The 71,548-nt window shown below is 40.4% G+C and overlaps 4 protein-coding genes and 1 long non-coding RNA gene across 5 annotated transcripts in view; 2 read left to right on the top strand and 3 right to left on the bottom strand.

Moving 5' to 3' along the window:
- Positions 1–17,194: 17,194 nt before the first annotated feature.
- dalrd3 (DALR anticodon binding domain containing 3) lies at positions 17,195–26,899 on the bottom strand. Its single transcript, XM_026153276.2, has 13 exons — positions 26,663–26,899; positions 23,840–24,147; positions 23,227–23,537; positions 22,135–22,193; positions 21,920–22,021; positions 21,773–21,837; positions 21,402–21,460; positions 21,232–21,314; positions 21,020–21,146; positions 19,868–19,926; positions 19,601–19,717; positions 19,451–19,519; positions 17,195–17,638 (listed from the first exon to the last, which is right to left on the bottom strand). Exons 1-13 carry the CDS (start codon positions 26,897–26,899, stop codon positions 17,519–17,521), a joined length of 1,716 nt encoding a protein of 571 aa, XP_026009061.1. The 3' UTR covers positions 17,195–17,518.
- Positions 26,781–33,418, top strand: LOC145422909 (uncharacterized). The gene is made up of 3 exons (XM_080294888.1): positions 26,781–26,922; positions 30,572–31,012; positions 32,091–33,418. The coding sequence occupies exons 2-3, from the start codon at positions 30,824–30,826 to the stop codon at positions 32,262–32,264; spliced, it is 363 nt and encodes a 120-aa protein (XP_080151014.1). The 5' UTR covers positions 26,781–26,922; positions 30,572–30,823; the 3' UTR covers positions 32,265–33,418.
- A 7,084-nt stretch (positions 33,419–40,502) lies between these two features.
- impdh2 (IMP (inosine 5'-monophosphate) dehydrogenase 2) lies at positions 40,503–63,898 on the bottom strand. Its single transcript, XM_026153278.2, has 14 exons — positions 63,415–63,898; positions 61,750–61,798; positions 57,977–58,078; positions 57,814–57,888; positions 57,350–57,556; positions 57,167–57,254; positions 54,760–54,959; positions 54,304–54,394; positions 53,896–53,991; positions 44,459–44,602; positions 42,355–42,499; positions 41,819–41,962; positions 41,099–41,182; positions 40,503–40,880 (listed from the first exon to the last, which is right to left on the bottom strand). The coding sequence occupies exons 1-14, from the start codon at positions 63,510–63,512 to the stop codon at positions 40,859–40,861; spliced, it is 1,545 nt and encodes a 514-aa protein (XP_026009063.1). The 5' UTR covers positions 63,513–63,898; the 3' UTR covers positions 40,503–40,858.
- On the top strand, positions 59,204–60,267 carry LOC113012869 (uncharacterized). The gene is made up of 2 exons (XR_003270762.2): positions 59,204–59,349; positions 59,874–60,267. It is a non-coding gene; the product is annotated as an uncharacterized LOC113012869 (long non-coding RNA).
- Positions 63,899–67,353: 3,455 nt separating the features above from the next.
- The window catches only part of arih2 (ariadne homolog 2 (Drosophila)), a 20,557-nt gene continuing 16,362 nt past the window's right edge, over positions 67,354–71,548 (bottom strand). The window contains exons 10-15 of the mRNA XM_026154166.2: positions 71,220–71,241; positions 70,647–70,798; positions 70,212–70,355; positions 69,633–69,701; positions 69,330–69,446; positions 67,354–68,914 (exon numbers count right to left, since the gene is read on the bottom strand). Of these exons, the coding sequence (XP_026009951.1) occupies positions 68,843–68,914; positions 69,330–69,446; positions 69,633–69,701; positions 70,212–70,355; positions 70,647–70,798; positions 71,220–71,241 (576 nt within the window). The 3' untranslated portion in view covers positions 67,354–68,842. The remainder of the gene's footprint in view (positions 68,915–69,329; positions 69,447–69,632; positions 69,702–70,211; positions 70,356–70,646; positions 70,799–71,219; positions 71,242–71,548) is intronic.

Below are 71,548 nucleotides of genomic sequence, written 5' to 3'. Positions count from 1 at the left end.
TCTCCAAAGAGTTTCAATTAAAGAGCTCCTTGTGTGTGTTTCTGTCCACTGGTTCTAACACTACCCGGGTAGATTTTTAAAGTGTTAGTCTTATCTGTGTCAAGGAATGTAGTTATAGTCCTGAGGTTCGCTGAAGATGGATCCCACTGCTGGCCACACTCTGGTCCGTCTACAGTCACTCTCTTGGGATTGGCTCGCCACTGAACCCACAGGGTTGTAGTTGATACTAGAAAGTAATATTAAATAAATTATAACAACATCTTATCAAGCTTAAACGTGCTGCTGTTGTTTAGCGCCACGATAAACAAACGAGACGGGACTTAGGACAGCAAAGCCGATCAGCTGATCATTGATCAGTTTCATGATTGAAGTAGCAACAGGAGATGGAGGGAGAGAGAATGAGAGAAGAAGAGGCAGCTGCAGCGTAAATTTTTGCTGAAGTTCGGGACAATTCGCGTTTCTTTACACCTAAATACGGAACTTTAAAGTTCGACCTCATCGGCTGTAATTGGTCCTGCCCAGAGTCGATCATGACCAATTGGCCAATCCACCACCTTTCATTGTTTATACCGTTACAAAAAACACACACAAACAAAAAGACGTCGGCCCATAAAAACGAAAAATCACCATTGGCCCACTGGGCAAATGCCCGGTATGCCCGATGGCCAGTCCAGCTATGGCTGGCACGTATCCTTGTGTTTTAGGAAGGTGATTTGAGGAGGTCCAATGATCATCTGAACACAGTTGCTGTGCAAGGCAACACCTGTGAGTGCATCTATGTTCACGAATCAGTGAAGGACAGATATCCTTGACATGGGTGATTTCTGTGTGTGTACATGTTTAGACATCTTTGAGAGGACAGAAAATTAGCATGCTACTATTTTTGCGGGGACCAACTGTCACTTATGGGGACAAAATGCCCGTCTCCAGGAGTTTGAAAGCATTTTGAGACCCAAAATGTGGTTTTGTGTCAGGGTTGTAATTAGGTTATGGTTAGGGTAAGCAGCTAGTGAAAGGCATTATGCCAATTACATGTCCTGGCTGAGATATGAAAATGTGTGTGTGTGTGTGTGTGTGTGTGTGTGTGTGTGTGTGTGTGTGTGTGTGTGTGTGTGTGTGTGTGTGTCACAGAGATTTACCAATGATACAAATGTTAACATTGTTTAAATCATACGGGCTTAACTGATTACTTGTACTATCCTGCTGCTGATTTTTCTATATGGCCTACATACACGTAGCCAGCGGTCAGCTGTCCTATAAATAACTGCAGAAACTAGGTGACTGTAGAGAATCTGCGCGTGTTTTTTCCAGTAAAGAGCCCCGTGTGCCTCACTGCTTGCTATAAGTGGCTGAACATATGACAAAGTGTTTACAGTTTGATTCACACTTAAGAGACAGCTCTGTGTAAATGGCTGCGTATGATCTGTGGCAGGTGTAATCAGATCCCTGTGCCCCAGTCCAAAAGAGGAAATTACTCTATGCCCTCAATAAATCTTCAGACATTAGTTGGGCTGTAATAGAAGCCAGAGGAAGGTGTGTGGAGACCGTTTTACATGCGTCAATGATAACAGTGTCCATTAGACCTGAAACCTTTTGTTGATTGGTTGATTAGTGAAGCCAGAAATGATTTACACAGTAAAATACAGCAAACGGCGAGCAGCTCCATCTGCAGATTTGCTGTTTTTGTGTTGCGTGTACTGACAAACCATTTTAATCTGTTTTCCTGTGAAGAGGATTTACAGGACTATCTGATGTTAAACTAAAAAAAATATCACCAGATAATAACAGTGTTTGTATGCTCAAGTGTGTGTGAGAGAAAAGAGGGCAGAAGTCCATTAAATAAAACAAGGCGCGTTCAAGCTGAGTCCATGCTGAACCTGCCAGTCAAATTGTCAGGACATCAAATCTAGCACCGACTTGCCTCCACCCTGCTGTTAGAGTTGCTCTCCTGCTGTTCCTGAGTGATGTGGCCAAGACTTGAGGAAGTCCTGTCCTAACAAAACACAGTACACATTTACAAGAGGTCTCACTGACTCTGTGACTCCGGATCTTCATTTTTCATTCACCTGTCGAAATGATATCTACACCTGATTTGATTTTATTAGGTCAACACAAAGGAAATGGGTTTTTGCTGTTCTGTTGTTATTTATTACTCACACTATTTTCCCCTCTGGTTGCATCTAATAAGAAACGAGAAATGCCGTTTACATGGCAAGTTTGGGGAGAAATTGGGTTCACAGGCATGCATGCACAAGGTTTCTGGACTGATTGTTTGTGCTCTGATCTCAGGAGTTAGTTTAAATAAATAAAAAATCGATTCTTTGTGGTTAATTGAACTGTAATTATTCAATAGAGCTGATAAAAATGTAAATGAACCAGGGATCTCTTCAACTTCCCTGGTAAAATCTGGTTTAAACTTTAATGAGATTTTCTTGTACAATTCACTTTCACTGGTAAATGGCCTGTACTTGAATAGCGCTTTACTAGTCCCTAAGGACCCCAAAGTGCTTTACACATCCAGTCATCCACCCATTCACACACTGGTGATGGCAAGCTGCATTGTAGCCACAGCCACCCTGGGGCGCACTGACAGAGGCGAGGCTGCCGAACACTGGCGCCACCGGGCCCTCTGACCACCACGAGTAGGCAACGGGTGAAGTGTCTTGCCCAAGGACACAACGACCGAGACTGTCCAAGCCAGGGCTCGAACCGGCAACCTTCCGATTACAAGGCGACCACCCAACTCTTCCGCCACGATCGCCCCCACTGCATCGACAATAAATCTAAACCAGCTGTTGCTATGCTCACACTGGAGAAAACAGTGGTTGAGACCACACTGTGACCAAAATTATTGCAATTGCAATGGTTTCTTCAAAGATGGGGTCTGGTGACTGTGATGACTCACAGTTGCCACTTTTAAAAGGACTTTGTTAAGACAGTGATAGCAATATGTAATGGCAATAAGAGGGAAAGGGTCTGTTGTCTCTGTACAGTTCACTCGGGTCAAGTTGGCAATTACATGTAATCTGTTTGTGACAATATAGTGATTAACTGTGATAAACTGCTAATCTGTTGTCATCTCTATACACAGAAACTGATATTAACTACTGACAGTCCGAGTTCATGGCTTTGCAGCAGAAATGCAAAAATTCCACAACAAACTAACACCAAAGTAACGCAGGCACCCTCTGCTTGCTTTGTATAGCAATATAACCAAAGTTCAATACATCATCAGTGCAGACTGACTCTGACTGATTGCAACATGTCTGCATTTATAAATTAATGACATTATTTGTTAAACCTTTAATCAGTCAGTCCACAACGGCAACAAAAATTTCAGTGCAGCCACTGATTATTTCTCAAGTTACAAAGAGGTTTCTGTTCGATTTTTTTTACTGACTAATGTGATACAATATTACTATTTTAACCAAAACTGCTATTTAAATTAAATATTTTACCAAAAATTATTTTTAGCAAACTGAACTGCACCATAGTACAGCCATAACCTTTAATTACTTAACCTTTGAATCTTTCGCACTCTCAATTAATCCAAATACCCTTAAACACTTCACCAATAACGATAATCATCTTACTCAGTATGTGTGTAAATAAAGTCTACTTTCTTACCTGGCTGGATCTTATTAATTATGCTGGACACAGTGACTCTGTCCTATTGAGAGCAGTCTGAAAGTGGATACTGGAGTGAAGTCTGTGTGCATGTGTGTGAGTGTGTAGAAGCCTAGTGAGAACTGTTGTATCGCACTGTTTCAGGCCAGGTTTCTGAAGCCTTCCATGCATTCACACACGCACACACAAAAACAAACTGCAGAGCACTTTAAGCTCGATGGGACTTCATTACATACTCGTGCACACCCCTCGACTCCCCACTGTTAGTTCCCAAATTGCTAAAGCTGGTTATACTCTTTGATAGAGTTAGTGTGCGTGTTGTATGTGAGGGAATAGGAGCTGGAAAACCGTGTTCATTAGCATACATGCGTGCCAGTGAGCACGCGTTAGCTGGCAGGAAGCTTAGATGTTCAGTTCTAGAGACACATCATAATCAAAGGAACTGAAGAGACAAATTGAAGATGAGTTGGGACACTGAGAAAAAAAATAGGCTAAATGCAATTTCATAGCTTAATGGCATGTAATTCTAGGCTAAATGGTATTTCAAAGTCAAGGACGTCCAATAAAAGTAGTGAATTTTTAAATAAGTTGCCCCAAATTTCCCTGAAATGACCTCTTCTGTTTTTTGTTTTTTTAACTGAGTCACTGATTTCAGTGATGCTTCTCCCTTGTTGTTTAGAATCAGACTTCATGTTTTCATGTGCCCAGCTTCTCTAAATGAGCTCCTTGGTGTGGAAAACAGATGTCTGTAGTTTTGCATTGGCACTTGGAAGCTTCTGCATCTGAGTGTGTGGAGTAAACTCAGTAGAAATATTAAAAGCATTACTTACAATCCAGACAGCTGTGTAGCTTACTGTGTTTTTCCTTTAGTGAGTTAGTTAGTCTGCTTCTTTCTGACTAACCGCAGATAAGGCTTGAAAAAAAGGAGGGGGGTGGGGGAGAGATGGGGAGGGCTGTTCAGGGTTGTTCATTCTGACAGACTGAGATACAAAGGAAAAACACAGTTTCTTATCTTGGAACAAGTCACAAACTCACTTTTTTTTCTTACCACACACAAAAATAATCAAAACAAATTCAAACCTGTAGTGTTACTGAGCAAAACCTTATTTACTCGTCTTAGCATAGCAGTCAAAAAATGCTATGCTGTTGGATTATCATTATAATCATTATAATCCAACAGCAGTGATAAGTAAAGCTCACTGAGCATGGATAAGCAAAGGTCAAACGTGCAATCATCTGAAATTTGTCCTGAAGCAAGACACTGAATCACCTGTAGGCCTAATCCCCATGTAGATATTTTATCAGAACATCTGCTAAACTACCACAGAAAGAAGAAAAAAAACAATACATGTTCTTGGTGTGTCGTCGTGTTTGTGTTTCCTCTTCGTTGGTAAAGAAATGTTTACTGAGGAAGATTCTCAGATGCTGGATTAGAGACTAAGATGGACAATGAATGCTACGTGACCAGTACTCTGACCTAATGTGTGTGTATGGGTGCATCCATGTTCGTGTAGCTAAACTTTGATGGGTTCGCTTATCTGTCACAGTGAACAGGTCTGGGTACAGAGGGGAGATATTGAGCCATTAAGTGGAGATGAGAGACGAGGAAGAGGGGTAGAGAGAAAGGAAGGGAGGAAGGGCAGGCGGGGAGATTGGGTCATAGACAGGTCGAGTCTGGTCTGACAGCTGGTTGTATCAAGAGTTTATCAGATTAAATCTGACCATCTCCGCTGTGGGAGGGAGGGATCCAGTTAACTGATGCCCTAAACACACAGACACCATGGTCGACACATTTTACGCTTTATACTGTGAGCTGTCCAATTGTTTAAAAAAACAAAGAGAGAGATATTTATCACATGATAAAGAGCTGAAATTACAGAAGAAAATAAGTTCCTGTCCTAGTAAATTAACAAAGGAAAGTGTGTTGCAGTCGCTCCACTGATGGGGTAAATTGTGATAAATTAAAAGTTAAGAACTGCTCAGAATTTTGTGCAGAAGAAGCTAGACGCAGCAGCGACATTAAAACTCTTTGTTGTCTCCGTCCTGCGTGATGAGATTAGTGTAGCACGTAATATCATAGTGTCAGGATATTAAAGTAAGTAAAAACGCAGACAGGTCCACTCAGGTGTACTTTTAAAGTCAAGATAACCTACATTTTGAGCATGTGGTTCTCTCACTGGTTGATTGAACATCGATACACGAACTCAGCATCATTTATTCTGCACACACAACTCCATCTCCATACTAGCACTGACGTGTGCCCTGCATGTCGTGAAGGCTAAAAAGGAGACAAATCTGTCCTGCGCCAAGTATTTCCTATTGAGGATGGCAGCTATGGATGATGATGTCACACAGGTCAGACTCTAACCCAGTTAACAGCTTTAGATGGCACAGCTGCTCTATAAACACCCCATTACACCACCACTCTCCTGGTGGTGTAATGGGGTGGGGGATATTTTCTTGTTGCACTTTGGGCCCACTTGTACATTCATTGAAACACCACAGCCTACCTGAATATTGTTTGCTGATCACGTCCATCTGTTTATGCCCATGGTGTTGCTTCCAGCAGGATAGCACACCGTGGCACAAAGCTCACACTAGTTTCTTGAACGTGAAAATGTTCACTGTACTCAAATGGCCTCCACATTCACTGGATCTCAGCCCAATGGAGCACCTTTGGGATGTGGTGGAACAGGATATTCACATCATGGAAGTGTAGCCAACAAATCTGCAGCAGCTTTGTGATGTTATCAAGTCAAAATGGACCAAAAACTCAGAACAATGTTTTCCAACAACTTGCTGAAGGCATTAAAAGAGGGTCCAACCCAGTGCTAGCAAGGTGTGGCCAAAATGTGAACGTTGGGTTCTTTTAGTATCTTTACTCAACTTATTTCAGTTCAGCTCAAATTAACGTTATTTAGATTGCACAAATGCACCAGAATCTCTCCAAAATAATTTTATGTGGTAATGCATAAAGACCCTCAGCAGTCTTCTACGACTTATCACTTGGAGAAACTTGGGTGAAAAAACGAAATTTTAATAGGAACCAATCCAGCAGAATCAGCGAGCTGAGGTGAGGGCAGAAAAAGGAATTTAATTATCATCTATTCATATTTTTAAATGAATCTCTGAGAACATGTTGAATATCAGATATTTGCTTCAGTACAACAAACTTGTTATGTTTAATGAGAAATTAACAGGAATTGTAGAAAAGTCAGGCGACTACTCAAAATGCAACCTGTCCTCCTGCCTTCGTTGGATTCTGGTCTATATTTATGACTATCAAGCGGAAATTGCTTTTATGATGGAGTTCTGCTCCATATGATTGCTAAACATCAGAGCCAAATGGCCTCTCTGGAAAGCCCTCACTGTTTAAATCTGAGGGTCAGACCTTTTTCTTTTACCAAAGTAAAAGTAATATTTCTTTTTCCAAGCACTTTACTCTTATCTGTGTAAATATGACAGCACAGCTCTGTGGGGTATTCTGCAAATCTTATGAAGTGGATTTTTCCGTTGACCCTCTTTAAACCTATAATGAATGCATGACAGGCTATTCCTTTGCCTATTGATGCCTTTAATGGAACAAACTACTGCAGAATAATTTCTCCCAAGGGCCAGTCATCGCTACCAGAGCTGGCACCCAGCCCCTGTCATGAGCCATAGCCCTAGGCAAGCAGCCACAGTTCATAGCAATTTGGTATAGCCAGAATGCTAATTTGTATGATTTAATTTAATTCAATTCTCAATTTATTCAATTACTGAAGAACAAAGTCCCTGCCTCTACAACCCTGTCTCCCCTCCTCCATTCTTGACATGACCCCCCACCCCTCCCCACAACAACCACCAATCTCATGCCTGTCGCTCACACCGCTGCTGCTGCACTTGACATGCACATTTGCGACTGTTTTGGAAATTGACTGGAGGGGCCGAGGTTCAGAAAGCGCTCCACATGTTGAATCCTGTCGAGTGCTGAGTCTCTGCTGTGGAAAGATTTAGCCACACCAGCACCCACAGGGATCTCTACAGCTTCCCATCAGTCCCTCTGTCATCCTTCTACCAAATCAGTTTAAGTGCAGAGCTGTTTCCGCTGATTCTGTGTGTGCTAGGCCTCAAATTTGTCGTTTTGAAAGGGTTATTAGGGCATGCAGGAGGTCTGTGTGTTACGCAGCACTCCTCGAACTCAGTGCTCCAGCGCTTTGCTGCCAGCCTGCAGCAAAATCAAAAGCTGCACACATGACAGTACGTCAAATGTATAACAGTTAAATATTTAAAATAGGAACACATTCATACAGATTCATAACTGAGAGAGTTAATTAGGGTGATTATCTTTCTGACACAAATGATTATTTAGAGTGGGCACTTTTTACAATATGGCAGTCAATAATTAACATGTGCTGATCTCTCATCCACTGCCCTTCTGTTGTACTGAACTCATCACCTCACCGAATGTGCACTGCTTCATGGTTTAAATCCCGAAACAAAGGCAGAGTAAATACCTGAAAATCCGTGAGAACTCCCCATCAATTTAAAGGTAACACTGCTCCTATAAAACAATCCAAAAGTACAAAAGATCAAGAACCAGTCATAATGTAAACCACTGTAAAAGTTAGGGAGTTCTTTTCACATTAATAATATTTGATGGATGGAAATATAAAAGTACAAGAAAAGAGTTTCAATCTCCTAAATCTTCATTTTGTTCATTTTCATGGTTTTATTCATTTTTGTCTTTGGCTCAAGGTGGAAAACAATTTATCATGTGAGGTGTGTGGTCCGGCCAAACCCAGTAGCAGTTGACCACCTGCCTGACTAACTGCACCAAGCTACCCACAACCCCCCCTCCCATCTCTCTCTCTAAGCTTTCCTGCTGAGTCAATAAGGAACTCTTTGGCTTACAGAGGATGGAGGCACTCAAAATAGAGCGCCTTAGCTTCTACGCCAAAAAAGATATGAGCTGCGTTCAGTCTCGAGGAGTGCATTAAATCTGTCGACGTGAATGTTTCACAAACCTTGACGAGGCGGGCCGCGCTCCCAACTGCGTGTCTCCTCGTGGGAGCAGAGGGGAGATAAATCTGCTGCCTGTTGGCTGCAGGTTGAGATCAGAGTGCGTGCACTTTAATACACGCAGTTCTTTCTTTTATCTTGTGTCTCACTTGCTGCCGTGTGCACAGTACTGGATACACATGCACGGGAAACGGAGGATGTAGTTAAAGCACTTACAGCAGCACGGTTTGATCTTGGGATGGGTTCTGAGAGGTCTGCAGCCAAATTTGCCTTGTGAAATCTCATTATTAAAGCCAGGCCCATCATGAGACGTCATTAACGAGTACTGGTCCTCTAGCCTTCTAAATGGAGCGTAGAGAAGAAATGCGATATGCTAAACGCCACAGCAGCATTAAAAGCGAGGGGCAGAGGGGAATTAGGATTGGACCACGGTCTCCCTCTGTTAATCTACCTGCTGGTTTTCTTCAATACTTTCATCCATCTTCTCTCTCTTTCGTTTTTCCTTCTTCCCAAACTTTTTCCAAACACTTCCCATCATACCACCCGTCCTCTCTTCTTTCCCTCCTTTTTTGGAAATCTGCTTCCTCTGTGTATTTGATTATCCACCCACTTACACTTGCTCTCTCACTCTTCCCTTTTTTATCTTCTACTTCCCTGCCAGCTTTTACATTCTGTCTTGCAACAGAGTTTCTCTCCTCATTTCCATGTTTCCCCCCATGTCTTATTCTTATTTAATCCCTCACTCCCGTCACCCTCAGTCCATTTCCAGCTCGTGCATTTCCTCTATCCCACCTTCTGTTTATCCCTCTTTTTTTCCCTCCCTCTTTCCCACCTCCAATCTTTTCCCTTCCTCTACCTCTTTATTCTCAGGGGCGTCCCTGACCCCATTCATTCATCTCTCTTCAAGACAGTGGATCCGCTTTCAGCGATTACGCTACATGCCCCACTCTCTCAACCCATCGCTGTGTTTTCCAACCACTTTTCACACACACACACACACACACACATACACGCACACACAATTCCCATTCCCTTTCTCTCTACTTTCTCTTTTGTCTCGCTCCAACCTATTGCCCGAGGGGAGTGATTGACAAGCAAGCGGGGGTCTTGTAAAGGGGAGTTTCTGATTGGTGGCAAGGGAGATGAAAAGGATAAAGGCTCCTGGACCTGCCCCGTCTACACTGCAAAAAACAAAAAAAGTATTAATTGTGACTCATCTTGTGCTCAGTATGAAGGTGTTCCAACAAGCTTCTCTGGCTCACTGGAGTTTTAGCTGTCTGTGTTTGTTCAGGGAAGAACCATCCAAAATTTAGATGGAACCAAAAACCCAAAACGATAAAAAAAGGAGGGAGGCCGGTAAAAGTAAATGTAATATTTAAATGGCTTGGCACTCTCACTCTTACCCAGCGAAGTGTGTGCCAAGCTTGAAAAGATTTATGCTCTGTATGCCTCCCACCGCTTGTTAAATTACACACATTTTAACGCAAGCAGCTCAATTCATGTTGTAGCAGGACTTTTGATTTATACCATCTTCAATGCAACTCGACTGAACTGTGATGCACTCCCAACAAAAGGATCTTAAAAAGAAGGGTTGTTTGTGCTCTTTTAAGACAGATGTAGCTAATTAAAACTAATGATGTAACAGAATAAGGAAATCACCCTAAAACTGGAGGGTTTGTGGGTATACAATAACAGATGTTGAAATCGGAAAGCCAGCAATTTCTCCTGCCTTGAGAGCTGAGCGCAATAAAATGAACAATGCACATTCAGCTGCTTCTCTGGCTTTTCTTCCCATTTTGCTAGAGACACCTCACAAAATGTGTAATTTATGATTTCTCAAAACGAATCAACAGTAGTCCTTTTGACACAAAAAATGTATATGAAGTACATGTTACGCATATTATGCAGTGAAACTATATTCTCAGTTAACACTGATGGAAGTGACTAACATCATCTTCTAGGTTTTCTGTGTGTGTGTGTGTGTCTACCTTGGTTCAGTTAAAACTGTCTGAACACCGCCACCACCTGGTCAAAATGGTGTACGACAGTTTAATTACTTAATCTTCATAACTTAATGCCAGTTTGACCTATGTTGACTGTTAGGGGATATGGGGTGTGTGTGAGGTCGCGACCAAAAACAGAGTGTGCATGCAACATAAACGTAGTTTATGGTATATCCATGTATGTATAAAACAAATTTAATATCTTTAATGCATAATAAGAAATAACATAAGAAATAAAAGAAGAAAAATGCAGTTGAGTGCAGCCATCTTTAATAGAATCAGTGCATAAATATGCAACAAGAGCAAGCAAAGAGGTCTGGAAACAGCTGTGTTGTTGCACTTGCTAAGCACAGAACAGACCTCGGGAGCAGATGATTCTGCTGACGTCTTCATCCAATGACTCATACAAGTGCAAATACACACAGCAGCCCTAAACATACTCCCTTTGAGACTTAAACCCACCTGTCCAGAGAAGTGTGTGTGTGTGTGTGTGTGTGTGTGTGTGTGTGTGTGTGTGTGTGTGTGTGTGTGTGTGTGTGTGTGTGTGTGTGTGTGTGTGTGTGTGTGTGTGTTGGTATTTGCATGGATGCAACATAACAGGGAAAATAACAATTGAGCAAAACTATTAAATGTAGTTTAGTATACATTTTTGCATAACAGCAAAGCGTGCAGAATATAAGCATAAAAAAGTTTTGTATCATTTCTATCATAGATCTATTGGATGGATAAAAAAATCCATTTTCATTTGAGCTGCAAGTCTTGCGGGCTTGAATCCTGATCAGGTTCACACTTTTGGAAATCAAACTCAATTCCAAGTCCTAAATCCACTTTTACTAAATCACACGAGGCTCGCTGAAGAAGTGCCGAATACACTGATAGCGTTTTGTGTTTAAACCAAATTCAACCTAAACTTGAACGTTTTTACGCCTACATTGGAAAAGTTTCATGATTGTAAAATATTTTACACAGCTACATAGGAAAAAATGTGTTGTAAGCATGTGGGATGCATGTTAAATGCAGAGCACATCAAATGCTGAATGTGAAATCTTTCATATTCTCATTTTATTTTTGTGGCATCGATCAGTTAAAAAACAAATGATCTGACAGGACTGTCTCAGCCGCTGTGCTGAATCGCCTCCTCAGTTAAAAACAAGAGGTTTCAATTGCATGAATGGCAGCATATTCCTCAAAATCCTGAACATATTATTTGCCATTAACGGTGCCTTCACAGATGTCATATGAGTCAATCTGAGGTCTTTGTAATCAGCCCTGAAGAAAATCTATCTTCCTACATTCACTGGAAACCTGAGTGTGATCCTTACACATTAACAAAATACTTTCAAATTACCAAGAGGACCTTTAAAAAGTCACCCATGCTTTCACCCCATCATATTTGCATTACTGTAATTCCCTCTACTCCTACAGGTCTCAGCCAAAGTCCATCTCCCTCCTTTGCGTAAAGATCCCAACTGCTCAGTATTAGCGTTCGGCCTTGTCTCGTACTTGTAGCAGTTTTCCTGGACTGTCTAAATTCACACTTTTCTGGGAATTTTCCCAGACAAGTGTAATACAGCGGCTACGTGCTTGCTGCTGACTGTGACTGAACTATGTCATCTATGACAGATAGCGCTGACAACGGCTCATTACAGGAGTTTACAGACAGTTTATGGAAAGTAGGAAGCACATCATTAAATTGCTCCGTTGGCTCGCATTTATTGGCAGGCGCTCATCATTTATGGCTGCAAATATCACGCGTTTATAGCAACTTTTTTGTGGATGAGATCGTGTACTCTGTGAGGCTTTAAATGGCTCAGCACCTCAGAATGATAAACGCTGTGGCTTTTTGTGAAAGTCACTCAGTTGTTTTGTGCTGTGCCTCGACAGGAAGACGCATCGCCACTGCGAGGGCTTTGACCATCACTCGCTGTCCCTATACTGTCTTGGGAGTAATAGTGGAAAAAGCTGACAGTAACAGGAGGTAGAAGATATCTTGTCACTGGAAAAATCCATAAACCAAGTAAATGATTTTTACCCTTAAGAAACAGCGTTCTGCCTGTAAAGCTACTTATAAAAAGATGTGAATATAACCTCGACGCCCGAAAATCAGCTATCCAGAATAATTTGCAGACCCTTAATAATAATGATTCAACAAATTACGTGTTAAAGCCGGAAAATTTGTTTGTTTTTTTAAATCATTAACTCATTCGATTTTAAGTTCCAGCAATATGTTGCAAATAACACTGGGAACGAAACATATTTATAGCTTCTTTTAACAACATGTTAGCTTTCAACTCAATATCCAAAAGGTTGTAAACTGATGAAATTAATTTTAAGTTTATCTGATCATTATAATTATTTCGTTAATCTGTTGTTAAGATGAGATGATCAGGAATCATTTATGTGGTGGAATTTTTGTATTAATGCTCACTTATCTCCATGGAATTTCCCATAATTGACCGCATGGCCTCTTATCTAAGCTACACGCTAATTGCTGACCTAAGCCAATAGTGAAATTCTCCACTAATGGCATTATCATTAATGCGCTAAACCGATTTGTCAGTGCTCCCTCCATTAATTAAAACAAGACCAATTATCCAAGCCATCACCATCACTTCTTTTTACAGATATTTATTTTAATCATGCAGCTATTATATCTACTAACTCACATCCCCCACTCTTTGTTTCACTGTGAAAGCATGTTTTTTTAAAAAAAAACAAAAAACAAAAATACAACAGATGCAGTCATTAATAATCTATTGCTCCCACACGTGTAAGCACCACAGCTTTTAAAGTCATGACTACATTTAACAGTGAGAAGGAAAACTAATAGCAAGAATGTGCAGTGTGCAGTGTGCATGCACATGTGTGTGAGTAGACAAACAAATTATTTTGGGTGAGGCATTTCCAGCCAAGCAACAGTTTAATTGAGTTGCAGGCCAGCGTGCAATTGCACAGAAAATCGGATGTGACCTTCAAATTTCCTGATTCGAGTCCACATAGAGGCCATGTGATGACCGCTCCTGCAGCCACTAGATAGTCCCTAACCCCGTGTAGTTATTTCAGTTTTCATAGCCTGAGCTGGCGAAAGTGCACGCACTCTTTACGTAAGTAGAAGCACAGATACTTGTCTTACAGATGGCGGCATGTTTTAGGTCATTGTCATGCTGGAAGACCCATCCGATCCGTAACCCATCTCCAGTGTTCTGGCTGTGGGAAGGAGGCTCTTGTCCAATGTTTGCCACATGGGCACAGAACCAATCTGTGGGAGCCAAAATTCAAGCTGGGTGGGATCTAATACATCTTTCACTCAATGACATTTTTTTCCCATGGATTTTTGGTTCATATTCTGTCTCTCTGCATTAAAAATGAAACTACCATAACAATTAGAGTCTGTTTATTTCTTTCAAACTCACACATCCATTGCACATTTCTCCAACTGTATCGTGTTTCATAAAGTCACAATCACACATCTGCATCTGTATAGAATTAAAAATGACTGAATGCTCCAGTTTTTCAAACCAGTTTACTGAGCAAAACAAGGATGAGAGTTGTGTGTCATTTACAGTACACAGGTATACAGCTATACATCGACAGCAGAGATATATAAGAAGGCGCGGGGTTAAAGTCGCAAGGTATCAACAAAGCACGGGCCTTATAAAATATCAAGATGGTGTCTTATTTTTCCTGGAGCACTGCAGACTCAATAACTATTTCATAAAAGCAAGTAAAACCATAAGTTTGGCTTGAGTCAGAGTTAACGAACGCTTTTCTTCTATAAATGAGGAAATAAATGATCAGCAAAAGGGAGAGGGGGTCTACACAAGGGAAAAAGACAAATTACACATGACACTAGCGGGGTTGTATCCTCAGTGAAGGATCACTGTTAGCAGCATACAGTGAAGTGTACATATCTGTGCAGTGAGCGAGTTATTGTTGAATCCAAGGGCAGCGGGGAGCAGAGCACGAGAGGATTTATGTATAAAACATCAGTATCAGTATCACCATCTGTCAGACACTGAAGCTCGAGACAAACATACAGTGAGAGAGTCTGTCATGCTTATTTTTAAGTCTGCAGAAGGGGAAAAACACACACAAACTGCGGGTGCACAGATGTGTGTAGGCGAGAGTTTGGCAGCATTATTTACATTCAGATGGACAAATACACTTACGGGGCAGAGGTGCAGAGATTTTCATTAGAGGGGAATTAGTAGGAGCTCGGCTGTAAATAATGCATGCAGCAAATGCAAAGCAAGGTCTCCAGATGGAATTTCACTTGGTATGATCAAAAGGTTCAACAGATGAAGTTAGTGTTTGACTGCATTCCTGACAATTCTGCAGTCATCTTTATAGCTGTCTGGTTTGCAGTCAACAAGACTTCGTGTCAATTTTTTTATGGGGAAAAATATTGTCAAAGTCCTTGGAATATTTGTGCGACTACACTGTATAATATAGCCCTGAATAAAATAACAAACAAGGCCTATAAGGAGGGAGTCGGCATAAAAGACGGAGAACAGAATGAAGGATGGGTGACCGAGGTCAGGTGTTAGGGCCTGAGGCAGCAAACATGGCAGCAAGAGAAAAATAAAGCTAATGTAAGTCAGCATCGTTCTGTTTAGACATGGTTGCAGTGCAGTAGTGTAGAGTGTAAGAGGAAAACATGACAGTCTCTCTGCAGATCCTCTGCTTTAATACTGTGGTAATTACAGCAGCAGCTAACAGGACAGCTACTAAAATAAAAACAACACATTGTAAACGTCTCATTCCCTTTTCTAAAGAAAATAAACTAACGGAAAAAGTTTGCTTTTTTAAATCATACATTTACAGGGTCAAACAACATTTCATGCAGTGAAAAGTAAATCTGTCAGATATTTGTGATCAATAACACTGGACTGTACTATCATAGAATTAAAAAAAAAATGCTATGGCACATTTGTTGGTCACAAACAATAAAAACTGAACGATCAATGTTAGATCCTTATCATTTCACTCCCAAAATTTACAAATAGCATTTTTGGCATAAAAGTCATACATATTGTTATCATGCCATTTCATGCATGTCCTAAGATTGTGACACGATGCATTACATTTGTCCATAACTGTCCGAAACAGCTGTTTCATAGTAACATCTGTGATTTGTCAAGCAGGATAATAATCATGTGAACACAGTGATTAAGACTCAGATGAAGAATATATATTCTGTACATTTCTCTCTATTTTTTATGACAATAAATATTTCTAAGTGTTGATAAATACAAGGTGGTAGATTTCCATGAATGGGGGCATTTAACATTTGGAGAAGACTCATAAAAGTTGATTTTCTTCCTTTAGGCAGTGACTAAACAGTTACATGTGTTCTAAAGAGGATTTAACTGTTGTTGGTGACAGTGAGTAGATGGGTAATAAGTAATAAGGCAAGTCTTAATACAGATCAGTTGAGACAAACACCTTAATTATAACTTGGCACCAAATATAAATTAAAGCTACTGGCTAGTTCAGATTTGGGGATTGTTATGTGAAAAGGACAAATACATTTAATTTATGGTTAGCAAATTCAAAAGGGCATACCAGCTCTGCCAATCTAATTTAGATCCTGACGCCTGCTGTGCTTAAGGGAAAGACATTTTCTCCATCATGTAGTAACAAAGCCAAAATTAAAAGAAACATTCTGACATTATGGGAAATGTGCTTACTTGCTTTCTCGTTGAGAGTTAAAATAAACAACAAACAAACAAAAAAAAAAACCCCAACAGACTAATATCACCAGTAGCTTACTCGTGTCTCCAGGCAACTGGAGGTTTCCAGGAAACCATCCAACCCCTTCCAAATACTGAGTTTAATGCCAAGTTTTTGTACTGAAACAAACAGGTTATAATGTTCCAATTAGAACACTTTAAAAATTCATAGGTGGACTTTGTTATCTTGATTTAGAGCCAGGCTCGCTCTTTTCTCACTTGTTGCATTAAGATAATTAGCTAACTAACTAGCTGAGGAAAGCTAACTAGCTGTAGTATCTTCCAATTTCTATACATCCAAAGGGTGCCAAGCAATATGTCTTGCGTAGCATATTATGTATATCATAGTGTAGTATACTATATACCTTAAGTACTTGTTTAGTGTAGTGTAGTGTGTATTGTAAAGTGAATTTAACTGGCTAAGTCTTAAATCAAAAACGGCAATTTTATGTTAAAGAACATGAACTGCTAGCAGCTATATTTTGCAATCTTCTGACCGCACATATATTGCCAAAATTTCTAATAGTAAACACGACACTGTAACAGGCATATACTCCAAGAAACAGCAAACCATGTCCATCAGAAAAAAAGCTGCCGCTGCTGGCTAGCTAGCAATTGGCATGCCATCACTGTAAATGACTGCTGGTTAGTGGCATCGCCCCTTTTTCTATGTACAGAAGACTGACACAACTGAAATGCTGACAGGTAATTATGCAGCACTTCTGTAGCTGTATTTGTAAGTGTGTGAAGAGATAGTACAAAAGCACACAGCTTGAGACAAGGAAGAATTTCTCATCAGTCAGTAAGAAAGCAAATAAGCAGCAACCCAAATGTCAAAATATTTCTTTTACAGCATACAAGCAGCTTAAATTGTCCAAGAAAATCTTTCAGCCCAGAAAAAAAAACAGAACAGGATCCACTTTATATAATGTAGTTACACTATTCATTGAAATAACCAGACAGTTAGAATATGTCACAATACACTGACAGGGAAATGCAGAAGCGGGACAGTGGGCAAGTGAAATGTCATAATTTATTTTAATATTGCCAAAAAAGGTATCAGCTAGACACACACAATACACATGGATGTGGTGTGTGCGTAGGGAAGGCAGGGAGGTAGAGCCAACAGTGAAGGGTGGGTGAATTATGTCGGGGCTATAGTTGCCTGATGGGGGGAAGGTTAAGGGTGTCCAGAGCGCTGTGGTAGAGCTCTCTCAATGCTCTCAGCAGATACAAACGACAAAACATTTGGTTGAAGAGATGAGGCAGTGGCTCCTGCAAGCAAGACAGACAAGAAGAAAGACTGAGAATATAGCAAGGGTATGTGAGGGAGTGAAAATACAGAGGAACAAAAATAACAATAAAACAACTGCTGGCTTCAAAATAAACTTCAGTTCTTTTCTGTCTGTTACAGATGTGGTCAGAGGTGGCTCATCATGGGCATGAATATCATGGTAATTTCAGGCTTTCTTTGACGTGTTCTTTTTCCAGAGTGTAATGAATGCACAGCATAGATCTTTAATGACTTAAAAGAAAACAGGAACAGGGTACATAAGTTTGAATTTATCTTGGATTTTCTCTAATCCTCCACACAATTACAGAAAATTAATTATTCCACCCTGGAAAAAGACCAGTTAAAAAAAAAAATCATTAAAAGCCTCAAAGTACTAGGATGTTCATGCATTAACGCAGTGGTTCCCAAAGTTTTTTTGCTAGGCCCCTCTTTGTTTTACAACAAACATTTTCGCCCCCCCACCCCACGCACACTCACGCACGCACGCATGCACAAACACATCCTCCAACCACACCCACCCATATTTTGCTCCATTGCGGTTTATTTCACACCTCAGACATTTAGTAAACAATTAAGCAAATACAAGTAATCTGCAATAAATTACAGGTAGTAAGAAAATAAACTACTAACTCTTTTACGCTACGTCCACACCTACACGGTTATTTTTGAAAACGCAGCTGTTTCGTCCACACGTAAACGGCGTTTCGAATCACCGAAAATGGAGATTTTTTTAAAACTCCTTTTTTGCGCTTCTGTGTGGACGAGGAATACAGAGTTCGTCACGCAACGTCAAAGGTATGTGCCTTTTTTCATGTCAGGCTGTGCACCACGTTATTGTTTACATGAGATGAAATGCAAAATAGCAGATAGAGACAAAATACTGTTAATCTGACCATCTGCAGATTTTACACGCTTACATATACACACACAGTTACTGTCCCTCCGTTTAGAAAGGCAGAGGCGTCACGGTGGGATTATTTTATGTGTAGTTGTTTTTTCCTGTGTAATAATATTCAACATTGCTATCAATACATTTTTCAAAAAAAATGCCTCTCTGTGCAAAATGGGTTTAAAAACATGAACAACTGTGGGATACTGTTTGTCCGTGATTTGAACCGGGGAAACAAATTTTGGCAGGATCAGCCTGATATTATTTGTATCCCGCTGTAACCTTACTGTATAAAGAGCTAACATCTCCAAAATGTCACCCCTAGTTAGTCATTACAACAAGTGTTTGTGAACTAAAAATCAAGAAAATTGTTTGTCCGTGATTTGAACAGCCCAGCTGCTCCCAACAAAGGGAAAACCAATTCTGCAGGGAAGACCTACCTCGGCACTTGTGCAGGTGAAGCCAAAGGGAAGATATGCTTCACTATATTTTCTAGTTTTTGGCTTAGAATGAAGTTGGTTTGGAAACATATTCAGCTTCATCTCCTGCTTTGCAGACCTTCCCACACTTTGGGAAGGTCTGCATTAACGAATGAGTCTATGCAATCTTCTGACCACAACTATATTTAAATGTAGTGTATAAGAAGAAAGGGAACACACAAACACACAAGAAAAATCACATAAACGCATAAGCAAATAGATTTTGCAGCATTCACACATAATCAGAAAACCCTACTGTAAGCATATTTGCTGTGGTAATATATAATTCAGAAAATGATTAAGTGTATGTATACAGACAAATATAAAATCTACTTCTTGTGGGACAATATGTATAATATAATCCAGTTAATTTGCACACAGTCCCCTCTGTAAGTACACACATACATATATGAGTACATCCTTACCCCCAGTACGTGGACCCGGTTGTAGTAGGAGCTAAAGTCTTTACTGAGCGACACGAGAAATTTACAGATCTGAGGAACACAAACATGTGTATGAGTTATATAAACATCTGCAACAGCGGACGTATCCACCTTTTCTGTTATTGCTCTTACCTGTTCAGTTTTTATGTTCACTCTGGCTCCACCCCCTTCGCTATCCAGAGCCTGTCCCGATTGTTCAAGCAGCTCCGAGAATGGAATGAGGTAATTGAACAGGAGAAGCCATTCACCCTGTCAGTTAAAACACAGTCACATGGTAGCGCTGTAGGATTAACACTGCATTACTAAAATTTAGAAGTTACAGTTTCTAATATAATTAAAATTAAGAAATATAATCAAATTGTAGAGAACAGCATATCATAGAAGACACTAAAGTGGCACCTCTTCTTTCAGAGCAGAGAAGTCCAGCTGGGAGTCCTCTGGGATTTCTGGGTAAAGACCTGCAGATAAAGAGTCAGGAAAACTAAATGTAGAAACATTGTGATAGATTTTACATTACATGTTCAACATTATAGACATATTGATTGAACCCAAGAGACCAAGCAATAAGCCAAGTATCCCTTCATTTAGCTGTGGATGAAAGCTTTCATTCTTTTGGACCCTGCATATCAAGGACTGTGCACTTATTTAGGTTTATTCTCATCTTTTAGAAAGAACTCTCCCAGTCATCACAGGCATTTACTCTTCATCTAAAACTCATATTACCTTTGGTGTACCACAAGGATCAGTTTTAGGCCACATATAAAATTCTGTTTAAAATGATGGCACTTCAAATCATCCAATGTCAGCATCCTTATTCCCTGCTAGTTTGTTTTTAACCTTTATTCAACCAGGAAGCCAAACTCTTGAGATGGGCCCAGAACCACTGTGTTGCCAAGGTGTCACCCCTTAGAACAGCTGACCCACCTTCTTCTTCAGCAACACACCTGAAAATCATCATTGTTGTTCCCTTTTTTCAAACCACATCTTAACATGGAGTTCACATGCAGAATAGAAACAATTCCAGCACAATTTGATCCAGCTCAAAGCTTAGCCCTACCTAAGCTTTGAGCTGGATTTTCCAGATTTATCAGATGACATCACTCATATCTTGGTTTCTCATGGATTTTAAGATCTGATTGACACACGTGTGTAAAGCACTTTTTTGTCTGACTTGCTTTTTTTTCTTTGCTATTATTTTTTATGATTGTTTTTGTTCTGTTTTGTTCTGGCTTCTTAATATTCATAACAACATTTTGTGTTTTGCATGTCCTTGGATACCACCCTAAAGCAGCTAACCTTGCTTTCTTATAACTGTGACAGAAATAAAATGCTCCACATGCAACATTATCCACCCACTGAGCAATATCGATTTCTGATTTATTTATGCAACAAAACATCACAGTCCCGCTGAACTATAAATAAAACTCGTTCTGGCTTTTAATAAGTCTCTCTTTCTCTTCAGACTGGGTGAGGTTAAAGGAAGACTGCAATCATTGGCCACAATGATCTGAATTACGGGAACATTTATTTACAGAAAAGCACAGCTCTCACCTTTCTCCACTCCTCTCTCGTAGCTGTCGAACAGAGTGTGCAATCGGGCGCAGTTATACATCACAAACACTCCTCCTCTGGGCCCCTTGGTCGACACACCGCCTTCCCTCTTGACGTCCAGCGTCACCTAAACATATGGCTGTCAGTCAGTCTGACTTAGCGCGTTAGAGCATGGCTGCTTGAAAGGGAACAGTGCTGTACTGATGACTCACAGGACTAGTGTGGACAGTCGACAGCAGCTCGAATCTGACTGTAGCAGAGGTCATGACCTTGATGATGTCCTCCCACGTCTGACCTTCAAGAGGAGGAAGCACTTGTCTTCAGTTAATTCAGTTTACTTACAGTCTATATGCACAATGAGAATGCGCATAAACACACACACCTTCTACTTGATCTCCATACTTCATCTCGGAGGCCTCTTTCATCTGACCTCTTCTCAACCTGGAGGAGAGAAGGAAGAATAGAAGGCTCATTAATACAGGGAACCGAGCTAAAAATACACCACAATTACACGCAGACGAAGAAAAACATCAACAGCGTCTTATTCATCACATCTGCAACGTTACGGTGCAGGGAAGATGATGGTAAGAGTGTTATTGGTGAAAACAAACACATCTGGTGGGGATCTGGGCAGGGTGTGTGGAGGAGTAACAGAAATGACATGAGTATGTCACAAAAAGGACGAGAGAGGACAAAGGATAAAAAAAAAAAAAAAAAAGAGGCAGCACAGACAGAGGAACTGATGTGTCTTACTGCAAGTACTGTGCAGCAGTCAGGTGTGAACCAGGAGTCTTCACAGGCCCACAAACAAGATGCCTCTGCAGAAACAGAAAGCAGAACAGGTAAAAATAGGAACCCTTCATCACTGCAGTGTGTGTGTGTGTGTGTGTGTGCAGCTACCTGTGTGTGTTTGGCTCCGCTGGCTCTCCACAGCATTGCTATCTGCTGCTGGCGGAACTCATCTTGACAGGAAGTCACATGTAACGCTGTTACCATGGCTGCCTATGAAAGAGGCAGTGACAAAATTAAAATCAGTGCTTTGTCTGCCCGTTTTATTTTGTTTTTTATTAATAATTTTATATTAAAAACAAAGACATGGAGTGTGTTTGTCTCACTGTGCAGTCAGCTGTGGATAGGTCCAGTTGTGCCAATTGGGAAACGCCGTCTCTGTTAACTAAAACAGGACAACAGTCTGTCAGCTGTTATTATACAATATACCCTGGACACAGTCTGTTTGACCTGCTCCCCTGCTCCCCTCAGTCCATTCGCACCAGAACCTCTCGCCATAAGAACAGTTTCTTCCCCTCTGCTGTTGGACACATGAACAATAACCGTATGACTGTTCCCACCACTAACACATGACCCTACGCTGTGTTCACTGCATCATTCCATGTTTGGCACTGATCACCACCTGCACTCATGTATATATCATGTATATATCTATCTATCTACTTAGCACTTTTAATTCTTATTCTCATTTTTATTTTCATGTCTATTTAAGCTTAATTTATAACAGTATTTATAACAGTATGTTTGCACTGAAGCACCGCAGCAATTTCCTAATGTTGTAAACCCGCTCAACATTTGGCAATAAAACCCTTTCTGATTCTGATATGAAATCTCTGTTATCTCACTCATCTTTTATCTAAGCTAAGCTGCATCAATGCAGTTTTATTACTTTGGGAACTAAGCTTGCTGGCTTTCTTGGAATAAGTAGGTACCCCTCAGACACACACACACACACAGGAGAAAGTTGGCTTAGCTTAACGTAAACATAAAACAGTCTTCTAAGCTCACTAATTAAACGGGAATGTTATAATTATGAGTGCCGCAAGTTATTCTTGGCCAGGTGAGAAGCTTGCCGGAGCCTCCTGGCAACCAAACTGGAAACATGAAGTTTGAGGTCACTGGCTCAGCAAGAAGCAATTCTGGCACAAATCCTCAGATAAAAATAAAACAGAGCTTGATTTATTTGAGTGGACTGCAATTAGCTTCAGTAAAGAGAAAACTGCCAGTTTCATTTTAATTTTTTTTTTTGGACAAGCAGGAAGATGAGATATAGAGATTTCTAGACCTTGACACAAAAAGCAACAACTGATGAAAAATATTTGTCCTAGATTTGGATAAACTGATCATTCTTCATGATGAGGTGTAAATGAAGGCCTGTGGTAAGCAAGGGAACAATGGGGGAAAGCACTCAGACTCACCCGTGCAGGTGCCAAGGCTGGGGTCGTATCCCGGCAGCCCCTCCTCTTGAAAAACTTGCTTCAGGTTGATCCTGAGTGCTCCTTCGTTCTCTCCCTCCTCTGCTTTCCTCCCTCCCCCTCCGCTAGCTCTCCTGCCTCTCTCCATTTCCCTCTCTCTGTATTGAGACTTCTCTAGCGAGTCCTGAATCTTCTCCTCCCGCTCTTCATTCGTCCAATTACCCGGGGCTGTCGGCCAATCGATTCCCAGAGCTCGGAGGAAACTGATGATGTCGCTGTCTTCAGGAAGTGTTGGGCAGAAGGACACGGCATATCTAAGACAGGGAAAGGGATTAATTAACAGTTGCATCCATTGATGGTTAATTGATTAGTCTATAGATTATCAAGAAGCCAATGGTAAAATCTTTCAAATGTCCACTAATGCAAAAAAGAGAAAAATCAGCTAATTGTCACATTTGGGAAGCAGAAAACAGTTAATTTAGGGAATTTTCCAGTGTTATGATGACTGTGTTATTAATTCATTTTGAATGAGAGAAAAATTAAAACCAAGAGGACTTTAAAAGCCCGACATTTCTGTCAAGGTTTACAAGGTCCAGGTCCATTAAACCAGACTCACCCCTGTCTTCTCAGCAGTGCCCCCATGTGGTCAGCCAGAAGAACAGTCCTCAGCTGGCCTAAACTCATTGTGTCAGGACTGGGTGTGTTGGACTTAGGGTGCAGTGCGGGGCAGTTGAGCACCACACAGCCCTGCCTCTGATTCAAGGGCTTCAGGTACTCTGCAGCTCCACCCGCCAGAACGGCCCTGAATGTGGCAGCCCGATCCACCCGTACCCTTAGACCTTCACCCATCACCTCCCCACCAGCCACAGGGAGAACCCCACTACCACGAAGGGACAGCACTCTGGACATCACTGCTGGAGGGACCTGGGAGGATGTAAAAATAGATATAGGATGTCACATACAAGCAATAAGAAAAGTATAATGTATGAAGGGCGTTTTTATTGTTTTTATAAGTATTAATGGTTGTCTGATACATGACACATTCACGCAGTTATAATCACACAATCCTCCCCTAGCATTAGCATTGTATTAAAGAATATTTGCAAAGAGGTTTGCAACTTGGGGGGTCTTTTATGACTCTGACCTCTAATTTGAGTCTAATGTCATGCAATCCTTCTTCATTCAGCTTAGACAGATATCAAAAATCAATTAATTCAAAATCCTGCTGACAGGCACCAGTCCTTGCAATCATTCTTTGGCTACCTGTTAGCTTTAAAAATTAATTTTAACATTTTATTCCTGGACTTTAAACCCCTACATAGTCTGTCCCCTGCCTATATCTATGAGATGTTATTTTAAATGAGTATGGCTGCTGCCCACTAACAAAGCATATTCTTGTTAGTAGTCTGTAAAGCTTGTTTAGTCACTAAAGATCAAGGCTTTGCAGTCCAGGTCTCACAACTTTGGATTTCCCTGCCTGAGCATCTCATCCAGGCTAATTTTGTAACCTCTTTTAAATCTCTTAAAGCACATGTTTATCATCCGCTTTCTATAACTGCTAATGCGGAATCTTTTTAATTTTTAAGACCCAAATGTGTATAAATGTTTGTTTTTCCTTAATCTTTTCAATTTTTAATTGTTTTTAAATTCCCACTGTAGTCATGCTTAACTCCAACTTCTCATATTTGTTGCTTTTATTATTGCTAAGCACTTTGTAACATTGTTTTGAAAAGTGCTTCATGTTTTATTTGTTCTACACACATTTTTGCAAATAAAAAAAAATGCACACCATTCTCAGTATGTCTCAGTGGAAATACCTCGGTGTTTATATCAACGAGGACCTTAATTGGAACACACATACGGACTTCCTCATCAGCAAAGGCATACAGCGCCTCTATCATCTGAGGCGTTTAAAGAGGTTTAAGATCTCCAAGAACATCCAGAGGAGATTCTACACCGGGGTCATTGAGAGCATCCTGTGTAATAACATCACGGTGTGGTACGGGAACTGCACAGTACAGCAACAGAAAGCCCTGCAGAGGGTCGTGCGCACAGCTGAACGCACTATGGGAACATCTTTACCAACACTGCAGGACATCTACGCTGAAAGGTGCAGATCCCGGGCCATCAGGATCACTAACGACTCCAGCCATCCCGCTTACAAACTGTTCAGGCCACTGAGGTCAGGGAAACGCCTCTGTAGCCTGAAAACAAGAACTGAAAGGTTCAGGAGGAGTTTTTACCCACAAACAGTGAGACTCCTCAATCAAAACACAAATCGGACAACATGATGGACAATTCCATACACAGTATATAATTTTCTTTTGAGTTTTATCCTTATTTTTATTTGTATTTTATCATTTACATCTGTATTTATGTAAATACGTACACTATAGCTCTTAACTATTACAGCGTAATATTTTACACGATATTATACATTTTTATACTTTTATATAGATATTTTTTTTTATTATAAGTTTAGTAAGATGCACAGTCGGGGGGGGGGGGGGGAGTACTTTTTAGCCGGAAAAAACATTTCACTGTGTGTTGTACTAGTTATAACTACATGTGACAAATAAATAAAGAATTGAATTGAATTGAAAAAAACATTAGATAATGGAGTCTGCTTTAGAAATCAATGCCAGTGCATCTCTACACTGTAAACAAAACGAGTGCATTGTGGAACATAACACATGCACAAGGATATAAACAAATATGTACTAATGTGTTTCTTTTTTAATCTTTGCATTGTCATATTTTATGGCTGAAGAGAACAAGCTTTAAACGGGGTCTTTTTGTGCTCTGTGTAACGCAAGTTGCAGCACAGCCAGCTTGGCCTTTCTGTCTATCTGACCTATATTGTATGTGTCAGTCATGGGTTAATAATTACTGCTGGCTGTTAGTGCCTGGTCGATGATGATGTTGGAGCAAAGTCAGCAACCTGATCAATCCACGGTACCAGGCCCTCTTAGTATCATTCAGATGTACCTACTGTTTTGTGAATTTAGGTGTTATTTATGACACCATGTGGCATTCACGGGCAGTCGGAATCACCTGAGCACTTTAAAGCTGACAGTTCGGTCCCTCGCTCCTATTGGTCGAGTCACGTTCGAAACAGCTGAAAACACCTTTATTCGTTTTTAATATAACTGTATTACTGCGCGAAACGAACTAGCACTAACATAAACACACTAGTGCCGAGGAACTACACCGCTTAGCGGAAGAATAAAATGAAGAGCTGTTTATCGGAACTTCAATGTGTTTAAGCAGCGGTATTCCCGCTGTCTGGTGACAGCGTCCGGTTTGACTAGATTTAAGAAGCGTGTTCAGAAAGCGCATTGAGCGGCTTAGATACTATTTAGCGCTATGTTGAAATAACATAAAACAGCATGGAGTCACGCAGAGGCTAATATATCCAACAGGTATCAGTCAAACCAACCTGTCCGTCGGCGTACAGCGTGTTAAGCATCGTGGTCGGCGACAAGAAGTCCCTGTTTCGTAGATTTTTAGCGCTGCTCTCCTTAAACCAAAGCTTCTCTGGTTCAGGGAATACCCTGTCACCGTTTACACGGCTGGAACCGTGGACATCTTCACGCTTCCCCCGCAGCGCGGAGCTCAGAGCACGGACTGTAGGGGTGATGCGAAGGGGCGAGAGCTCCTCGATGTTCTCCATCATCACCACCACCACAGCACAAACAGGTGAGCTTTCTACCAGTCAGCTCATTCACCCTCTCCTCATATCTTGTGTCAAGGCGTCGTCCCGCTGCTCGCGTTGAGACGGGCGAAGATGAGCCTGATTTTGGGTTACGCTAGCCGCACGGTTGCTCGCTGGTTGATGTCAGATGTTGCGCTGCATTGCCTGTTTTCTCTGCGGAACTAGTGAAATGTAATTTGTGTTTTCCTACGACATACATTCGCGTGTCGGACCAGCATGGCGCCATCCAGTGTTAGGTGAAATAACTGCAGTAGTTGTGCCCCAAAATTTGTGCATACTGCTCTCTGTACTGAGACTCTGGAATTTTGTTAGGGTTTGAGCTCGCCACCTCTTATCCAGTGAGGGAGAAAGGTCAATCATAAGGTGAGCCCACAACTCAAAAGTTGACCCTGGTCTTAGAAACCCAACATCATGAAATCCTTCCATCAGGGGTGAAGTTTAGTTAGATCATTTTCTTATTGCTTACTTTTTTCTTTTTTTTTGCTAATACAACCATAAACAGCTTTGTGTGTAGAAACTAAACATGCAGCAATTTTCACATTGATCATCTAAGCAAATGTTTTTTTTAAAGATTGTAAATAAAGTTATGGGTAGCACAAAGGAAGGTCCTTACAGCAGTTCAAAGACATGCAGTTAGTGCGGTTAGGTGAACTGGTGATTCTAAATTAGCCGTAGGTGTAAATGTGAGTATGAATGGTTGTCAACCTAGCAGAGCAGCTTTTCAGTTATTAAATACAAAGCTGAGTGCAGAGAGAACCACAAACAAGTAGCAGCTGAAGACAGCTGCAGCAAAAGCCTGGCAGAATATCTCAAAGGAAAAAACACAGCATTCGGTGATGTTCGTGGGTTCCAGGCATCAGGCAGTTACTGACTGCAAAGGAATTTCATCCAAGTATTAAAAAAGTAACCCTTATATTTAAAAGTTTGTAATTTTGCCCAAGTAATGTTTGATCATTTTGATAGGTGTATAGAGGCAAAATTATCAAAAATTGTCTCTGTCAAACAAATTATGGACCTAAAGACATGGAGATCCCATTATCTCTATGATTTAAAGAGATGAACTGCAGAAAATGTGTCATTGTCCCATTAATGACACGCTGCATTTTGAACAAAGAAAAGGCAAACAACAATGATGAAGCTAGTGTCAGTGACGGTCACCTAGCTTGGAGAAAAGTCCTCCTGCAACTGCACACAGGTGCTGGAGGACATCCATCTGCAGAGGTCAATGGACCATAACAGGAAAATGCCTTATAATGTCAGCTCACAACTGTGACTGAAATAATCAGTTGATGAAACTACAAGAAAAATCATGAGATCTTGGAGTGCTACCTAGTTCCCTGCACTTTCTGCCTCATCAGACCATCGACTGTCTGACAGCTGTCAAGTGTCTCAGTCCACATTTCTTCTTATTATAAACTACTAAGGTGATATTCAAGGAACTTTAATTGTCTGAGCTGCTGTTGAGGCAGATAATGCACTGCACATTACGCTTGGAAATTTGATTTCACTCCAGAAATGACAGACAAAATGGATTTAGTAAATGTGAGCAACAAACACGACTTCGTGTTACATGGCTTAACACCTCTCGTGTGAACATGCAGCAACCTTCGGTTCACAGGAAAGAGATGAGTCAGTATAGCGCTGACGTCTGGATGTCCTGATGGTGTGCAGTTAGACGTGCAAAGTCTTGTTTTCCTGTGTCCTACAAACAAAATGAAGCTTAATGGTTTAGTGTTTGGCTAGCACTCTGGCTGCATTAATCACACTGAACTGAAATAAGGTAAAAAAAAAAAAGTGTCTTCTGTTTATCCCGGCTCCCTTAAGTGCTGCTGGTCAGATAAATATGGCAAACACTTTATAGTTCTTGATGTTCTAAAGCTGCAGCAGAGAGCTTCGACACTCTCATCTGATACAGGCAACTCTAACATTTAAAGTTTGTTCAAACAAAAGAAGACTTTTTAAATGTAAAGTAGGGAAATGAGCCCATCTTCTATTAACCTCTGGCTACATTAGCCGTAGGCTCAGGGACAAAGACTGCCCTCTGTAGGATGAGTATAGCTAAGAAAAAACTACTGACTTGAATCACACACTTGGTTAGTTTAACCCTCACTGTCACTCATAACTGACCGAGAGCTCATAACTAATCTGAGAAATGAAGGGATCATTTCAGGAAAAGACTCCGTTCCCTTATCCTGAAGGTTTGTTATTTTGAAGGAATGATTTGGAACCGGGCAGTGCAGAGCGACTGCAGCAGCTGTGCTGTAATACTGCTCCCGCCTTGATTTTATTTATTTATTTTTTGGGGGGGGGGGCTGTCAAGTTATCTGGTTCTGCATTTGCATGATGTCCAAGCCTGTTGTCCTATATTTACTTTTTTGCCTTGGGGCAGTACCTGATCTGTTAACCGATTGGTTCACAAAGGTCCATCTACAGTACAGTGGATTACACAATACAACCCTTCACTTTATCACGAACCTGTTTTAGCCCAAGCATTGCTGTAACATAAGACTTGCCTTAAAAGCACATTAAATAACATGCCTAAACTTAAAATGCAACTATTTACACCAAGTAGGTGTGCCATGTGTTACCATACACCTGCAGACAGACCTGCTCTGATTGGATGATATATGTGCTCATCATTGTTAGGTTTTATTGAACCTTTCCAGTGTTGTTTAGACGGAGAGTTAGACTTTGACTTCTTTCATTCAGAGTCAGAGCACAATCAGAATACATATCATAAACAATATGTGATACTGGGATGTCCTTTGCTTAGCAACATAAAATCCATTAGGCGAACATGTTATAGTTAAATAAAAGTAAATTAAACTAGATGTGAAGAAATATTTTAGTTTGTGTGTTGTTGTGTGTAATATTTTTTAAATGACTTTTGAGAGCAATTAAAACTAACTGAAGCAATTTTGTGCACTACAATAATTAAATAAAGTAAAGCTGTGAAGAAAATATCCCTAGTTTTAGTATCTGTTAGTTTAGTATAAAAATAAAGTATTAAAACTTGAGTCATGAGGTGTTGAGAGACTGTTGGAGACTCTGAATGTCTACAATACTATGACACAATTTGAGTGAACCGCTTTCCAAAAGTTGTTTTTATTCTAATACCTGTACTAAGTTTCCTAACTCTAGCCTCTGACACATGCCCTCCATACAATAATAATTAGACTTAAACCAAGAGGGAAACTAATTAAACCGAAACTAAAACAAACCTTTTTTTTTAACGATAAAAACAAACATGAAATAAGGAAGCACCCTCTGCAAACTAAACATAAATTAAAGAACAATAATAGAATCCAGTAAATACGAATAAGACTACATATCTGTGATAACTTGGCTAGAAGGTGAGATTTGTAAATGACTATTTGTTTTCGCAATTTTTGGCTGTTTATCTGTGTTTTTAGTGTGTTTACTAGGGTTGAGAGTGACTGGCGTGACGTGGATGACGGTATCAGGAGTTTAAAAGGGGGGATGAGGGGGTGGGAGACAAATAATCCTCTATTTGCACGTCGTCTTCCGGCGGAGCTGTATGACGCACGGGGTGCAAAGATTAAATAAATAAATAAATGCATCTTTTTAAAACGGTGTTTGTGTGATTTTTGTTTGTTTGTTTTTGTTTTTTAGTAAGTTGAGACGTGTTGTTGGGGTAATTGAACGCAACCCCAGGATGCACAACTGGCAGGAGAACGAAATCCGAAGACTGCTAAGGATCCGCAACTTGATCGCGGGCACGGCGAGAACTCCGCGGTTTACCGGCGGATAAACAGCTGCTGGCGGAGAGGGTCGTCCGCGGGTCACTGTACCACGAGCAGAAGACCCGCTGCGGGACCGAGCGCGTCGTCTAGCTGATACGTAGACAGCGACGTGATCTTCGAAATGCCCAGGGGGGGGAACCCGGTGAAGCGCCATCCCCAGCACCTACACCCGCCACGCCCACCTCCGCACCGAAGTGCAGTCAGGGACGAAGTGGACGACAGAGGGCTCAACAAGCACCTGGGCCCAGCGGAGGTGGATGACGACGAGGACCAGTACAGCCCACCAGAACACGTGCACACAATCAGCCCCGTGAGTTTGATTCTGTTGCAAGTTTGCAGGGGCGGTGCTAGATGCTATCAATCAAGCGCTGGTATTGGTATCAGATCGATTCTAGTGCAACAGGGTCAATACTTAGTTTCTGTCCTCGAAGTTCAGTACTTCTAAACCGAATTGTTAATTTTTATTTTTTAAGAATGGGGGGAAAAAAACTTTAAACTGCACTCTAAAAAATGTCTGAACCATTCTGTTGAATGTCTTTATTTGTAGCCTTGAGCACACTGAAACAACAAGCTTGTTTGACGTTTGAACTTCTATGGAGACCAGTGCATTTAGATTCCAGTAAAAATCACTAAAATAGTATAAATAGTATGTGAATTGGTCGTGAGGTGCAGATATCACATAGACTGGTTTAAACACACTACTGCACAGGAGGTTTTGGTCCAGTTACACTTTACTCTGTTTATATTCTCTATACAGGTCTGGCTCCACAGAGTAGCTCAAGCCTTTTACAGCAGGTAGTGAGGTCTGTGGGAGCTACATAATTTTTTCTGTGCACATTGAAAACCTACAACAAAGCCCAAGCATTCATGGCTATTCTTCAGTTTTCAAATTATCAGCAAAGACCATGCAGAGGTGTTTATTATTATCCCATATACTTTTGATGTTGGGGTTTAGTGGAAAGGACTTTCTGAAATTGATCGGCATGCCCTTGGATGTTCTTAGTATTTAGGTGTAGGTGGGCTTCATTGTTGCACACACATTGTCTTTGAACACAAATTTTCACAGTTGGATCCACTCTGTCAGATAAGCTAGCTTTTAAAAGAATGCCATCAGATTCCTGCATGCATTTAAACTGACCTCTGGCCAGTATTTGGGTCTCCAGTTCTTTATCTAATCTGTAGGAAATCTGCATAAGGATCAGTATCACTTATTCAATATTCTGTCCTTATCAGGAGGCTGTTTTATTGCTGGAGTTTGTTCTATTCACCAGAGTAGATTTGAAGGGATGGTCGACTGTAAGACCGGTGGCCATAGTTTCACTTTGAGCAGACAGATGAAAGGGTGTCACTGTCTTCTAATTGCATGCTGCAATGTCTTTGTTTTACAGCACACGGTGATGGAGGAAGTCTCCACATCAGTGTTGGCGACGGATGCCCAGATCAGAGAGATGAACGCCTGTTTGCAGAGGTTAAAGGAGCATGAGAGGGAAATGAAGAACAGTCTCATGAGCCAGTTCATAGCCATGAATGAAAGAATAGGACGTGACACCTCAAACTTGTGAAAGACTACTGTCCAAGTTTCCTTTGCCTTTGGCTCCTTCAGGCTGCTGACTGACTCGTTCTTGTGTGAATGGCACTTGTTCACCACTTGTCCAGTGCCTCAGCCCAAATTAACCTCAACTCTGTTCAGTTGTAGCTACTACTGATCCAGGTCATGGTCACACTTTTGTTTTCTGTGAATTGATTTCAGTCGTTAGTTAACCAGTACATATTTTTAGATGCATACTGTAATTCAATTTTATCGTACTAGCAAAGTAAACGTAGAAAATGAATAGCTGGTCTTTCTGGTTCTGCCTTTGCTTTTTGATAACACAGCCTACTGTGGAAGACTAAATAGAGTGGCTTTCTTTGTGTCAAAGAGTGCTGTGTGTTTTCTTTTCTTTTAAATTTCCCTGAGCGCTCTCACCTTCTGTGTAGCTGTGTGTAACTCAGATTTTCATCTTGTCTACAAATGACTAAGCAAGAATGAAAATGCAGTAGGCATGTTTGGCTTTTCTGAAAAATTCTTTTCTATAGAAATGCAGGTGGTTTGATCTACATTCCTCTTCACTCTCAGTGCTTTTGAACCTTTTAAGCTTCACCATCATGCTTCTGGGATCTGAGTTGTGTGAGTCTGAAAATCTGCATTTGGTGGATTAATACCTGCAGCGTGAACAGAAAATAAAAGATAGCTGAGTTAGTCTAGTGTCTGACACGCGGGTGGGTGTATTCCTCCACCATCCAGGCCAGACATGTTTGAGTGAACACTGAAATGTAACACAAAGTAGGAGTGCGCTCAGCTCCAGATCTTAAACATGTATCGCGTGCCCGGTCTTGACAAATATGAAAACAAACAGAATACAGGCACCAGATGGGAAACATTCATTTTTCTTACCAAATATTGAAAGCATATTTTGGCTGAGACATCATCAGGATAGTCTGATGTATAATAAGATGAAATAATATTTTAGAATATAGTATAATAATTGTATAGAAATATGAGGTGAGGTCCAATCAACAAAGAGGACACACCGGCACGATAGAGAGCAGGCTAACCACCCAGATGAGAAAACTGCCATGAAAGAACAAAACAAAAAACATCACGTCATCATCCACAGTTAAATACTACAATAAGTTATAGCAGAATAAAAGTCTAACAGACTTGTATGAAGCTTTATCCCAATATGTTTGTCTTTATTTTGAACCGACCAAAACAGAATCTCTTATGAAGCCAAATATGTGCTCTGCTTGTTGAAAGGTTTCACCCTCTTTCACAGGGTCGGTGATGGCAGGTGTGGACTCAACACGGAACCTGCTGCTCAGTCATTTCCTGCGACCTTGTGGAACTGTCGAATTACAGGTACTCCTCTGTAGGTGATGCTGTTTGGTGTAATTGAGGGCAGTTTTTTCCTCACTCTTATAGATTAAGCAGCCTTACCCAACAATGGATATTAAGAAGAACACGTGTACATATTGTGTGCTGGTTTGTGGAAACAGTGGGCCACACTCATTTGTAAAAGCAGAACAAATTGCAGCTGCTGCTTTGTGATGTGTTTGGAGGAAATGGTAAAAGCTTGTAATGTGATTTGACATTTACAGGACAACATGGGTTGTCACGAGCTTTCTGAGAAAGCATTGTTGTCATACATAAACCAGGTAGTAGTACCAAGAGGACGAGAAAAACCACTGTTATTTACTGTACATATGTACCACTGAAACCGTCGGTGGTAGAGCGCATCATAAGCAACGTGCCACAATGGGCACTGCAAGAAAAATAATAACTTTAACTGTCAGTTTAAAGTTTGAGGTTTATTAGAAATACCTGTTTAGCAATACAATTAGTTTTTAAAAAAAACAACAACTACACACATTTTAAATATTGAAAGTAAAAAATAATTTTCAGCTGCCTCCTCAGTTGCTGTTTCAGGTGTCATTCTTGGCTGACACGAAATTCCCGGTTGCGTTTCCTGCTCACAGCAATCCGGGAGAAAACGTGTCATTGAGGAAAAACACCTCTGCATTAATCAGTCGAACCACTTTTGCAGACCGGCGACAGAGTGTCACATGACCTTACAGGCGTTAGTTTCACTTTCTTCACTGATTCAACAGAAACAAAACCACAGGTCTGCCCTGCGTGGGCCGTGATGGTGAACAGCGAGACAGTAGCTGTTATCAAAATGGGTTTTCTCAGTGACTCAGCTGGGTATTTTTACCCCAGATGCTTTTATAGCGTTCTTTACTGCCACTGGTGTTTTGCTTTTACTGTTTAAACATGGTTTTTGTTCTTCGTGTGAGAGTTTTGAACTGACGTGACATGAATTCTGTCTTAAAAACATTTCAAGGTGACCTGCAGTGTTGAAGCGTAATGTCTGATGTGTGGAAGGAAGGAGGATGCCCCACCGGGCTGATGGGTCGGGGGATGTCTTGTGCGCCGTGGGATGGAAACGGACCCCATAACCAGCTGGGGCTCAGAATCACAGCTGCATTATGGGTTCCGTTACAATCCCACCCACAAACAGAGGGTTTCAGCAGGGCTGGCCTCAGGTCAACACGGCTAAAATAAAAAGAAAAAAAAGAACAAGTTAGAAACAGAAAGTAGGTGAATTTACATGATATGTTTGAGAGCAGTAATCAAACTCAGACGACCTGAAACGGAAAAACATGAGTGAGCTTTTCGATGCATTACTTCATGTTTGTTTTGCACTGACAAATGAGTAAGGTGCTTTTTAGTGATTTGAAATTGAGAATTGTGGCTTGTTTCCATTGTTGGGCTGCGCGAGCAGCTGAGGGTTTAGATGATTCAGTGGCAGTCGCAACACTAACTTCCGCTGGCTCATTTTGTTCTGGTTTTTGGGCGCTGACACGACCTGATCTCAGACCTGCAGTGGTTCACAGTGGATCTGAATGGAAATTGTGTAACCTCCACCCGATGTACTTTAAGTTATTTGGCTGAAATGTGAACAATTTAAAGAAAAAAAAGATGTATTTCATCAATGAACAAGTGAAAACCCACTTTGTGATACATTTCTTTTTTTTCTTTTTTCTTTTTTGATAAAGTTTGATCATTTTCAGCCATTTATTCCGACTCTCTAACTGCTGGTTTATGCTTCTGCAGAAGCAGACATTTAAGCCTATAAGGCGATCAGAGTCCAGTGTTCTTTATGCTGTAACATAAAAACAACCATTAAAATCACCCAGCCACTCAGGTCTAACTCGGTGATTTAAAAGTCCCACACAGATTCAGACCGATGCAAGGAGATTTAGTTTATCACTCCAAACACGACACACCTCCCAGTCACACAGCAGCTTGGCTCATTACAGTAGCTTAAAAAAAATTACAGGCTCACCATTAGATTTGTAATAAAATGGACAAAGATGTTAGCGAGAGTTATGGGATACAAACTGCTTTTTACAGAAAACTCTTATTAACCAAAACTGGTTTCTGGAACTGATAATAGATGCTTTTGTAAAGTCTTCTGTTCTTTTAAGTTAGATAATTTACTGTGTTGCTGTCTGATTGAACGCTCTTAAACCAGAGTGCGTCTTAAAGAAATACTCCCCTTAAAGGTTTGGTCTGCTTGAGGGGGAAAGGTAGCAGAACAACTGTACGGCTTTCCTGAGAGGCAGGAGTCAGAAGAGGAAAAAGTCGTTTTTGTTTTGACCCAAATAAAGCATATATGTTAAAAAAACAACGTGAGGTTCAGCTTGTCAGCTTTAAATCCATATCCATATATCCAGATATTGAAAATAGACCCATCACTTACTGTAACTACAGTCATAAATAGGACTATATAGGTATTCTAGCTTGAAAAACCAGTTTTGTGTTATCAGTTGTCAGAAAGAAAAAGAAAGCAAACAACAGAGGGGGCGCGGGAGGTCAGTCTGACAAGGAAGAGCTGATAGAAACGATAAAAAGGAAGAAGAGAGCAGACGAGAAAACTTTAAGGAAGAGATTTCCATCGTGGGACTCTTCCTGTGAAGCCTGAAATATGCCTCACTCTGCCCTGTAATTAACAGCTAATCCAGGAAAACAAAAGACGAAGTCACTGAAAGAAAGATGCCTCGCAAAGGAGACAAAACAGCAGCAGCTCAAAGATACTTTCAGTTTGTCTTGTCGGCTTAAACACCTGACGACTTTGTAGCTCTTCTACAGTGTGTGGGAGAATTAAACAAACCCATCCGTTGCAATCAATTTAAAAAAAAAAAAAGCAAACTGTGTGTGGGAGGAATGTGAGGAAAGAGTTAAAGTTAAACTGAATAAGGAGAGAGAGAGGTGGAGCCATTCAGAAGCCAAGCAAGAGAATGAAAGCAAAGTGAGTGTACACAAGGAGCTGTCAGACACACGGCTCATCATTAGATTCAGTGTTGCTGAAATTTAAAAAGCTTTTACCTAAATGTCGAGCGGCTCACCTGCGCGTCTGAGTGCTGCGTCGTCCTCTGCAGTCCCGTCTGCCAACAGCTCTGGGACTCCAAACTTCCTCTTTAAATACTCCACAGATTCATTTCACTTTCACTTCTCCTGAGGGCAAAACTCCTCCTTTCCTTCCTTTATCCACTCCCACTGCCCCAACTCGCCTCTCGCCCTCCGCACAGAGACGGCAGCTGGTTTTCTTTATTTAAAATGCATTCTAGGCAAACAAAAAACACCCACAATTGGTGTAAAAGTTCACTTTTATGTGCCTTTTCTGTTTAAAATTGTTGTACAGTAAGCACAACCTCAGTGTATTTAAACTTTAACTGATTCAAATGCTTTCATTTATCATGAAACAGCCATATGTTTTATACAATGTTTTATTGTCTGTAGTACATATAAGTGACACACGATCAGTTTTTATGACTTAAATACATTTATTTTCATTTTCATTCTCCTGTAGTGACTGTAAATTAACATATTTTTATATTTTATAAAGGATCAGATTATTCAGATTAAAAAATACAAGTTTAAGTGCATGTAGGTTTTAGTAGCTGATGTAATTTTTAAAAAGTCAGATTCATATCTTTCAAACAAATTAACTTTCTTTTCAGTGAAAACACTTCTATGGTGCTTAAAAAAAATAAAACTGGAAAAATCTGGATTATCCAGGACCAGAAGATATTCTACTTTTTACCTTTTTTTTTTAATGCTGTGAGCCTACACAAGAAACGTTATTCTCTTTCACTTTGTTTTGGTGGATGGTTAAATCTCCACAACTTAAACCTACTCAGTCCTGTTTGGGTTAACAAATAGGGCATAAGAGTGTCGTAAATAAGTAAAGGTGCAAAGTTCTCATGAACTGTTGTTGTAGATCAGGTTTTAACACCACGCACAGATAATCAAACATCATTTGTAAAATAATTATTGGACTCCGTTTTTTTTTTTTTCAAATTTTATACAATAAAACAACATCTGATTGAAATTATACTCAATTGTTTCCACTGCAAGAGAATGCAGTGTGTATTATATTATATATCATTTTCACACTGAAAGTAGGGTAAGGAAATGAATCAGTCACTTTAAAAAAACCCAGTCATAATTAGAATCTGAAACACAATATATGAGAGATATAGTTCTTTATGTGACTCATTTCCTTACCTTACTTAAATGATATATAGTTTAACCAGTATGTAACCATTAAACATGTCAACTGTATACCCATTTGTTTATTCCATCGTAACCATTGTTTTATCTGTGTATGGTTTGGGTATGTCTCACAATGTCGGTAGAATGCTGCTGAAAAGGATGTAACATGAACATACAAATAAGCTTAACCCTTTCAAACGTGTTCTCATCTGAAGGTTTCTTGTAACCAGAGTGAGCCTTTGTACCCGACGACGGTCACTCAGCATTAAAGGAGGCATTGTGGGAGTTGTATCGCCTATTTTTACAATTATTTTGGAACAAATGAAAACCTTAAACAAAAAAAAAAAACAGCCTCTGCCATAACCACTGCACCCTTACCAGAAGTAGTAGGAGAAGTCACAGAAGTGACTTTAAGTACAAATGGTGGCTTTATTTCACAGATCGGGGTTCGGTTTCACATGTAAAACCTTCATCTATCCATTGTACTAATTGAGGCATGTAAACTGACTCTTTCCTGTGTGTTAATTACAAACGTCTGCGTGCGACATGATGGATGAACCGAGGGCAGGTGTGACCAACAGAGTGTGACCGGACAACTCCCATCAGACAGTCTGCGTTTCAGCCTGGAAAGTCCGGGAGATTCAGAGGAATACCTGATGCTCTCTGGAGACCTTCAGCAGATAGGAAGATGTGGAGGTAGGCGGAGAAAGGGTGGTGGCTTTCTATGTGATGGTGGAAACCACGGTCCTCGAAGCAAGATTGGACTAAGTGGCAACAAACAGAGCTTCTCTGGAAACTCTAGGTGGGCAGATCCATCCAAATGTTAACACTATACCCGCACAGATGGAAAAGAGTATTGATCTGATACTAAGTTCACTGAATTGTGTTAAACTATTTTATTAAAAGGATTTAGTGGTCATTAAAATGTGTTCAGAATTTGCAAATTGAGGATTTCTTAAATTATGACACACTGCTCTCCCCTAAATAAGCTGTGTTTACAGGTTGAAGTATCAGTACCTGTGTTTATATCGGCAATACTGGCCCTGTATTTGATAGGTATCAGATTGATACCAGAATTTGCAGAATCACACAGGACTACTGGAAACCAAAATAAATGTCGTGTGTGTGTGTGTTTGTTTTCTCCTTAACTTTACAGCATGTACAGATTAATATTCTCTGTCCCGATGCAAACTGCAAAGAATTACTTTGAAAGGCTTTTAACTGTTTGATACATTAAGTTTTGAAGTTGGATGTTTAGTTCCAGTTCTTCAGTGCAACCTACTCAGGTCAGCTAAGTATATAAATGTACAAATTTTAAACAATTCTTCAAATCAGATTGAAAAAGAATATTTCGTATAGACCCCTTTGACCTCTTTATCAAACATAAAATTAGAAATTACCGTAATTGTCGGGCTATAAGCCGCTACTTTTTGCACAAGCTTTGAACCCTGCGGCTTTTAGTCAGGTGCGGCTTTTCTATGGATTGTCCATGATTTTTGTGATATCGTAAGACGATTTGTTTTGTTTGTTCCGCTGTTGTACGGCACTACGTTGCCTGGCGGAAGGATCGGGGTTCAAGAGTGGTATGTTAGTCACATGTCCGTCCGCCAGGCAACGTAGTGCCGTACGAAGTAGCGCGAAAAACAAACTTCAAAGTAGCGCTACGCATTCAGCGGGAGGCGTGGATGATGAGCGGAGATAAACTTGCGAAAAGCAAGTTATGCCCAACTCCACCGGTGGATTCTGACAGCGTGGAAAAGTGCGAAAACATCCACGATCACCAACGGATTTTGAAGGGCTGGACTGCTGCATGATGGAGAGGAGGACACCGCCACGGCCCTTCTGAGGGTGTTCGACTCCGACACTGACAACGAGGATTTCTTTGGTTTTGAAAGTGACAACGAAGGAAAGAAGCTGAGAGTGGATGACGAAGCCATCCTGAGCCTGTTCGTATCCGACACTGGAGAAGAGGACTTTGGTGGTTTTAGTGCGCAGGAAGAAGAGAAAGATGGTGAATGACTGACTTTTCTTCTTGTTAAAGCCGTGTCACTGCACCTGAGCCTAAAAGGTAGTCCGAATCTATTTTTCTGGTGTGCTGTAGGTTACTGTTATGTACTACATGTGCAAATATGTACCCATAACTTGTTTTTCAAAATATTAATAAAAGGGGTGTGTCTCCAAACAGCCATCTCTTTCCTGACAATTCCCTTTGTGCATATTCTCTTACATATGATAAGTCAACATTGAAACACCTGCGGCTTTTAGTCAGGTGCGGCTAATGTATGTACAAAACAGGATTTTCCCCTGATTTTAGCTTGTGCGGCTAATATTCAGGTGCGCTTTGTAGTCCGGGAAATACGGTAATCTAAAACAAGCCTGTTTTTAAAGTCTGACTTAAATGGAGTAAATTGAGTGGATGATGATATAAAGTGTGTAGAAACTGGCACACAGATGGCCGTCAGCTCTCGCTACTAACGAAGTTGAAATGAATGGGTCTGCTTCACTGCTTCCCTACATTAGATGAACAGAAACTAAATGGTCGGTTTAGAACAGACAGTTTCTCATCTACAAGCTGCAGCACATCCTTTTCTTTTCTCTTCCCTCAGGTAACATGAGAACATGCAGGGCACAAGTTACTAGATAAGGATTCTTTAAAGTTTTAGCAAAGTTGTTCAATTAAACAAAAACAGACCACAGCCACTTATGAAAAACATGCTTTATTACTGGACATTTTTCATCTTGAAATGGACACAGCAGGGTTCAAATACTTTGAAACAACATGAAAAGCACTGGATATTTTCATGACACAATCACCCGTGCACTTATTGAAATGCTTTAATTCAGTCCTTCACATTTAAAACAGACTATGCATAGATGACACCGGCAGGAAGACTAATGGATCACTGGAAGAGTGGAGTTTGAGAGAGGTTGATCTTTACAGACTACTCTAATGAGAAGTGTGGGTGTGCGTCAAATACAGCTATCAGATGATCTGGCAAGTAGTGTTTTTGCATAATGTCTGTTGGAAGGATTCTCCATCAGAAGACAAGCTTCTCCTTAAAAGAGACGTTTCTCGTAACTGTGGGAGAAAGAGTATGAGAAGAAAAGATCACACGACTTATCCACGATACTCCCTGAGGTTTCCTGTTAAGACAGACACAGCAGTAGCCTGATTACAGGCGCTAAAGAGGAAGTTTAACTGAAGGCTTGTGTGGTTGTGGTAAGACATGAAACTAGGAAATTTGAAGACCATGAAATATGAAACTGAGGAAAACCCATGTCTGTGTGCGTGTGTACCTGTGCAAGCTGTGGACTCCGCCTTCTTTCTGAGCTGATGTTGTTCTCTTTTCAAATTTCAGGTCTCCAGAGTACATCATGGCTCTGGAGAAGGAAAAAAGAAAACAGCTGTTAGATGACAGCAGAAATGGTGAGAAATTAAGTACAATATAAAACTTAAGGAAATAAGAATAAAGCTGGACATCAAATTTCTGTGAAATACAAGATAATGGCCAAGCTATAGAACTTGTAATACACCTGACTGTACTTGGTCAGCCACATCACACTAATGTGATTTACAAAATGTGTCAAGTACATCAGATTCAAACTTCGTAATGAATTCCTTCCCCCCCCTATAACTGTCAATGTATTTGTCGTCAAAAACATTTCTGCAAAAAAAAAAAAAAAAAAAAAATTTGTTGAGCACCACTTTGGTCCCCAATCTTCCCCCACACTCTCTCCCAGCTGCCCTGTCTACTCCCTGCTGTGCTATCTGATAAAAGCAACCAAAAAAAAAAAGTTCAAAAACCTTTCTGTATGATGTACAAATGAAAGTGTTTATTTAGACAGTAAAATTCATACTGCATATCGATCATGATTTATGCTTCAAATATCACTGGACATTTAATCACTTTTTTTATTGGCTTGCTTCTGAGTATTTAAACATTCATTTTTCTTCTCGTGTGGCTGTTTGAGTTCTCTCAGAGTGCAGCGTTAACTCTGACAGGTTTGTGTTTTTACCTGAGTTGGGTTAGGCTTTTAGCTCCGATGTCCTGGCAGGAGTGCTGAATGCCAGCGAGCAGGTAAGGAACAAACTTGTGGATGGAGCCTTTGTCCTGCACAGCTCCGGAAACACCCTGAGCGACTTTAATCTTATCGTTCTCACTGGGAGGGGAGAGGAGGGAGAAAGGAGTGAGTAGTGTGGAGAGAACCCCTTGTTAGGCAACCTACTGCTCACTGATAGCATATCAACTTCAACAGCCTGTTTAGACCAGTTTGTTCAGTGAACATCTTTGTAAGCTCGTTAGAGGTTGTCTATTAGATGAAGGTTTTTTTTTTTTTGTTTTTTTTTTAAGTGAAATGCCAGCGCCATACTTTTCTAGCAGGCTCATCATTCTTTACCACCACATAGCAGTACAACAGCTGTGTTCTGCAAACCACTGAAAATGAAATGAGGAAGTGTTGTCTGCTGGGGAAAACTGGCAAAGAAAGGCCCAACAACGTGACAGGCAGACTGGCTGTATAAGGTGGACAGCCCCTTGTTGTATTACTGATACCTGAAGTATCTGGTCTGGGACCCCAGGTTTTTGTCCATGGCGTCCAGGGAGCCCATGCCACGGTATTTCTTCAGCCTGATGCCATCAGAGAAGAAATATTCACCAGGAGCTTCACTAGTAGCAGCCAGCAGAGAACCCATCATCACTGGACACACAGAAAAAGAAAGTTACTGAAACATTTAACTCTATCATATATATAAAAAAAAAGTCAAAGATAAAATTGTGCCGAGATTACAACAATGAGGTGATTGATTTTTTTTTTTTTAAATTTGCTCTTTCCACAGTCAGACTTTACCTTCTCACTAACTGTAGGGTGCAGTTAGTATTAGAGATAGACCGAGCCGATATTACGTATTGGTCCGTTACTGACCTAAATTACTGGATCGGATATCGGAGAGAAATAAAAAACGTAATCCGATCCGAAGTATCACAAAATCACCTCACAAAACGCGCTACTTGGCGTAACCCAGCTCGGCGCATCGGAGCAGTATGTGTCACGTGACAGAGCGGCTGTTGTCTGCGAGACCTGTCGGCGGTCTGGTGGAGTATTTGGAGCCTCGCTACATGCTTCCTAACCGCGGCATTTCATCTCGGCCAAAACTATCCCAGAGAAGTAAAGCAAGTGTGTAAGTTCATGCCTAAATGTTTGCATAGTATTTCCACGTTAAGCTTAACAACTGATATATTGAGCCACAGCTGGACTGGCGATCGGAGTTCCATACTGAGGTGAAAAGGAAGCGATTTGTCCCGTACTTCAGCTAGAATTAAAAAATCAACACTACTTCTCTCATTCACTTCCCCTCCCTCCCCTGTTATTACTTCAAGCATGAAAATGATCAATGATCAGCTGATCGGCTTTTCTGCCACAAGTCCACTCTTTCTCATTTGTTTATCGCCCACTTTGTGCTAGAAAGAGGAGACCGGCGGATAAACAACAGCAGCACGTTTAAGCGTGATAAGCTGCTGTTAGAATGTATTTAATATTACTTTCTAGTGTCAGCTGAGGTTTTGGTGGAGCCACGGCTGTAAAAGCTGCTGGTCACGATATCGGTTTGGATATGTGGTGAGAGGGAAACATGAAGATGGAACTAGGAGATGTTCTTACTAAATCATCAGAGCTGAGCAGGGTGATGGAGAAACAGGTTTACCTTTTAGGTGACATGAATGAGTTGAAGGGAAGTTATGAACTGTTTCTGAGAGACAAATAACACCAGGATCCTTTCCTACGTAGCTGACGGCTGGTAACTGTGCAGGGGCGGGTCTAGCAAAGTTTTGTCGGGGGCCAGGGGCACAAAGAATATTTTTCTTTGTTATGTCATTTAAAAACTTTGAATAAATAATTATCTGAATCTTACAACAAAAGTGGTCATCTGATTAAATGTATAGAAATCCATTATTGTATATAGTAACTAGTAAGTCTAATATACACTTTAGTAAGTTATAGTACTTTTTCCTTTGGGAAGGTACCATCTGTGCAGTCTGCAATTCTGTTGAAGAAAGATGCTGAATCTATTTAATTATTGTAGAAAAATAAGTGATTTCTGTGCATTTGTTTTACACTTGCATTAAATTAAAGTTGATTACATCGATTAAGGGGCGGGGGGTGGTTCTCTAATATTTTTTCTGGGAGTTGGCAACCCTATTAGTTAGGTAGGCAAGTACTCTTTAAAATACCAGAATAGGGAGGATGGTGTAGGTTTAAATTTATTAGATTGATCAGTGTTGCTGAACTATAACATGTTTTGGGTGGAGTGTATTTTTTGCATACAGGTATAACAGAATAGCTTCAGTCTCTTGTTTTTTTTAAAACTTGAGTATGAACTTATACAAAATGCAGCAAGATATTTATAAAAAAAAAAAAGAAATCCGTTATTGATTACAAAATACGCTATATCGGATTCATATCGGTATCGGCAGATATCCAAATTTATGATATCCGGTATCGGACATTAAAAAGTGGTTTCGTGCCATCTCTAGTTATTATGTTGCATCTTAAAATTCTTTAATCAGTTCTTCAGTAATAAAACAAGAAGATAAAAATCAAGTTTTTCTTTCTCGTTCGACATGGCTTCAATGCATGTTCACCTGATGATCAAATCCATACCTGTGGATGCTCCAAGTGCTAGGGCCTTTGCGGTGTGGCCAACGGTCTGGATGCCGCCGTCAGCGATGACCGGAACGCCAAAACGCCTGGCATACTCTGAAACCTTATAGACAGCTGTGGCTTGGGGTCTGCCACATGCCAGCACTGTCGAGGAGAGAGGAGGAAAAAACAGATGAAGGTGGATTAAACAGGTACAACTGAGAAAGGTGCCCTGTAAAGAACCTCTGTACTACTGTAAATACACAACTCGAGCCAGATGCACCAACTTGTCTTGACTAAGCTTGATCCTGAGGTTTCAGCTAATATGAGCCTTTTAAAAATCTTATGCAGCTTGAAACCACCAAACCAAGCACAACTCAGCTATCCACATTAATGTATTGTGAGTAAACCTAGCAGTATGCGCCATCTTGCTAATGTGTCCTTTAGCAGCAAGCTCAGGCTGATAAAACCTTATGAAAAGTAATTTTGTCATTAAAATAAAAAACAAATTGAATTCAATTCAATCTGTAAACAATGTAGGGGATTGCTTCAGTCGGTTATTTAAAAACGCAGAATGTTGTCTTCAGTGACAGAGGCTGTATGATGATGGCCAACATTTTTACTTTACACCTGCTCTTCACTTGTTGTATGGAGAACTAGCTTTAAGCTTAAGTGGTTGAAGTTGCTTAAAAATCAGCCGATAACACCACGGTATGACATATTTAGCTAAAGAACTGGCCTCAGTTTGGAAGATTCAGCTTTTCCATCATTTAGCCATTGTTCTTTCATATGTCTGACAGTTTGAGAAGGCAAGAGGAAAGAAATCTCCACTGACTAATAATAGGACAAACTGTTCAACGTTTAGAAAAAAGAAACAAAGTGAATGAGCAGACAAACTGGGAACATGTCTGTTATGTTTGTTAAATGTGAAAATGAGGAAGTTAAATTTGTCACATCAGCAGAGAAATACCACACTGCTCTAAGAATCAAACTCTCATAATACACGCTGCCTGTAGCTGCAGAGGACTCTTCAGTGGATTTCAAAGCCATTTTTCAAAAGATCAACTACTCTAATATTAAGCAACAGAAGTAAAGTGCCAAAACACAAATATCCCAACATTCCAATTCCTTTTATTAAACCGCTGAACTCGTCATTTCCTTCCAACTCAGGACTGCAAGGTACTTACCAGCACTAATGATTCCAGTGTTTCCCCACACAGACTTTAGTTGGGTGGGCCAGCAAGGTATATTTACTGCCAACCAGGTTTTGGTTGTTCAATCTATCCGGGTTGCCGTTGTTGCAGCCCTCGATATCAATCAGCTGCATCCCTCTACAGAGGATCTCGGACTCTATCTTGGACTGCAGCTGGCGAAGAGAGTGCTTCTGCTGCAAGCTGGAGAACCACCAAAACCACAGCCTCCAGCAGGTGAACAACTAGAAAAACTGCCAAGCTCACCAAGGCTGCGGAGCGGAAGGACTCATGTCCCCAGCTTAAGACCAAGACGAGTAAAAATCTAGTGCTCAATAAAGTGGCAGTTCTTTAATCTGATTATGTGGGGAAATACTGGATCCCTATTTATTTTCTACTCTGCTTCTATTCAGTGAAAAACACAAAAACGTTTCAGAGGGAACTGTTATCATATGCAATGGCCGTACTCTAAAACAGTGAAGCTCAATAGGTTCAAGCTACAAATCTTTACTATTCTACTCTGTTTTGACTCATGAAAAACAGGGTCAAAGCAGAAACGAACCCACAAAGCAGGTGAGTGCAGATTAATTTTCAGCCAAAAACAGTGGCAGCGACTTCTTTAACATCTTTCCCCACATTGTAGACAAAGGTGATTAATTCTTATCATTTATATCCTTAAGCAAAGTCTGTCCCAACCAGCACACAAACATGACCACAAGTGCTGAACAGAGACACCCTGTGGTAGCTAGTCACACCATCTAGTAATCCTCTGCTTTTTATTTTGTTCCAATGTTAGGAATGTGTGTTAGACATGGATGAGACGCCTAACACAATAAGCAGTGGCCTTTGAACCCAGCCACTATCTCACCAATAGTATCTTTACATTTGTGTCTCAATCTGATGGCTTCAAACAGAAATCAAAAGGTCAGGAAAGTGGGTGGAAGAAGAGCAACATTCACTCAGCATTAGGGATGGGTATCGTTTAGGTTTTATCCGATACCAGTACCAAACCGGTACTTTTGAAACGGTGCCGGTGCTTAAAGAATGGAGAACACAAAATTGGTTCAAAAACCTCTCATGTTCAGCTGGTTTTTTTTGTAAAAAAAGATAACAATGTTAGCCTTTTCTGCAGCTATAGGGGATTTATGGTATCACTCTTGGCTGGAAGTGATACCATACTTTTTCAATGGAAAAAAAACAAAACAAACTTTGTCCAAAGACCTCTCGTGTTTAGCTGTTTTCCACTTTTTCTTTGGTCATTTTAGCCTTTTTGGCCAGGGTGAAGGGAGTATCTGCCATCAAACAAGAAGACAGCCGCATGTAACTACGAAGGTGTTTGCTAGTTCACCTTACATGCATTAATTCAATGACGTGGTTAGTTTACACACAGACAACATTAAGCTACTCACGCAGAGAATAACAGCTGCTGCCATCATCATCCGTCATCATTTCTGCTACACTGGCAGGGCTAGGGGCCAGGACTCTTGGGGTTTTTGGGGGATGTTGCTAACTCCGGGTCCGATAACAGGCAACCCACGTGCAGTAGATGTGCACGGTGTGAGGTCTCGCAGCAAGCTATCAAAAACGGCGCATTTCTTGGCTTTTAACAAAATGCTATATGTCGCCAGGTGTTTGATCAGATTCGAGGTAGAGCTGGGCGATAGAACGATAACGATATGTATCGCGATATAACTTTTACTCGATAGAGAAATTAAGCTATCGCGATAGACCTCGCCGCTCTTGTCCTCTTAAAAAAAAAAAAAAAAAAAAAAAAAAGGTCAGCTGAACCAATCACAGCCGCAGCGTCACGTCGCGTGACTTGCTACGTATAGCACAAGTGCCAAGCCGCACGTGTGTTTGTTTGGGAAGCAGCCAGCGGGTAATGGAGGAAATGAGTGTGCCGACTAGAAAAATCAACCGAGCGTGACCGAAGAGAAAACAGATGATGGTTCCAATGCCGGAGAGATTGTCGAACGGAAGAGCCATAGAAGCTCCGTAGTGTGAAGGTATTTCGGCTATTTCAAGTCTGACAAAAAACAGAGTAGCGTGCACTGTAAATTGTGCCGAAAGCAAGTCTGGAAATACAATAAACTGGTGCATGCGTCACACTGTGCGCCGCGTTATTGTTTCGGTGAAATGAATTTCTACAATACTGTTAATTCTACTCTCTGCAGTGTTTAAATGCTTACATATACACACAGTTACTGTCCCTCCACACATACGACTCGGTTCTGCTTCTATGCCCCAGCTTTGTTTACTTTTTCCCACCGAGGCTTCTAGACTTCTGATTGGCCAACATTTCTGCACGGTTAGGAATCTAGCGCCACCTGCTGCTTTGGCATGTTCATAGCAGCGTTTTCCTTCATTTCTGCCTTTATGTGTGGACGGGATTATTTTTTAAAACGAAAACGGAAAATCTCTGTTTTCAAAAATACCCGTGTACGTGTGGACGTAGCCTCAGTCTCTGACTGGAAGCGCTAATTCGTCATTCGGCTTTTGTCAGACTAAAGTAACTGTTAAAACTGTTTGAAAAGCTCAGCTATACAACAAGGAGAGATTGAGAATTTCCTTTTAGTTCTCAGTTTATTTGATATTGACAAAAGTTAGTCAGTTTTGTCTGTTCTTCTGTAAAACAAACTAAGATTTATTTTTAGAATTAATATTTTGTTTCTAAGTGGAATTGACAATTTAGTCTGTTTCGTTTGTTCTATTTTGAAACTTAAACGCTTTAGCGGCTGCCTTTTGTGTAGTTTGCAATATTTGCCTTTATCTATCTGAAAAAGTCTCATGTTCCTTAAGGACATCTACCCTGTTGAACTTATTATGGGAAATAAATATTTAAAAACAAGCTGCTGATTATTTCACATTTTACTTGTGAGCAACGGCACATTTAAATCTTACAAATATAGTTATTTGGCTTATATCGTGATAGATATCGTTATCGCCTGAAATGAAAAAAACATATCGTGATATGAAAAAATCTCATATCGCCCAGCTCTAATTCGAGGTGTTACCTCCTTTGCACGGTATCACCTTAAAGCACTTGTTGCAGACTGCTGAGTTTGCATCTTTTGCTGTGAAGTACAGCCAGATGTTGACCGCTTCGCCTTGGGCATTTTTAATCTGTAGCTCTGCTCTAAAAGAACGTACGTACCTGGGCCCGCCTACTGCGCTTGCAAAGATAAAATGATTGGCTAGAATCCAAAGTGTATGACATCTCAGGAAGAAAAAAAAAAGCACCGAAATAAAGCACAGAAATGTGCGCTGCTTTTCGGTCTGGTTATTACCGTTTATGTCAGAACCAGTGCCATAATGGCATCGGATACCAGTACCCATCCCTACTCAGCATAATCGACAAATTAGTGTGGACACACGAACAAGCAAAAACCCCAAAACCCCAAAGGCCAACTTCTAAAACTCTAGTACACCTACAGATGCAAAGCTGAACCCCAATTAATGCAGCAGGCTGTGGGGGTGGGTGGGTGGGGGGGGGGGGGGGGGGGGGACACACTGTGATGATGGAGCCAAACCGAGCCTAGTGCACACCAGCAGGGGAACTTACTGGAGTATCCCGTAACAGTGGTTGGGGTTTTGGGGCTGTGGAGCTTTATAGCTGGTGGTACACTGAGGGGAGCTGACACACGCACACACGCACGCACGCACGCACGCACGCACCAGGATGAGAAGTAGGGGAGAGAACAGGAGGCAGACAGAAAGGAAGGCAGAAGGTAAGAAGATGGCAAGATGAAGATGATAGCAAAACAGAATACAAGCAAAAGGAAATGAACAAGAAATGCCTAATGATATCACAAGAATCATAGTCAACATAGAGACAAGTGCAGTCAGAAACAAGGAACAGAGAGAGCCTCACTACAGCAGACAAACAAAACTCATAAAAGTGACAGACTGATTCAGTTATAACATTTAAACTGAGTTTAACCCTTTAAGGCCTACCATAGAACCAAGTCCGCCAGAGCTTATATTATATTTTTACATGCTGTGGAGCCATTTTTGGGAGCATTTCAAGTTGCTATACATCAATACAACCATTATAGCCCAAACTTTAATAATATGTATGCATTAGGTGCATAGTAATTACATAAATTGCAAAAAAGTGCAATAAACTACAAAAAAAATTGAAAATCGTTTTTGTTTTTTTAACATATATTTCTAGTTAGAGAAATTTAAGAGGCTCATCCCTCAAAACTGTAAATACAAAAAAGTTGCACAAACTAGTTTCCCACCACAGGAAATTTATTTTGAGTGTCTTCATAGTTTTATTTTTGAAATACACCAATTTTTATACACTGCAGGAAAAACGAAAATAAATATTATAGCGCAAATTTGCAAAATAACAGCATATGCATCAAAATAAACTATTTCCAGCAGTGCAATATGAGTCCTAAGCATCCCAGAAACGACACAGAAAGTCATAAACTCAAACATAACTTTTTAAAACACAAGTATAGGCTCATAAGGCCCCGATCGTAAAAAAACTACATTTCCGCAAAATGACGTCACTTCCGGTTTCGGGCAGGTCATGCGGTCATGTGATAGTTCGCGCTGATGGACGTAGGAAGTGTTACAAACAGCTGATCGGATCGGCGAAGCGTGTTTCTGGAATATCATGTTTTTGTTGCTGCAAGTGATTTTTATGCAGTTTTTGCAAAGCTATATGTGGGAGGAAACTGTGACCTAGGACAAGCTGATGGCATAAGATGTAAGTACAACTCCTCCGGTTTCATATGCAAAAAAAATTATTGCGCTAGCTTACGTGGTTGCAGAGCTACCGGGATTTAAAAATAGTTACGCAAAATGGAGCGTGCCCGCTCCGATCGGCTGTAAAGGGTTAAACAAAAAGCTTTCCTCATTTCCAAAAGGCAAACAGTCAGGATTAGAGCTGCAGCTAGCAATTATTTTATATTCTCCATATTCTATCAATCATTCAACCAATTAATCAAATAAGTAGTTGTCTCATTAACAAAAATATTTTGTAATTATTTATTTACAAAAATAAATCATTAGAAACATAGCAATATGTATGTATGTATGTATGTAAGTATGTTTAACCTTTAAGCCTCTATAGGAGCATGTGCTGTGTGCAATGAAGAAACACGAGCACATAAAAATTCTCAGATTTTCTGAGGCCCTGTGCTTTGATACTTTTTCTGCTGCAGAAAGCAGACCTTCAGATGAGTGACGTTAATAATAATAACAATAATAACAACAACTACTTATAATTCAGTGTCCAAGCTAATAATGCCAGGTCAGTGGCTGAGAGTTTTAGTGGCTTGTATATTCTTAGTGGCCTATATATATTAAGAAAAAGCTTTCATTTGTATTCATATATATTGGTACAATTTAAGTCGTAATTTATATTTTATATTAATCTAAATCTGCAGTATAACGTCACTTTAGTCTTGAAATAAATATGCTCTAGTACACCCCATACCCCCCTTTAGACGCACCCCTGTTGTTGCAGGTATTGCTGCCATATAAAGTAGGACAGCTGCTGTCAGCCTTCTGCAAGCTGCCTTATAAACATACCAGGTTCAGTCAGTCTGCACTCGTACGCTTTTTAACTTCTGTAGCTTTACTGTAGATTTTCATTGTAGCACCGCTGTTTGTTTTACACAAAGTTTGCATTTCTTTACATTGGAGTTTCCTGATCAGCTCGTACGTTTTTGTTTTGTTTTTTTAAATACCAATTATAGAATTTTCTTATCTAATCTAGTTTGACATATCAGGCCCAACAAAAACAAAACAAATAAAAAGGTATAAATCAATACAGTTCAAGCCATTAACATTGTGAAGCTTTTGTGGAAACCAAATTAAACAGCTTATCCAAACCAATCCCCGTCCCAAAGTCTAACCTAATATTTAAAAATAAAATAAAAATAAAATAAAAATGTGATACTCAAAATTAGCCAGGTGCAAATGTTTTCAAGGAATTAAAATAAATGATAAAAGGCTGCTGCATCTATAAAACCTCACTAGCATACCCTCTGAGTCTGAATTGGATCTTTCAGCCAAAGTGATGTAGCTGGAGGGTGAAGAGCTTTCGAGGAACACTAAATTCTATGATGTGCCAACAAAAAGTCCAGTATGATTGAAGTGTAAGGCAGACGAGTTAAATCACAGAGAGGTAATACATCTGCCGCACAGGTCGAGGTTGTCAGAATATACTTTAGATAGTCTTGATTTTGACAAATACAATCTACAGGGTGGGCCATTTATATGGATACACCGTAATAACATGGAATGGTTGGTGATATTAAAGTCCTGTTTGTGGCACATTAGTATATGTGAGAGGGCAAACTCCTCAAGATGGGTGGTGACCATGGTGGCCATTTAGAAGTCGGCCATCTTGGATATAACTCCCCCCCCCCCAAATAGGAAGAGGGCCATGTGACACCCACCCTGTATTTACTGTCTTAAACTAAGTAAGGAAGAGTCTTGCACATGAGGATGAGGTATGAATACTATCAATTACTTTTTCCAAGTAATCTTCCCCAAATTTAAGACCCAGTTCCTTTTCTCAACTGGAAGTGATCTTTTTGGTTGAGTAATTGGCCAGTGCAGTAATGAAAGTATATATTCATGAGATAAGAGCCTTACTGTGAGACTTCAACTCATATAAGTCCTCCCACAAATGCTTGGGGGGCTGACATGGAAACTCTGGGGAAGCAGAGGATGCAGTGTGTCTTATTTGAAAACAGCTGAATAAATATGAGGGCAAATTGTACAAAAGACATATCACTAAAAACTGAGAAAACTGTTGTCTTTCCAAAAAAATAAACAAATAAATAAATAAATTATAATGAAAACATTGACTCCTTTTCTTGCACATATATGAAAGGAAGAGGGGGGCTGATTATTACAGATTGGGGTCAGAGCAGAGGCAGAGACAAAATTAAGGTGGCACTGGAATTGATACCAAATTTAAAATAAATAAATAAATAAATAAAAAAATTTCCACGGAGGCAATTACAACAGGGTTATCACAACAAGGGATTAAACTTGATATGCACTCCTAAATACTTAAAGCCAGAAAAAGTTAGACGGAAAGGTAGCTCCGTTTTGTCTAAGCTCCTGTGTATCAAGGTTTATGGGAGAAAGAGACAAAATTTTAAAGTGATTCCATAATAGCAGATAGGGGAGTCGTTGGATTTGTAACATAATAATAATAAATCATCTGCATATATAGCAATCCTGTGCACTATGCCACAGGATTGCACTACACCACTACAAAGACGTTCTGAGAGGTGGCTGAGAGAGGCTCTACTGATAAAGTGAAAAGTAAAGGTGAGAGTGTAAGCCTGCCGTGTAACAAGTTTTAAGTAAAAGAATCTCAGTCTTAGTACAAAAGTGATGCTAATGGGGTGATGCTGATACTCTTCACCAAATCATTAAAAAAGGAGTGTATGAAAAGCAGGCTAGATTTAGTATCATGATTAAAGAAATAAATGAAAAATAAAACAAATACAAAAAGCTAAACAAAAACTGAGGAGTACCTCTCACCCCCACCCACTAGGCCCCATTCCCCCAAAAAAACAACAACTTCAACTTTCTAACCCAAACTCCTGCTACACAGTAATAGCAGCTCCACAGAACCATAACTTAAGTACTAAATAGATGTCCCAGTGTAAATAAAACATCTCAATGAACATTAGTTTAAAACCATAATCATGTACCGCATTGTCTAACTTAGAGGACAAGTTCACAAAGGATGACTTAAAGTCCACTAGCACTGCAGCTTTATGCCCAATTTGAGTAATCAGTGCAGAAACCATAATAATTGATTGTTATTTTCTATAATAAAATGAGGCTGCAGCATAAATGTTTCACAGCCTATGATGTACAAAGATGATCAGACATCAGATAGTAGAAAGGGTCAGAACTGTCAACAACAGTTACCCCTGAATGCAACAAATTGTCAAACTAAGCAACTGGAAATGCTCACGTTTCCATCAGGAATCTCATAAAGTACACAAAAATACAGAATTAATTGTCCTTCAATACGATATACTACACAGGGTGAAAGTTTAGGTTTCCATTCTTGGTTTGGTCCGTGCTTTAGGATTCAACAAGCAAAGCAGACTTTAAGTACTGTTTATTGCTGCAGAAGAACTTTACTGCTGCCATTTTGTAGCAGAAGCTGCTACACCATACAGATCAAAGGCTTCAGACTGGTTTAGAGCCGTTTTATAAAAGGAAGCAGGAAGTGATGTGCCTGTTGTCTGTACAGTTTTGCCTTCAGTCACTCACCTTCCTGCGTGATGCAGATGGAGCCGCTGCCCATCCCCACTCTCAGTGCATCCACTCCTGCATCAATCAGATTCTTGGCCTGAGCTGCAGTCACGACTGCCACAGACCGGGTGAGACACAGAGGAGGGGAAAAAAAACAAACAAACAGTAATTTTCACCACAAGCAACAGATCAATGAGCAGCAAATACAATCAAAGACATGAATGTTCAACACTCAAGCCCACTGGCTGTGAACAAATGTAGGATGTGTCGCTCCCCCTTTGCACGATACGCCTTTATCATGGACCATTCTGACAAGTGCATACATAGAAAACAGCATCCATTCTATAGTGAACACTTTCTTTTTAGAAAATACTTTCTCTGAATACTTTACATATGAAAATATTAGTGTGTGTAAAGTGAAGTTACCATTGCCACCGATGACCTGCAGGTTGGGGTACTTTTCTTTAATATATTTGATCATATTGATCTGGAAGATCGAGTTGCCCTGAGAGGAGTCCTGGAGGTAGAGAGATGAAACATAACATGATCTTCCCATTCAAAGACATGAAGACTCACCCAGATTGAAGATAACCCCTTAACAACAAAAAACTGTGTATTCTAAACAATAATTGGCAGGTCTACTCTGTCCTTCATCCAAGCGACTGCTTTTTCTTTTCAGATTCCATGGTTATGCACTGTTTCATTAAGTGGTTTTAGTTAAATATTTGTCAGTGGACCAAGGCAGGTCTCTTACTTGCATGACAAAACCAAAAATTGGTCCCAGTTTAAGCCCCGTCCCCAGTTTCAACACGACTTAATTTACCCCCAAACTCTGCACCTGAAACATTCCATGCCTTTAAAAAGCACATTAGAAGTCCTTACTAGTACAACCGCATCCACTCCGCTCTGCACCAACAGGTCCAGTCGGTACTTGTCGTCATCGTGTGTGCCGATGGCTGCACCACACAGCAGCTGTTTCCGAGAATCTTTGGAAGCTAAGGGGAAGTCTCTGTTCTTCTTCAAGTCTGTGCGAGCGATGATGGATACCAGGGACCCCTCTTCATTCACTATGGGCAATTTACCTGCAGGAGGAACCAAAGGCATGAAAGCGTGCTCATGCTGTGCACTTAGAAGCAGCTTACCCTGTTCCTTGGTACATTTTTCCCCATCATAGGGCTTCGTGATAATAGCCAAAATTATGATCACGATTATTCAGATTTTTGCGCCAAAAACTTTTATTGCACTGTAATGTAAACAGAGCACTGCTTTAACATCAACACAACAGTGTTGTGCTACATTCCAACTAATGTACAAATCATTACAGAAAAATAAAACTGATCCTCATCAACTAAAGTCATGGCATCTCTTGGAAGAAAAATAAATCATTTTATAAACTTTACACAAAAAACAGAATACTGCTGTCACTTTTACACTGCATTATATTCCTATTAAAAATCTTTGCAAAACAATAAGACGTTTATCCATCTCACCTAAAGACAAAATAGTCTCATTCTACTCACTGTACCAGCATGACATATGTGAATAAAATTTAGCAAAGAGAGCCCAACAGATACAAGATTTTTAAGAGCAATAACAATATTTCTACTCTATATTTGGCGGTTTAAAAATCCAACATTGGCTGATTTTGTTTTTCCCCTTTCAGACACATGAAACTGATTCCCATAACAATTATTATGTGTAGTTATGATCATAGTTTATCCTTACTGAGAAAATAATGACAAAGCAGTTTAACAATGGTCTTGTTTTACTGTCACTACAAGTCATGGGTTACTCATTTACACTCTGCAAAATTCTGCTTAGATCAGCTTGTTCTTAGGTGCCCCCAACAAGGACGTTACAAAGTGCCCTCTGGTGGACAAACAGTGCAACATTAACATTAACATGGCGGAAAGTTGTTTTTTAGTTTTTACAATTTCAGCTATCAGCCAGCTGATATATCGGTGGAGCTCTAGCAGAACACAGTGGCTGTGAGATCCCATTTGTTCCCCCTTCCACAGTTTGTTTACAGTGCAGCTCTATCCCACATTGAGAAAATAATTGCATGAGGGGATAACATATCTTTTGTCCCCTACACTGACTAGACAATGCAGTTGTATTGGTGATTTCAGTGAGTCTTTGTAACCCGGATAGATGTGCTGATGGACTCCTCAGGTTCACCTTTTATGGATGTCTGCACTGACACTGGATAACGTGAATCATCCAGTGTTAGCTTAGACAATGCATTTTCCCCCCCCTCTGCCTTCATGAAGTCATTTTACCACAGTTAGTAGAGCAGGACGATATGACCAAAATTATTTATCACCATATACATGTGAAAATTTGCGATAACGATATAACTGACGATATAATTGACACTAGACAAAATACTTTACAACTCCACAACTTTATTAATGCAAAAAAAAAAATCTAATAAAAAAAATCAAAAATCAAAGAATTGATTTTAAGTGTGCCGTATTTTAAAAACAAAAAACAAAACCCAAAAACAAAAAAACCCACAGTAATAACGACAGCCCGCTAGCATGCTCTACCAAAAATAGTGCTTTGTTGTGTATCTGACGGATGAAAGCTAAACCAATTCCACACCACTGAAGTTGCAGCATTTTTACAAACCAATTCTGGTTCATCTGTTTCATTCAACGATCCGCTTTCGCCCTTCTCATTCTCCGTCGCCGCCATGCTTTTTCCGCCATGTGCGTATGAAATCAAAGGCACTGCGCATGCACGTTTTACCCATATTCTATCGCGATATTTCATTTTCTTATCATTGCCCAACATTACACCGGTATTACCGTGAACGGTATGATATTGCCCAGCCCTAACAGTTAGTGAAGTGTTTTCAGGTGGTTGAAGAAGTTAGTTTGTTGCTTTGCAGATCGCACTAAATCTAAAGTATTTCCAAACAATGGATGAAGATCTGTTTAGAATAACAACCTCTTTGCCTTTTGCTGTGCCAGACTTTTGCTATTTGTTTTGACTGTTTGATATCTGTTGTTTATCTGTCTTTGTACTGTTTCTCATTCAGAGTACATCCAGGAAACTTTAAGCTGCAGCATGCAGGAAACAGCTGTGACTGGTATGTGCTGGCACACCGTCAGGCAGTAATTTAGGGACTGCTTTGTGTTCAACCAGCAGGGCACACATTCACATTAACAGTCAATCATGTTCCCGCAATTGTGGAAAGCCAAAATTATGATCAAGGACAAAATCTGATCAACTGGCCCAACTTAATCATCATATTATCAGGTCTTACACGAAACAACCTACACACCTTTCTTACTCCTCTGGAGGATTTCATTGGCTTCTTTCAGAGTCACCCCAGCGGGGGCAACCACCAGATCATCTCGCTTTGTCATCACCTGTGAGAAAAATATTACAAAGGTTTCTAAGAAAGTGTCTCTAGAGCATTTTGAGATGTAAATTTCAAGATCAAACCAATTTTTTGCATGCCCACCTCACTCAGTGGAAGGTCGTGGTCCTCCACCTTCAGAAAATCGATGTCTCTGGATGAGATGATGCCCACCAACTTGCCGCCCATTTTGCCGTTATCTGTGACAGGGATGCCACAGAACCCATGGCGTGCCTTGGCCTGGAAGACATCCCTTACTCGCTCGTTGGGGCTCATCACCACAGGATCTGTGATGAAGCCCTGCTCATATCGCTGGAGAAGGAAGGGGAGGAAGGAAATGAGGAGGGGGAAAAAACAGGATGGGGATGTGGAAAAATAAAGATTGAGCAAAAAAAAAAAAAAAAGGAGCGGTGAAAGGAACATAAAGGAATCATTGCCTATACTCTATAAGCTGGGAAGCAGACAAATACACTGCTCTACACATGCACACAAAAAAGACACGAGTTAAGAAAGATGAAAATAAACATGCATAAAAAAGACAAGAGACAGACTGAACACAGAATCACTACCTTGACTTTGCGAACTTCATTAGCCTGGAACTCTGGAGTGCAGTTGTGGTGAATGAAGCCTATACCACCTGTTAGCTGCAAGAAGAGATAACACATGCGTGTGTGCCTGAGGATGGCCAGATGTGATGACAGAACAATAAATGCCTTTGGTTGTTATACTCACTGCCATAGCGATGGCCATGTTGGCTTCAGTGACAGTGTCCATAGGAGAGGAGACGAAGGGGGTCTTCATGGTGATTTGTTTGGTGAGCGCCGATGTCAGGTCCTACATACACAGAAACACTCAGTTTAACCTTTCAAGCCTCACACAGTGGGGTAAGCAGAGGTGGAAATATTTAACCAGTTTCAGTTTAATGGCTGTGACATTACAACGTCACATTTTTTTGGACATTAAAACACTTGACACTATGTATCAGTTTGTTACAACATACCAGCACAAAACATGTCATGTTTTTAGGCATGTTTTTAGAGTGACACAGAGTTTTTAGACTGTGTGTGTTTAGATAGTTAAATATTTGGAGCGAAGAAAGGCAACTAAACAGATTTATGAATGGCACTGACATTTCTTTCAACTTACAGGACAATCATGTCGTCTGAGGTGTTTCACCACCATCTGACTGTTTTCCAGCTGAGAGAAGTACTTCTACTTACAGCTATGCTTCAATAGTATATGTCAGTAGGACACAACATACTGTTTTTAATCTGAGTGACTGTGGAGTAAATTTAACATGTTCTCATGGTGACAGACAATATTTTTTTTAATCTTCTGATACAAACTATTTTTGACAAAGTGGACTAAATGCTCAGTTTCAATTAAAGCCACATGAGAGATGCAAGTGACTTTTATCCTTTTTGAAATACATTGTCCATTACTTACTTTTATTTTAATAGACATTTGTGCAAAACTCTTGAATTATGCCCAAAAACCTGTTTTGTGGGGTCATGTTGACCGTAGGCCTCCAAACTCTAACAGTCCTAGTAAATGCTTGTTCAGTGAAATGCAAGAGCAATGCATCAGTCACCCTAAAACTAAAAGAACATAAGGAATGCTTATACAGCATATCTCAACATGCTGAGCCACCTAAAATCACCATAGAAGAAATTCCTTCGTTACAACAGTCCAGTCCAAACATGAACACACCAAAACTAGCTGAAAAAAGAAAAAAGAAAAAAAAGAGAAAAGAAAATAGTTCAGAGCTACTGTTTAAATGTGCATTGTAAAAAGGATGCATATTAACCAAGTTACACATATATTTGGTCAGACTGTTGCTTTCTATGTCAATAACAAAATGTAACCCCTATAGACATGGTTACTAGTATTTTCTTGTTTTTACCTGGTAATATTATTTCCGACACCCCTTGAACACACTTTGATTTTCCGTAGTTCAGTGAATGCAACAAAAGCACGTTGCTGCATTAAGCTAGGCAAAACGGAGCAAGACACCCGAGAGCAATTAACAAGCTACACAAGGCCTTTATGTGTTTTACTCTCGACCAAAACCAGGCAGAGCGTGTATTTGTTTCTTGGGAATTCCGGTGAGTTACTAGAGATGATAAGTTAGCAGGAAAACTTATGCTAATTGTACATGTGGTAAACACTGCAACAGTGCGAATTCTGTATTGTCTAAAAAAAGCTAAAACCAGTCGGAGTACTTGAATTGTGTGTGAAATGGAATGTCATATTTTATTTTATTGTCTATTTGATTGGGCATCTTCACAAATGCGCAAAACTAATGCAGGATGCACTTTTCTTTTAGCCATAAATGTTGTGCAGTGCCTTTCCTGCACTTTGTAATTTCAGTTATAGGTTAATACATGTAAATAAGTTATTTAAAACTAGTTACGTTACAAACATTTCATGATGTGATTACATATGCCTTAAAAAGGGGTATATATATACAATTGATTGTAATGCTGTAAAGCAATACAAATGGAATTCATAGAGACAGAACAATGTTAAAACAACAGTGTACTTGATTTTGAAAACTTTATGAGATCTCATTTTATTTAGAAAAACTGTTAAGAACTATTTTGTTTATTGCTCTGTACTGTATGTGCAGACTGGTTTTTTGTGATCCTGGATCTGAAGTGGTTCTGGATATGGATGGCGAGCCAGACCCTGTGAAAACTCTTGGCGAATCCAAAAGCAGTGTGGCCAGCTGTTCTGGATGCAGGAGTAGAGTTACAGTCTGAATTACTTCGAATCGCAGGATTTCTGATAAGCAAGAACAAAAACTGCTTACTTGATACGGATTGTTTCTCTGGGAAACAGTTGAACTCCCAATATCCTGCTCATCAGGAGTCAGGTCTAAAGAGACTACTTATTTTATTTTGTTGTTATTTTCAAAAGAGCGCTCTTCTCTGTTGATCTTCTGTTAATTTTCTATGCTGTTTACATTGGATTATTGCACCACTGTAACATTGTAATAAATCTGCCGGCTGTTCAACACTCAATTCTCTCAAATTTATTTTACTCCTCTCGAATCTAGTCTATAAGTTTAACCCTACTATACTAAGCAGGTGTTACAAAAAGGAAACTGCAGCTCTGACACAAATGTGGTTATGATGTTGCATGAACTAAGTCTAAGATGAACAAGACAGACTCCAAGAGCGCAAACCTCCACCAAGGCAGCTCACTCTCTAGCCAGTATTTACTTTGGGACTAGAATTGTGTGTTCTATGTATTCATTTTTCTCCTTTGTTCTTTTTCAACGTACTGGAGTGTGTAGTACAGTAAAAACAAGTGCAAAGTGCATGCTTTTGGTTTTTGCACTGTTGAAACCCATTTTAATATACTTCACCTACTTTTGAGAATAATTGTGTTTTTATGTGACTATAGTACATCTGTAACATTCATTGTACGGTTTGGTAAAATTAGTTTAACTGTTCAATAATAAAGAGCAAATTAAAAGCTTTAGATCATGAGTTTTTGCTTAAAAAAGAAAAATGTATTCAGGAATGCTGCACATGTATTCTAATTGTTTTGTATTAAAACAGTTATAACCTGTTATTGTACTCTACAAAAAAATGAATCACTGTACTCAAAAATATCCCAAGTCGACAAAATGTTGCCTGTCATTTTATGTAGCTCTAGACCTTCAGATCAATCTATTGACCTAGAAGGAGAAGTCAAAGGACAAATGTGACATAATTTAAATCTTTATAATGTACTTGCTATATGTTAAGAATACACACCACACTTGTAAGAATCATAGTTTCTAAGTTATAAGGCTTTTTGTCAATTTTCAACCAACAAATCATTAAGACAATGACTAAGCTAATAACATGACCCCACTCTACACCTCTGCTAAGAACTCATTCGATACTTCTACAAGTTATTGTGTTTACAGAGAGAAGGACAAAAAGTAGAAGTAATAAGATAAAAAGAAGTAGAAGTAACTTAACCACCTTAGAGAAATGGTCATTTCAATCAAACACACTATCAGATTTCCTGCCCCCCCCCGACGCCTTTAACCTTGTGAGCCACGGTGCTGTATGGGTTTATGCTGGTGCAGCCTTTGGTGACATTTCTCAGAGCACAACATTCAAGAGCAATAAACACAGGCGTTTCTCTGCTACAACCTTACTTGGTCTGGTATGACCAGCAGCTCATGAAGGCTAAAGTTAGTAAACATTAGATAGGTGTGCCCCCACCTCGGTTTGCCAGTTTTGTAGTTAGTTGGTATCCCCTGAACGTCACAGTGACAGCATTTAGAAAAAGTTACAGAGTCTCTTTAAAGTGAAAACAAACTGTGCAATTTATGGAAGCACTGTGAGATAACATTAGAGATGGGAGGCACACAGCTCATAATCCTCACTCTCACCTCATATGCTCCCACCCTGAACATTATCCAGCTTGGATTAGTATAATACTACAACATCAGCTTTAACCAGATTTTGCATGTTGGCAATTATTCGTCTGTCGACTCAACTCACCACTTGATCAGCAGTGAAGTCAATGTAGCCTGGCAGAATCAGGAAGTCACTGGGGGAGAAACAAAAACAGTTAAAGTAAAAGAAAGTTTAGATCTTTTCAGCCTACAGTTCTGAAGCTTCCTTTGAGATGTCAAACACTTTAACCCCCGATGTCTGACTAAACTGGCTTCACTCCAAGAGTTAAAAGGAATAATACACTAATTGTAATTGTAAGTATTTTTTGTAAATAGTGAACATGACAGGTTAAATATTGAGCAGGTGATTTTTAAGCTCAGAAATAGTTATGGCATTTGAGAAAAGAACACATCTTATGCAACTGCAAACTGGACATAACATGAATTTCTTGGACGGGGATCATCAGTGAGTGTCATGTTCACAAGACTGCATACATGGAGCAGAGTAGAGGCAAAGAGGCCCAGAAACAGACTAAGGGTATGAAAGCATGTTCATCCATGCGACCTGAGAAAATGTGTGTCATTAAGCCACAGCACTTTATTATGCATGAACAGCATTTAAAATCGATTAAACCTGGGGTTCCAGTGGGTCAAAGGATTCGCTGATACAGCTTTATTTTCTTACCCATTTAGAAAAAAAAGAAGAAACACTAAAACACAATTTGTTTGCTTTCCTTTTATTTTGTTAGTAATATATAACAGTTTTGAAATCTTTAATTGCTTAAAAATTGTTTTAATTCATCATTGGATTTTGGATTGCTTGGTCACTGGTTGGTTGTCAGAAATAATTACATTCAGATTTTATTTATTTTTTTTTTGGGGGGGGGGGGGGGGGGGGTAGAAAAAGCTGAAAAGTTTCAGAGTCATCTTGTGGATGATTTGATAATCAGTGAATCAGATTCTTAGTTTTCCCTGCTGAGTAAAAAGCAATTTCATTAAAGAATAAACAGTTTTGTTGTGCAGAGGACTACCGGGCCGACGTTCTAAATATAGCCAGGGTCCACAGGATCCAGCTTAACAACACAGGACTGCATGAGCCAGAGCCTAAATTTAGGGCAAGTGTGTGCACCGAAGGACTGTTCACCCCTCTAATTTCCAATAGGCTTCAACTCAGATTGGTCCAGTATTATTAGCTGTGAAGGGCACCAGTGATCCTTTGACGCACAATGCCCGATTTATGAAGTGAAAACAATTAAAATTTATAGAGACTTTCAAAACCTCACTGAACAATTTTGCTGGGATTTCCCTGCTAATACATACAGCTGCACAGTTACACAGAGGCAGTGGATTCACCGTGAAACGTTCAATCCTGCGTACAAGGCAGATTTTCAAAAGGCGCGAAATTTAAACAGCGAGTTCATATTTAAATGCCACTAGATTTGCTTGAAAACAAAACAAACAAAAATAAAACCATTAACAACGCAAAACACAGGCACACAAAACAAATTCTTGTTCTTGAAACTGACTGCATTCTGGGAAATGTAGGATCCTCTCTTTTTTGAGGGGGCGCTATCCCCGTTGAGCTAAAAGTAAGCCCTAGCAATAATGCACCTATTACACGATAATAAATGCAACAATTAAGTAACACCCTGATTTTCGCTTCATAATATTAGTAGAATGTCTTGAGAAACATGAACCACTTACGTACAAACTTAAGTAGCCCAACTTGGCCTGCTTACCAGGGATACAGGTATAGAGATAAGGTCCTTACTTGTATGTGAGTCCGTCTCCTCCGTTGAACAGCTGCTGTCCCGTCAGCCCGTCATCGGGGACGTAACCGGTTTGCCCGCTGATCAGGTAGTCCGCCATGCTGTCCAAACAGCCTTCACCAGTCCTCTTATCAGCCTTCGACTGTAAATAAATCACCCTAACAAGCTGCCGAGGTGCGCATACAGAAACACAAAAACACTCTCTCAAGCCGCACCGGCTCAGACACCGACAACTTTCCTCTTTCGCGCCGCGAGCTGCTCTCCTCCTCGTTCAGTTACCCTTCAGTGCGTCGTCAGGCTCCTCCGTGCGCCCTCTTAGCAGCCTGAGCATGTGCTAATGAAGAGGACCAGAAAACGGCACCGTGAGAGATATTCGCTGCTTTTTCGAGCCTCTTCAACCTCAACAGACAAGTGCTCATGTTCTCTCTGCAGCTAACTCCAGCACGTGCATCACTCCCGTCTGACAGCGTTTCCGACACTGCCGTCACATCCGGAAGATCCGCCCCCTCATATATATTATTTCATTGCTGTAGAATTTAATGAAGCTCCTCTTCAGTATTCATACAAAGTTGTATTTACTCTCATACTGATGACTTGTAGACCCTTTGAAGATAACACACAGATTTCTGACATTTTTAGGGCTCCAATGCTGCTTAAATCCAGCTGCACTGATTTCTGTTGTGTTTCTAGTTTGTTGCCTACAGGGTACACTGGGAGATGAAACATAGTATGGCAAGGTTATCCCAACAGAAAATAATTATTTCAATTCATATTATTTAAATGTAATGGTGTCTAACAAGGCTGGAGTTTACAAGTTAACGAGTGACACATTAAATGCGGTAGCGTCTTTCCCAACCTTTTTTTTTCCCGAAGGTGTTCAAACCAAAAGAGTCCCCAGGTATTCTGAGCACCTTTTAAAAGTTCCAGGTGGCAACAAGAGTTGCTAAGGAAGGACATGTTAAAATAAATGCTTAGACTACAAGTTGTAACCTATGGTGGTTACATATTTTAAATTATTACAATAGTAACAAAATGTATTCTTTAATCTGGTAAGTTTATTCGTCAAGTTGACAGCTCATACAACGAGCTTGCTGGTCAGTTAGTAGTCTATAAATGACTGGGGTTTTAAAATTAACTTGATCTCCAAATCTTCTTATCTTACTGTAAGCTGCACTGGTATAGTGGACAAAATTGATGAATTTCATAAAGCTAAATGAATCTCAGCTAATCTGAGCTCAATCATCAGCCCCACACACTGTTGTAAAGTGAAAAATGTGCCTGCTCCAAGTAAACACTTGAGGGTGCCCTCTTCCTCCTATACAAGCTATGTTACTGTGTAAATATGAAACCAGGACACATGCAAGGTCAAGCAGAGCAGTGGGGCAGTGGATATCATCTTTGCCCACTACTACACTTATCTATTTTAGGCTGTAGCAGACGCTGTGGGCCTTGCACTTAACAAGGTGCCAATCTGATAATGTCAGAGTAGGGTTTCTGCACTGTGTCAACAATGCAGTGCCCGAAAAATTACAGTGATTGTGAATATATCATTTTAATCCTGTTTATATGTATATTTATTAACAAAACGTGTATGTCTTCATTGAAAGACTCTTTCAAAACATTTTTTAATTGTCAAGTTTTATGTATCAGGACAAAAATAAAATCGTTTGAGTTAAAAACAACTTCAGCAGTGTGTGAAAGAGTGCATGCTAGGATTCAGTAGCTCATAGAAGCTTTGGCAGCCATAAACTTGAAGCATTCATTCTCTTTATGGGTTTATTAGTCTCTCTCACATTGTTGTGGAGGAATTTTGGCCTACTTTTTTTTTACAGAGTTGATTCAGTTCATTGAGAGTTGGTAGCATTAGTTCATGCATATCTCTCTGTAGGTCCAGCTACAGCAGTGCAGTCAAGAGGCTTCGGATGAGGCACCTTGATTATTTTGTCAGTCAGTCTGTTGTAGATTAGCTGCTGTGCTTGTGATCAGTCATGTTACAAGATCCTGCTACAGTCTCAGCTGAAGCTTTTGTTAAGCAGCATTATTTGTTTTTGTGTTAATGGACTGAATGTTTGCTGCACTTTGTATTCTCACTGATGTGTGTCTAACCTCACATCCTACACTAGAATACTTTGGTATACAGAGGAGGCAATTGTTGACTCAATGACTGCAAGGTGTCCATGTCCTGGGGACGCCAAACTCCTTCTTACCTTCTGTATTTTTCCTAATAATTAGAAGATTAGTTTACCTGAGGTTGCATTTATCAGAATTATTTTTTTTTTTTTTAAATATACCAATACAGAAAACCTTTGAACCTTAAAAAGGTTTTTGTTGTTTTTTTTGTTTTATTACCGGTATGACTGTGTTGGAAACAAAATAATGACACACTGCAGGTGTAGGAATGACCTCTGGTAAATGGACTTGTTCTTATATAGCGCTTTTCTACTCTCTGAGCGCACTCAAAGTGCTTCATACAACACGCCTCATGCACCCGTTCATCAGCATTGTTTTTTGTATGCCTAAGTGCTTTCTATCTAACATTCTCACACACATTAATACTCTGACGGATGCATCAGAGAGCAACTTAGGGTTAGGATCTTGCCCAAGATATTTGATACGAAGACTGGAGGAGCTAGGGATTGAACCACCATTAGTCGATCAAAACTTCCTGTTAGCAGATTATCCTCTACCTTCAGAGTTACAGCCATCCCCTGCTGTGTACGAGACTCCTCTAATTCGCATTGACAGCACAGTGTGAGGGAAAAAAAAATTTAGATCTTAAGTCCTATATAGATCAATCATGTCACTGAAATCACTGGCAGGTGAGGTAACATTACCTGGTTGCTGTGTCACCCCAGGGTGAGATATAATAGGCAGCAAGTGACTAGGAGGTTCCTACTGTTTTGGAAGCAGGTACTAAAACGTTCCAGGCCCACAGGAGTGCTACTGTAACACAAATAACCTTGATGATAGCTATGAGGTAAAAAGGTCAGTGGATTGGATTCATCGAACTGTTGACACGTACCCCACACATCAACATTGTGGCTGACCACAAACAAGTCTTGCTTGCAGTGTACACCCTGATGGCAGTTGCCTTCTTCCAGTAAGACACCATATGCTGGCAGTGTCTATAAAAACAAAGTGTATTTATCCATTTCAGATGTTTTATTTGTTTGTTTTTAGAAATCAGAGTGCAACTTCTTGTTAAGGATGGATCATTAACTCAATCATATTTTCTCCTTTATCCATCCATCTTCTTCCGCTTTATCTGGGGCCGGGTCACGGGGGCAGCAGCCTAAGCAAAGAGGCCCAGACCTCCCTCTCCCCAGCCACCTCCTCCAGCTTATCCGGGCGAATACCAAGACGTTCCCAGGCCAGCCGAGAGATATAATCTCTCCAGCGTGTCCTGGGTCTGCCCCGGGGCCTCCTCCCGGTGGGACATGCCTGGAACACCTCACCCAGGAGGCGCCCAGGGGGCATCCTTGTCAGATGCCCGAACCACCTCAGCTGGCTCCTTTTCGATGTGGAGGAGCAGCGGCTCTACTCTGAGCCCCTCCCGGATGGCCGAACGTCTCACCCTATCTCTAAGGGAGAGGCCAGCCACCCTTCGGAGGAAGCTCATTTCCGCCGCTTGTATCCGCGATCTCGTTCTTTCGGTCACTACCCACAGCTCGTGGCCATAGGTGAGGGCAGGGACATAGATCGACCGGTAAATTGAGAGCTGCGCTTTTACACTCAGCTCCCTCTTCACCACGACGGACCGGTGCAGCGTCCGCATCAGCGCCGCATCACTCTCCTTTCATTTAGTAAAAAACTAAAATAATTAAAATTCCTTAAAATAAAAAAACAACAACAAAACAAAACAACTTGATTTTTTGTCCTTTAAACCTTTAAGTGAAATTCTGTGTGAAGTGGTGTTTGTAATTAACACACAAGAGACAGGATCCGGTTTAAAAACTCTCTCAGTAACTCTATTTCTGTATTAATGTACAACCGTTGAAAATTACAGCTTTTTTTTGGTATTTTCTTTTTTTTCAATTTTTTTTAAAACAATCTATCTATGAAGAGCCATTTTCCAGAAGAAAAGTGAACAATGTCAGCAGGGAAAGGAAAAAGAGAAAACGAGGGCAAAATAAAGTATAGGGGGATGATGGAAAAGAAAGAGGAGAGCATGAGATGGGACGAGGAGAAAAATTAACAGTTTGTTTTCTGCAGCGGAGTGTTTGAGCGTGAGTGTGTGGGCGTGTGCATGCCATGTCAGTGGGAGGTGCTGTAGTGTGTGTAAATGGCAGAGATTACACTCACAGCTTCATAACAACTTCATGATCTGATCAGCGGAGGTGCTAATGCTAGATTTGCAATAGAAAGGGATGACGCCGGCTTGGATCTAGATTAGCTGAGCACAACTGAGCGACAGCATCAGAATGCGGAGACCAGAACGGGACCGATTCGGTAGTTTTACTTCGGCCATAACGACTCTTTGCTGGCAGCGGTTGCTGGAGCAAAAGACAAAACAGTGGAGGGAAGGTGTGTTTACTTTAAAAAACTAGTGACTGAATCTAAAGAAGTGAATGTTCAAACAAGTGTTTGTTAAAGAAATGAAACCTTCCCTCCAGCATGATGCAGGTTCTTGCATCATATGAGAGGGCTGTGGCACCCATCATTGAAGATATCACTCTCCAACAGTGAGAAGATGATGCACTACAAACCCCAACAACAGAACTTCTACACTCAGTGTTTTCTTCCCCCAAAAAATATCTGGAGAGGAAACTAAATTTCAGCTTCGCATGTGCAACTACCATCAAGTGGAATCTAGCCATTATGGTCGCTGTAACACCACCCATCTGCACCTTCTGCTTAAAGAAAAAAATAAATAAAAGAAACAAAATCCTCTTCCCAGCTTTTCCTCATCTCTATCAGAACACAAGCTTCTCCATTCATGGCAGTTTGACTAGAGATTATGCCACAAAAGGTCACCAGCAAGTTTTTGCAAAAAGCAGCTCTGCTCTCTTTTCATAAGGCTTCACTCTGCTTTCAGGTGCTGGTGCCAGTGTCTCTATGTTTACTGACAAATAAAAAGCAAAGCAGCTGGCAGAAGACCTCTGAGCTTTGACCTACATGATCAGATCTGAAATGCTGAAACCAGTGTAACCGCGGTAAATGTGATGCTTTGAGGCAAAAACCTGTAAACGGGGTGGGGATGATGAAGAGGTACGGCTGATACAATCGTGCCACTCTGTGGCCCTGCAGCCTTATGGAAGTGAGGGGGAGGGAAAGATGGAAGCAAACAAGTGAGTGCAGTGAAGCAAAAGGAGGGAGGGGGTAAAGTATGACTGCACCGAGGCGTGGTCATGGAAGGAAGTAAAGGTTAGGAGGCAGGGAAGGAAGAAAGTAAAGAGGAAGATGCTGGTGCTTTGCAGTCGCGATGGAGCTTCAGGTGTCGTGGAAATCCTTCAGCAGCGTGCGTCGCCTCTGCTCAGCAATGTGCATCTGATTTTCCAGATCCTGCAAAAAGAAAGAAAAAAAAAAAGAAAGAAAAAAAAAGAAAAAGAAATCACTCACTATTATTTAAAAAAACAATACTTTTCTGTCAATAAAAATCATATGAAACACTGAAATCCAAAACTCATCAATGAACTGAACCATCTAATGGATCTCAGTAGGATCAGTTATTCCCTTGTGTCTGAGATCCACTGTTTATCAAATTAATGAGCCATGGACTTGCCTAAAACAAAAAGTCACCTATTTTACTTGGGAATCAACTCAACAACAAATAAATACTCCACCATGCTTCATGTGCTGTCATTACTTGGATGTAATGAAACCAGCAACAGATTCCCATGGCTCATCCTGTAGTTTTCCCTGTCTTACACACCTAATGCATTTCCCCTCCCTCCCATTGTTTAGTATACTCTCTCACCCCTCTGTCACTGGCGCTGAGCTCCCCCTCGCCTCCTCTCTCGTAGCTGTCGGCTCGCTCGACCTTCCACGACAAGTTTTCTATCTCTGCTTCCAGTTGGGCCTGCTGGTACTCAAACTACAGAGGACACATGGAGGAACACAAACGTCAGGTCAAAAGAATCACTTCCCTCACCCAAAGAGAAATCTGACTGAAGTCACAATTACATTTGTTGAACAGATACAAAGTCAATGGTAGGACAGTAAAAGGAAGGCACTGAAATCACAGCTGATATTAGATCATTTATTGAAGCTTGTTTCTCACCAGTTTCTTGCGCGGGCCCGACTCCATGTAATAGGCGTAAGGGTAGGTATACTGCAGTGTGTAGCGACACTAGGAACAAGACAACATGCAATCACAACACTGCACAGGCTTACTTGAGTTATTTTACTTTGCACACAAAAACTCAAATTTGTAAAACCTTGATTTAAAAACTTTAAGCATCACAAAGTTAAACTTTATCACCATCTGTATATACTCAACCCAAGCAGCACATATGTTGCATGTGAGGCATTTTCATAGACATGTTACAAAGCAGATTTTCACTTTGAAATCCTTTAAAAGCAGAAAGGAACCAGTTGATCAGTGCAGTGTTAAAAGTGTATTTGCACATTTACACTGATATGCCGGGAGACCACATGCTCAGTGTGTTTGTGAATTCTAGTTAATCAAAGATGTTGAGTTATTTGCAGCTCAAACTTAATTGTAACTGTGATTCAGCCCAAAGGAAATGAATAAATAGATCACGGTTGATATTTTTTTTCCCCTATGTGCATCTGCTTCCCCATTTCTGCATTTCCACCTCTGTAACTCACTACCCATGCATGCATGCAGCCACAGTACCTTTGCCAGTAGCTTTGCAGCGTTATGCAGGTACTGCCAGTCGATCCAGGTTCCCAGATTGTTCATTACTCTCTCCTGGATCTTCTCCTGAATCCTCTGGTATGTCTGAGCTTCCAACTGCAGAGATTTGTTGTGATTCTCCCACTGGTGGGAAAAAAAATTAAATATTAGTTTGTTTCTAGCAGTACGACACTTTAGATGGGGTGCAGAATCTTTTAATTTCCAATGTCCCACAAAGCTTTTATACAATGTTAAGCTCCCTCTTGTCTAAAACTGTAGGTTTGTTGACAGTGTAAGAAGCTGTCAACCCAATAAAACTTCAGAGAAAATGAAATTAAAAAAAAAAAAAAAAGGTTTGTATCAGAGTGTTTGGAAACAGGACATAAAAAGTCAGGTTTGTTTAACCTGGAGCCTTTCTACGGAAAAACAGCTTACCCTCTCAAAGTAGAAGAGATATTTCTTGAGGGCCTCTCTGGCCTGAGCCTGCTGGCTCTGGTTGACTATATCAGGATTTTCTTTGTAGCGACTGCACTCGTAGTATTCACTGCCATGGGTCTTCCAGTCTCCAAGACACATCCAGCAGAAGTCTTTCACAAGAGGAAAAACAAAACAGATTTATGGACTCTCCACAGCACATGTTGACTTCACAGTACACACAAGTAAACCAAAAAAAAAAGAGAGAGGAAAAAAAAGCCATAATTATAACTTCAGTTCTTATTTCTAGTAGTCTAAAGAGGATGATGTGATAATATATTGTTATGTCAATGAATGACAGATTGATTTAACCACATTTTTGTGTAACTGATAATTGGAGTAGCTCAGAAGAAGCCGTGTCTGCTAGTCCGCCAAACCGCAGCTTCTAACGTTTTGTTTTCAAGAACATAGTAGCAAGCCGTGACTGGAAATTTCTTGGAAATGCAATCATTATCCCAGATGGATGCAAATTGCTCCACAGAATCCTCCTCTGAATCATAGAAGAGGTGTGACATTTTGAGACAGCCAACTTACCGTGTTTGCACTTGGAGCATTGCTGAAACAAAGAAAGAAAGAAAAAAAGAGGAGGAAGTCAAATTAGTGAACCAGAAACCTGAAAACACAATTTAAGATTCACTAGGACCGTGAATCAAAGCCATTCGGCAGATCACACAAGACTAATGAACACAATGCTGTCACACATACAGCTTAGAGACTTTAATAAATGAAAAGCAAACACAAATAAGTAACATCTTTCTGGAATGATTCACGCAAGTGGCAAATGATTAGAGCTGAGGACAGCAGCTCTCAGAATGTGAATGTATTTTTAGTGTTTCCTGTGTTCTGGGAAAGTGTGAATTTCA

Source organism: Astatotilapia calliptera, chromosome 20 (assembly GCF_964374335.1).
Source record: "Astatotilapia calliptera chromosome 20, fAstCal68.1, whole genome shotgun sequence".
NCBI lineage: Eukaryota > Metazoa > Chordata > Actinopteri > Cichliformes > Cichlidae > Astatotilapia > Astatotilapia calliptera.
The sequence above is the reverse complement of the archived record's forward strand: the minus strand, read 5'-3'. Positions and strand labels throughout refer to the sequence as shown.

Coding starts and splice junctions, on each gene's coding strand:
- impdh2 (XM_026153278.2), bottom strand. CDS start 63,512: ATGGCGGACTACCTGATCAGCGGGCAAACCGGTTACGTCCCCGATGAC. Junction 44,603..53,895: donor CATCTGCATCACGCAGGAAG/GTGAGTGACTGA, acceptor TCTCCTCGACAG/TGCTGGCATGTGGCAGACCC. Junction 40,881..41,098: donor GGAGTCCACAGCTTGCACAG/GTACACACGCAC, acceptor TTTCTCCCACAG/TTACGAGAAACGTCTCTTTT.
- dalrd3 (XM_026153276.2), bottom strand. CDS start 26,899: ATGATGGAGAACATCGAGGAGCTCTCGCCCCTTCGCATCACCCCTACA. Junction 24,148..26,662: donor CGCTGTACGCCGACGGACAG/GTTGGTTTGACT, acceptor ACATCCTCCCAG/GTCCCTCCAGCAGTGATGTC. Junction 23,538..23,839: donor GCACTGCTGAGAAGACAGGG/GTGAGTCTGGTT, acceptor TCCCTGTCTTAG/ATATGCCGTGTCCTTCTGCC.
- LOC145422909 (XM_080294888.1), top strand. CDS start 30,824: ATGCCCAGGGGGGGGAACCCGGTGAAGCGCCATCCCCAGCACCTACAC. Junction 31,013..32,090: donor ACGTGCACACAATCAGCCCC/GTGAGTTTGATT, acceptor TTTGTTTTACAG/CACACGGTGATGGAGGAAGT.